General features: G+C 43.4%; 1 protein-coding gene across 1 annotated transcript; it reads right to left on the bottom strand.

Annotated features, from left to right (window-relative positions):
- Nucleotides 1-25,394: 25,394 nt before the first annotated feature.
- Nucleotides 25,395-48,250, bottom strand: CDC42EP3 (CDC42 effector protein 3). Its single transcript, XM_057742829.1, has 2 exons — nucleotides 47,960-48,250; nucleotides 25,395-26,577 (listed from the first exon to the last, which is right to left on the bottom strand). The coding sequence occupies exon 2, from the start codon at nucleotides 26,340-26,342 to the stop codon at nucleotides 25,578-25,580; it is 765 nt and encodes a 254-aa protein (XP_057598812.1). The 5' UTR covers nucleotides 26,343-26,577; nucleotides 47,960-48,250; the 3' UTR covers nucleotides 25,395-25,577.
- Between the last annotated feature and the right edge of the window lie 23,839 nt (nucleotides 48,251-72,089).

The following is a 72,089-nucleotide window of genomic DNA, read 5'->3' as shown; positions in this document are numbered from 1 at the left end:
GCTTGGTTTTTCTGAACATAGACACTTGGAGGAAAAGCTGACTAACAGGTCTACAAAATCACTGGGGTGAGTGTTGACAGATCTGACTGACATTTGCGTGGCATTTCCCTGTGTCCTTTTCTCCTGCCCTGCACCCCGAGTGGCAGTAGTTTAATGGCACAAAGATTCTGGAAAATAGCATTTCTTAACCGATTTCTTTCAAAGTGAAGTCCACAGAGAAAGGAATCATTTCATCTGAGTAAATAACAAACTCTTACAGAAGCTTGTAATGGCTGTCAACTCTCCCTCCCACCCCCCAAAAATAGACCTTGTGGTGTGAAATGAGGACAGCAAGTGATTCATATGAGAGTTTATAATTCATTTTAGAAATAAAGCTGAGCCCATAAGTACAGTCCAGGAAAAATAAGGAAGAATGAATAGCTTTAAGGGTACATCAGACTACTTGGGCCACAATAAAAATATTTGGTATAACTTAAAATAACTCTGTATTTATTTTTTGAAAGGTAATGTGCAATTAAAGTTTCCTCTGTGTGTTGAATAGTCACTTAAAAATAGTTTTGCAACATTCATAAAGTGACTTCTACTTTGTGAAGGGATTGTACGCTTTGATCTCAACAACAGTTCTGTGAAGAAGGCTTCTCATGTAAAGATGACAGATGATAATACAGGGGCTGCTTTTTTTGGTCACTTTCCAAAGGTCCCATGGGTTGTAAGTGATAGAACCAGGACTTGAACTTGGGTGTTATGGCTCTACAGCTCATTCTCTTTCCATTAGATTGTACCGCACATCCCTCTACAGAGTTTTATAACAATGGTAGCCATGGTCCTGCTCACCTCTCCTCTTGGTGGTGGAAAGAGTTTTTGATTTAGAATTCGGAGAGATAACTAAATTAGAGTCTTGCCTGATGTTACTTAACTGAGTGACTTGTTGCACATCACTAAAACTCTCCAGGGCTCAATTTTATCATCTGTAAATTGGAAGGAGATAGAAACCCACAGGGTTGTGAGAACAAAGATCACGCATGAATGTAAAAGTTCTTTGAAAATGGTAAAGTGTTCTACAAAGGTATACTGTTATTATTTATTAAGCATAGACTATATACCCAGCAATAGGCCAGGAGCTATAAGTTCAGAAGACATTTTTATAGTCTGTCCTGACAATCTCTCCTTACTTCTTTCCCATGCATTTTGGAAACTCCATGCCCTAATCACATTGAACTTTTTAATTTTTCTGTACATAACTTGCCTTTTCCTATCTCTGTGTCTATACATATTCTAGTCTTCCGATCTGGAACGCCCTTTCTTTAGGAATTCTCACGCATCCTGCAGAGGCCTTTTCCAACTCCCCTGGGTAGAGTTAAGTTTTCCTCTTCTGGGCTCCTGTACACTGTGTTCACATCTCTATTATATCACTTCCCACAGTGTATTGTAATTCATCTGTTTACAAATCTGCTTTTGCCCCTTCCTAACCACGAGCTTCTCGAGGGCAGGTGCTGCCGTTTGTATTGTGTACCTGGCACAGGGAGACACCCAAAGGCTTGCTTGCTGAATGATTAGAGGTATCAGAATTACTGCCCTGACTCGAAGACACATCACAACCTGACTGAGGGGCAAGACAGAGAGACATGGAATGCTAGCAAAGTACACAGGACAATAGGTTGTATGATATGGTACGTATAGCCCCTTAGCAGTGCGTAAATTCATACGAGCAAGAGATCATTGAAAGCTTAGGTAACCGGGAAAGATCCGTAAATTGTGTGGTATTAGTTAAGGATAGGAAATAAGGTGCGGGCAGGGGCATTGAATTCACCAGAATTCCTTTAAGGAGGAAATCCCCTTGTTTTGGAAGCCTCACTGTGGTAGACACAGAGTACTGCTTAGTACCCAGGGGATCTGCTTGAGGGCAGAACGGTTCTCCAAGAGGAAGAGGATTTGTCTGAAGACCCAAGGCAGTAAGGGATGAGTAAGAGGAGAATGGAGGTGGATTGAGGGAGACGACTGAAGACTACAAGCCCAACAGATCTCAGTGAAAGTTGCCTAAATCCTGAAGAGCTTGAACTAAATAGATTTTTTTTTTTAATGGAAGCTGTGGATGGACTTGAACCATAGTTGTTTCACATGAATCGAAGAGCAGGGAGGCAAAGAGGAAGGCAAGGCACACATGCTCCTAGAAAGCCTGAGAAGGGCTTCTGAAGGTCCAAAGGCATGAATTTGGGGTTTGGGCTAGGTTTAAACAAATTTCCAAGAAATGGAGCTGAGGTGCTGAGGGATGGGGAAGCTGATGTCTGGATGACAATATCAAAATGGAATGTTCCTCCAAAGCAAATAATTGGCCACAGTTCTTCAGGAATCATTCATGTTGAAGCAAAATGATACTTTAGTACTCTTTATAGACGTTCCTGTAGCCATGGACCTTTTGACCCATAGTCCATCAGTGTCCACCTGCTGCTCATGCTGAGGCTACAAGAAGAGTGTTCACCTGCTTCTGGCTAAGTGAGGGAAAGCAGCAATGGTGTGAGTTTTTATAACACTAAATTCATTTAATTTAAAGGACTGTCTTTATCTTAAAATCATGTTTTCATTTATCTTTTTGTTAAAAATGTCCTTTCTTGGACACAAGAGGTGCTCACCATAAAAAAAAAAAAAAAAAAAAAAAAAAAAAAAAAAAAATGTCCTTTCTTTTGTGAATTGATGGTTTCGTTTTGATGTCCTTACATGGCAAAATTAAATTGTCCATGTCCTACATTTCTTGGAAATTTCATTGGTCTGTAAACCCCAAAATTCTAGGAACCACTTCTCTTAATGTGTTATTAAGTATGATTTTAATTAGCTAGTTTGTCCTGAGTGAAATGGAAGGAAGGAGATTTACTTTCTACTCCTAAATCCACTGTTGCTGGTCTTGGTTGGTGTTAAGGCAATGCCTTTTGGGCCACATCATTCACAGCCTCTTCAAATTAAAATTTGTAAGTGGAGGAATTGCCTTAGCAACCCCTTACCCCCACGACCCACCCCCGCCTGCATATGAACAGGGTTTGGTTCTGCAATCAATATGCCATTTGACAAAGTAAATCTTATGCCTAGTAAAAACAATACCTTGCATTGTATTATTACAAAGCAGCGTTTATGTAATGATTACATATTTTTACTTACATAATTATGAAATGCACAATTGTTATTATGCTGCACAGTAATTTGACCACAAATGGCACATATTTCACATAAATGGCTGCAATTCCTGTGACTTTTCAGATCAAGGCCAGCTTCACAGGCGTGCAAGCTGTGTAGTCCCACAGGATCCCACGCTCCAGAGAGCCTGTGCTTGGTTTAATGCTCTGCTGTCACTGTCTTGAAATTGTTAACAATTTCTGAGCAAGGGGCCCCACATTTTCCCTTTACGCTCAGCCTGCAGATTATATAGTGAGTCCTTTTTTATATCCATCCACTCTTGTAACAATCAGGTCAGGCTGGGAGATAGGGACGAAGCAGAGAGGAAGGAGAGAGACCAAACTCTGGATCTCTCTAGCCAGCTCAGGCGTCCTTGCCTCCAATCCAGCCTGCAGGCCTTCTCCTATGACTTATAAGATCCTGGCCCTTTTCTTCCCCTGGAGGAAGGAGGAAGTGTTAGCTTTTCAGAAAATAAATGGTTTGTTAGCTCATTATAAAGAGAGGAGGCTGGGGATGCATGTGAAGAGGAGGGACCACTGATGAAGAGGGTGGAGAAACAGGGAAGATGCATTCGGAGGTTTGAAAGCATGAGGTGATGCCATAAGTCAGTGGCAGCCCCTGAGCCCTTGGACACAGGATACAGGGGGACCTGGGGAAGGAAGTACTCGAAAGAAAATCTTTCTCAACCCTTACCTCTCGCTGGTACTGGTCTCTGCCTTAACCTAGAGGCCAGGCTCAGCTGGCTTTAAGTCTTATTGAGGCTACCTGGTGGAAGGATGAACAGAAGATTCTGGGCTGTCTGATTTTTGCAGAAAGAATAGGCCCCAAATATCTCCCTGTGGCCTAAAATCACATCTGACGAGACCATTCAGGTTAATGGGGAGCAGTCACCCTGGAAGGATTAAAGGGTGGGTCGGGGGGTTCCTCCTTGGTCCCTTCTTTGGCATAACCCTTGCACTGGTGGTACCTGCAGCAGGAGGTGGGCTCTGCTGGGAGGGGAACAGAGAGAATAATTCTCAGTGGTCAAGTAGCCAAAGAAGGGCCTTCAGTAACACAGAAGTACTTAATGGGGTAAATCAATGCTGTGAATATGCAGTGCAACCTATCTAGCTCTCTCTGACTCTTCTATAACATCTTCAGTAAAGATGATATTGCTCCTTCTAGTTTCGTGTTAGTGGATTTCTTTGGGAACTCAGAAAGTACCAGTTTCTGAATCCAAGTTGATTCAGCCTGAAAATAAAAAATGTTTATATGCACTTAGCAACCAGAGGACAGAGGGAAAGTGGGCAGTTGGCCTCTGGGTGGTGTGGCTTAAGTGAGAATTTCAGTTCTGCCATCATCTTCCTGATGAGGTTGTGAGAACAAGTGTCTGTGGCCCCAGACGGTGGTGGGTATGGTGGGTGCTGTTGTGAGCAGAACCTGTCAGCTTTGGGATTTGTCATCCTTGCTCAGGCTCTTTTATAAAACGTTTGCACTTGTTAGGTCAGTGTTTTGCTTAACTCACATAGTTGACGTCAGACATCATGGGAAATAGTACTTTTGTCGTTAGCTATGTTGCTTTTAAAATTCTGTTTCAAGTTTCTTATCTTTTCTCCTTTGCATCCTCTCTCTCTCTCTCCCCCTCTTTTCTTTTTATTCCTCTACACTCTTCATAAGTACACTTAAAGCTGTTTACCAGTGCTAGGAGGTTGCCTTAAGACAGAAGATATATTGCCAACCACAGGCCAGAACACTGGGCAGCCATGTAGGAAAGAAATATCCTGGCAGCAATATAGCTTAGGAAGCCAATATTTTTAACCATAAGTTACAGTAAATATTTACAAATTCAGTCTCATGTGTGTGTTCAGACTTTGAGCGAGAAGCAATCTCATGCACCGATATTTACTTTGAATATGTTCCCCTCTTTTCAGTAACCATAACTAATTCCCCTTTTCACAGAGAGTGGAGAGCAAGTTGGCTCTCAGTCTAAACACACACACACACACACACACACACACACACACACACGCATACACACCAATTTACTATGCACATTCTGGCAGTAGGCACACAGAACGAAGGAATAAGAAAACAAATGCAACTCCTAAAATCATAGTACCAGTTAATAATTGAACTAAGCATTGTTGCTAAAGAAGCTCAATCACAAATCCACTGATTCTTACTCTGGCTTTCCCTAGGAAGGCAAAGAGTCCGCAAACTCTGAGTGTGATGTAGCAAATGAACTGAATCTAGTAGAGACATTTATTGAGTATTATTGTTGATGCTGTGAGAGATGTGAGGATACTATAAGATCCTTGCCTTTAGGGAACTTACATTTGTAAAGAAGATACATCAACTATGCAAAGTTGAGTGCCCATAAAATATGTGAACGACACTGAAAGATAGCAGAAGAGAGGCAGAGGTGATGAATACATAAATGGAATGTAAAGAGTTGTCTCAGGGAGGTAAGAGATTATTTGGGACTGGCAGGAAAGAGAAATCTCTCTAGAGGAGGTAGATTTGAGTTGAGTATTGAGAAGGGGCATTCCAGGCAGCAGAAGCCATGAGCAGAATCACAGTGGTGGTGAAAGTTTCCTGCGCGCGAGTGAAATGAGTAAGCCAATCTAGCTGTAGTTTCAGGATGATAAATAATTGTAGAGAGCCAGTGTGTTGGACTACAGAGGGCCATGAGCGCTGAGGGTAGGAGAGTCACCACACACCGTAAAAGACTTGCTCTGATGTGGTAACCATCTCTGAATCCACTTTTTTTAAAAATAAATTTGTTTATTATTTATTTATTTTATTGGCTGTGTTGGGTCTTCGTTGCTGCACACGGGTTTTCTCTAGTTGCGGCGAGTGGGGGCTACTCTTCCTTGTGGTGCACAGGCTTCTCATTGCGGTGGCCTCTCTTGTTGCAGAGCACGGGCTCCAGGCGCGTGGACTTCAGTAGTTGCGGCACATGGGCTCAGTAGTTGCAGCTCACAGGCTCTAGAGCGCAGGCTCAATAGTTGTGGCACACGGGCTTAGTTGCTCCACGGCACGTGGTATCTTCCTGGCGCAGGGATTGAACCTGTATCCCCTGCATTGGCAGGCGGATTCTTAACCACTGCGCCACCTAGGAAGTCCTCTGAATCCACTTTTCTCTCCAAGCCATCTTGGCCTGCTTTCCCTTTCTGCTTTAACCTTGATGCCAAGGGTCCATTCTTATTGGAGAGGCCTGCCCTTCCTGTCTCTAGTGGTCCAAGTCTGACACAAGCATAGGCGTGGCAGGTGAGTTTTAAGGCCATGTAGGAACTCAGATCTCATTACTGTTCCAACTTGGACAGGGCCAGTTTGGAAAATGGAGTGGTGAAGTTTTCTTGCCTCTGAACGTGTAGAAATTCCTTCTATGTACACAGTAATAACAGAGCATCTCCTATTTATTATTCTGTTATTATCTCCAATACTATTGTCAGGACCCACTCACTTGGCCCCAACCCAAGAACTCAAGAAATGGATGTAAAATTGAGAATTTGTCCAAATGACAAGTATTGCATCGATTCATTCTTTTTTTTTTTTTTTTTCTGGCCATACTGTGAAGCTTGCAGGACCTTAGTTCCCTGATCAGGAATTGAACCTGGGCTACCAACAGAGTGAAAGCACTGAGTCCTAACCACTAGACCGCTGGGAAATTCCCTCAAGATTCATTTCAATCCCTGAGCAAGGCTTTATGAATACAGACCTATTAATGCATTACTGTAAGAACATGAAAAGCACAGACTTGTGGTGGTGCCTTCAGAGCTAAGTAATTCTGGAGAATAATCATGAAGCAGGAGAATGATTATACAAACAGCAGACTAAACATTTAAGCCATGTGGGGCGGGGGGCAGCTGACAAGCAAAGGTAATTAATAGGCAGTTACAATGTGGAAGATTCTGGAAAATAGAATTTTGTCATCTGAAATTCAGTTTCTGACTTAGTAGGATGAGTGTAGTTGGATCAAGCAATCCTGAGAGAAAGGGCATGCTCAGATCATTTTTGGAAAGAATCGCTGGTGGTGTTTGGTTCCCTCCGTCCCTTTATGAAACAGTGTTCTCGTTGTGTATTACGGTTGGCAAGCATGTGGGTAAAAGAAATGTCACAAGCAGCCACTACAGCTGTACAAGCAAGCTGCTGGGAGGATCAAACTCTTGTTAGCTTTTATGAAGTTAGGTGTCTAGTCTCTGTTTCTTTGCCTTCCAAAGGCACTTCCTGGCAGAGAGTTACAAACAGTGCCTCACAGAAAACTCCAGGTCGGCTACATCCTCTCTATCACTTGGCAGGCTACAGCTGGCCCTGAGCATGGCTGGCCCATTTTCTGGGTCAGGTGTGGCTGTGGTGGTGATGGACCTCAGCCAAATAGGACCCTATAATCGCTGCTCCCTTCTCCTGCCCTGGATGCAGTGATATCAGAAGATGGACAGGGATTATTCCTGCCTTCCTTTGGGTCATAGGGGAAAATAAGGGGAGTATACTGGGCTTTCTAGAAAGCCAGAAGCCCAGTTTCCAGAGCTAACTTTTAGAAAAACATGAGACTGACCTTTGATGACCTCTTCTTCTTCTATGTTCTTTTGGTACCCTTTCCTCCATACCATTCTTATCCTGACTGCCAACAGATGCCTGTATCCTACTCTCTAAATCTTAATCTTCCTTTGGAATACCACCAAAGTCTTCTTTCCTTTTACTCTATACCCCACCTTCCAAAATGATCCCTTTCCCCACTTTTTCAGAATGTCCATTCCCTCAGGGCTAACCCCAGAAGAAGCAAACTGATTAATTCACACAAATATGTGACTGTTTTGTGCCCTTGGAAGGTTATAAAATTAAGGTGGTTATTCATTATAGAAGACCTTTCAAAGTCGAGTGCTTAAGAATATTTTACATCCTGTTCATCTCCATGAAGCAGATAATCATACTATCTCAATTTTACAGATTGGGGTTCACTAAACGTAAGCAACCTACTGGAATAAATAGTCAAGGCAGAGCTTAAGCCCAGATCTCTGGCTCCAAGAGGCCTTTTTCACTCCCTCACACGCTGCTGCCTGAAAACAAGTGAAAATATTTTTAGATAGTTGATTCTACTCAACTTTTGGGATAATGAATAGGTTATTAATCTCTAAAAATTAGCAATCTGCTAAGGGGGTGCAATGAACTGAGTTGTGTCTCCACCAGGTACATTCATATGTTGAAGCTCTAACCCCAATGGGAAAGTATATGGAGATGAGGCCTTTGGGGGAGATAATTACATAAATGAAGTCATGAGGGTGGGGTCCTTATGATGGGATTAGTGCCCTTTTAGGAAGAGACCTCAGACAGCTTTCTTTCTTTCTTTCTTGGCCATGTGAGGACACAGCAAGAAGGCAGTCCAGGTAGTGTTCTCACCAGAATCTGACTGTGCCAGGACCCTGACATCAGACTTCCAACCTCCAGAACTGTGAGAAAATAAATTTGTGTTGTTTAAGCCACCCAGTATGTGGTATTTGGTTATGGCAGCCCAAGCAGACTAACACAGGAGAATGCAAAGAGAACTAGGACTGTTGTGCCAATGTGTAGTCATATCTGTTTACTTATCAAATGCTCATTTGCTGAATCCCAAGAAACCGGGAAAGAACTAGGGGAAAAACAAAAACAAAAAAGCCCCCAAAATCCCAAAAACCCAAAAACCACCACAACAACAACAACGACAACAAAAGCAGGAAATTATTCTGGTGCATATTCTTACTAGGTTTTCTTAAAATTATGTTTTGCTACGAAATCCTAGTATAAGCCACTTGCTACAAAATAATCCATAATTTCTCTTAACCTAGTGATGTCAGCTTGGAGTTTTCGTTTTTCCCCCCTTCCTAATTAGGCACAATGTTCCCAATTGTATCAGTTATTAAAAAACAAACAAATAAACAAAAAACAAAACAAAACAAAAACCACGCAAAAGCCATACACAGTCATTTAAAATAATTCTCTTCTTAGTTCCATCTGGTCTTCTAGATGAAGGAAGTGTCCTCAGATGAGCTTTACTCTCTGTAAGTTACTTTCTCTGATGCCACACATCTGGTGAGTGACAGACAGGAAAGTTTCCCCCAGGATAAGTCAAGTGGAGATGATTCATATCACTGAAGGGTGATGCCATAGTCCAAGGTCAACTGAAACTTGCTTAGGCATGAGAGGACAGGGATGCAGCTGGACTTTAGGGTAAAGGGCATGAGGACTCAACCATCATAAGCCTCCATCTCTTCTGTTCTCTACTTTTTGTTTCCATTCTGCCTGACAGTATCCTCCTGACAGCTGGAAATAAGACCAGCAGAAGCAACCAACCCATGTAGCTCACAGCTTAGGTCCAGTGCTCATCCCCAAAACCAGTTGACATTGATAGTAGTTATTTTAAACCACATGAATAGAATGGAGGAAGGGATTATCTCTGAAAGATAAGAAATGCTATTCATAAAAGAAGTGCAGAAAGGAGCTGTGTAGATTTCAAATAAATGATATTATAAATGGTTATGGGAATCACACATAAATAATGGTAAAGCAGATTATTTATGCATTACATGTATGCTTGAAATATAGGTTTCCAAAAAAAAAAATTTGATTCATAGCATCTAACATTTTTTTATAAATTTATTTATTTATTTAATTTATTTATTGGCTGTGTTGGGTCTTCATTGCTGCACACAGGCTTTCTCTAGTTGCTGCTAGTGGAGGCTGCTCTTCATTGTGGTGCATGGGCTCCTCATTGTAGTGGCTTCTCTTGTTGTGGAGCATGGGCTCTAGGCACGTGGGCTTCAGTAGTTGCTGCACATGGGCTCAATAGTTGTGGCTCACAGGCTGTAGAGCACAGGCTCAATTGTTGTGGCACACGGGCTTAGTTGCTCCGTGGCATGTGGAGTCTTCCCAGAGCAGGGCTTGAACCTGTGTCCCCTGCATTGGCAGGCAGATTCTTAACCACTGCACCACCTAGGAAGTCCCATAGCATCTAACATTTTATATTATTGAAATAGAAATATAAATGAACAGAAAATTTTTATTTTAAATACGTAGTAAAGCTACACTTAAAGACTTTTGACTCACACATTTTAAAGACTGACAGTTTTCAGATGGAAAATAACTCTAAAAAGTACTTTTGAAAAATAATAGTAATGAGGAAGAACGCAAGTAATGAAAGATTTATTCACCTATCATTTTGCCTTAAGTATGTACAATGTAACTGTAATATAAGGAAACAAACGAAAAGTGACAGGCACACCAGAACCTTAAGCCAATAAGTTTAAAATGCAGTCATTTTATATATATAATTTTTTTTTCTTTTGGCATGTGGGATCTTAGTTCCCTGACCAGGGATACCCCTGCAGTGGAAGTGCGGAGTCTTAACCATAGGACTGCCAGGGAAGTCCCTAAAATGTAGTCATTTTCTTGGTATAATAATAGGCAATATTTACTGAATGTTTATTAAGTGTGGGTAACTATTGTAAAACTTTTATTGGCATTATCTGAATTAATGCTCAAAACATGTAGTTGCCAAACTGAGGCCTGTGACCAAATCCAGCCCACCATCTGTTTTCGTAGAATTTTATTGGAACACAGCAGCACCCATTCATTTATGCATCGTCTATGGCTACTTTCATGCTATAGAACTGATAGGTTGCAACTGACTGTATGGGCTGCATAAAGAATCTATCAACGGGTCTTTTGTAGAAGTTGCAGGATTCTTGAAAAACAGTCCTACGAAGTGACTATTCAATACTATTATCTCCACTTGATGCCAAGGTCACATACTGGTATTGCCAGGATGGTGATTCAGACTCAGGTCTGTCTGAATATAAAGTCTATAATCTTTTTAGATGTTTTCACAGCAGAGAACACAGGTCCTAGAGTCAGACTGTTTGGGTTCAAATCAGACTCCACCCTTAGTAGCTGCATGTTGGACATTTTGCTTAACTGCCCTGTGTCTCAGATTTCTCCACAGCTCTTCCAGTTGGTAACAGATGTTGCTGGTCTTCCTTGACATTAGCACAGCCCAGTGTCTGTCTGCTTTGAAATGACCTCCCCAACATTTTCAAAGTTCCCCTCAGATACCTGGGAACAACTGGTGTAGCAGTGTTATCTGGGCAGGGTCCTGGGACCAATATCCTTCTGGACCCTGGTCCCTATTTCTCCCCTTTGGAGGGTTTTTTGATCTCTACTCCCCATCCACCATGTTGGGTCGACCAGATACCCCAAAGAACTCCAGGCTTCATATCTATGGGATTATTCTAGGGCCCCAACCCTGGCCCTGATTTTAGGAGGGTGATCTGAAAAGCGATTGCTCCTCAGGGTAGCTCCGTCTTGTCTAGTGAGATTTTGTGAGACTGAGACACCATACAAGTGCAGACACACTGATTTTGATGACTCCCACGTAGGAGACACAAGTTCATGGCTCTGGAGTACCCATGGCCCACTGCTAACCCTTGGGCTGCCACATTTGGGTCCATGTGTCAGCTTTCACCCCCCCATGTTTCGCTATATGGAACCCTCTGGTCTATGTCCCCTCCCCCACCACCTCTATAGGCCAACAATGGTAGAATCATACTTCCTTTACTTTCTGCACCTCCTGTCACTGAAACCAGGATGGTCAAACTCCTTCCCTGCCCAGTCCTCCAGAGATCTATGACATGACATTCTCCTCAGAGAGCTTTCGAACTGTTGGCCTGCAATTCCTTTAGACCCTTCTGATCGATATCCTCACTAGGCTTCAAGTGTGTGTCAACATTGAACTCCATGTTTAAACCATGTTGGTGAAAGATGGACATTCCTTGCACAAATAGGACCACTCATCTTTGTATACTCCCAGCCTCTTCCGTTGTCTCCCCACTGATGGCAGTCCGTGGAAGGCAGAGGTGCTGTCAACAGTGGAAGAAATCACATTCTAGGAATTCAGTGATTCCCCAAAAGAGTTCAAGAGAAGATATGGTCCGAAAATATGCTCTTCTAGGTTTATTCTAGAAAATTTCAAACAGTGAATTTAACATGATCAGAAAGCAAATTAACATTCACATTTTCCATTATACTCTGGGTAAGGCTTGCCTTTGTGGTCGCCATCCACGAAGCCAGTAACAGCCCTTGAGAGAGTCATTGGGAGCTGGGATTCATGGGCGGCAGGATGGGTGACATAATCAGCATTAAATATGTAAATGGTATCAGGGAAGTGCAGAGGCAGGCAGATCTATGTTGTTTCAGTAGAAACATGTCCTGAGGGCCATGATGTTGTGAGTAGTAACAGCATTGTTAGCCTCTTCTCCTGGGGGAAAGGTGAAATTAGCATATCTGACAATAAAGAACACAAAGAGAGAGTTCTGGCACTTGCACAGGAAGCGATGGTGCCTAGACACCATGACTAATCTTCACTCACTCTGGTTAGACAATAAACAAATGTGAAAATACCTCTCTTCTACCCAGTGTTCTATATTTCCACCAACAAATCATTATGCCTCACGCAGGACCATGAATTTTGTAAAACATTAAAAAAATTAAATTGCAGGGACCCTGCAAAAAACACTTGCTTCGGGACAGACACCCTAGGGACAGTCTGCCTTGGGGTCATCTATCAAGGCACTCTTGCTTTTATTTGTAATTTCTCCTATCTCTTTTAAGGTTTGTGCTTTTCTCTATGTTTTCTGCTTATTTAGGTTGCTCTTTGTTGTCTCCTTTTCAAAAATCATCTTATGCTTCATAATATTGTGTACACCTCAACTTTTTTTGAAGCAGTAGATAAATATTACCACCCTTTCTCTTTGTCTCTTTGATCATCTACTTGTCTTAGTCTGTCATTCTCTTTCTTTCTGTCTCTGTCTCTTTCTCTCTACATACACGCCACACCACAAATATGTACACACAACTGATATATTGTTTTAATGTATAGGCAGTATACATAGAATTACTAATTCTAATTACATAGAATTAGTCCCTTGCTTTAGAAACTATGAAACTCACGAAACAAAGAGCCCCATATTTGATACAGGAAGGAGAGTCCAAGATTACTTACCCTCATTCTCAGATCTGGCATCTGGACAATCAGGTCATCATATGCTGAGAATGCCAAGATGCCCAAGATGGCACAAGTGGGAATTCTTTTACATGCTCTGTTGTGTATTCCTGTCTGTGGTTAGAACTTAACACTTTCAATCTTAACTTGCCCGTGGATCAAGTGTCCTGTGACTTGTGACAGCTGCAGTGTTGGATGAGATAATGGGGCATTATGTGTAATTCAATGGCTATGAGTCTACATTTTCAATATAGAAAGCTACTAAACTAAAATCACATTTTATATCATTTAAAAATATTTGGATAGCCTAAGATTTAGTTTTTGCTTTCTACCAGGAGACAATACAGTCAATTTTTGCATGTTGTTCCTCTTGGTTATTATGAATAATTTATGTCTTTGTTCCTGACATTATTTGGCTGTTCTAGAAATAGCCAATGCCACCAATTAGGAGATAAAATACAGTTACTGCTGACTTCCTGCCCTATTATGTGTTCATGCAGCACCACGGTAGGGCATTTAAAATGCATTTGCTTGAGCATATTTCGATAATGTGTGGTAAAGGTGACAGGATTTTTTTTTCTTTTTGCCAGCTTATACATTAGCATCTCTTAAGTGGCAGCTTAAAAATTTCATAAAGCACTAACGCTGATTAAAAATGTTTGTTTCGGCTTGTTCAGGACTCTGAGTGCCGACAGACTCCAAATCACGCTCTTGTCCTTCTTTAAACCGATGACATTTAAAAGCTTGCTCTAATGGCTCTATCTTATTACAGCAAACACTAATAAATTTCTGTAGGGCTATATTCTTCTATAAGGTAAATAACAAAAATGTGTAAATATGTAAAACAGTCCAGATCCATGGAAACATTTGCAAGTGTACATATTTTTTAAATGTTTCAATCCTATTAGTCTGTACAGCCTTTGAATATGTTGGAGACATGCATTGTACCTTGTTTTCTTCAAAAATTCTTTTTCAGAATTTATGGCATTTTTCTCATCCAGTTAAGCCTCCTCAGAAGTGTTAACTTCTTGTGGACTTTGTATCTTGTGGACTAATAAAAAGAATTCTTCTGGTAAGCTTTAATTTTAGTGTCTCCTTTTAATGCATTTATTCATTCTTTCATTCATTCTTTCATCTAATAGGATTGAAGCCTTTTAAAAAATCCACCATCAACAAAATGAAACAAAATACATTGGTGGGGTTATACTGAAGACGGGGAAATCGTTAGGAATCTGTTGCTGTGAGAGAAGCAAGGAATGATGAGGATCTGAAAGTTAGTGGCCGTGGGAATGGAGAAAAGAGGTTGGATATGAGGGATATTAAGGGGGGCAGAAGCAGAGGGTTGTGGGGAGGGCAGAGTCAGTTCCCAGGTTTTCATCTCAGGAAGCTGACTGGTGGTGTCATTCACTAGGAGAGGAGAAGGAGGATGGAAGCATATTATTGGTGATGGTGAGCTATGTTTGGAATATGGTTAACTGGGGCTTCCTAGGTGGCGCAGCAGTTAAGAATCTGCCTGCCAATGCAGAAGTCACAGGTTCGATCCCAGCTCCAGGAAGATCCCACATGCCGCGGAGCAACTAAGCCCGTGTGCCAAAAAAAAAAAAAAAAAAAAAAAGTATCAGAGCCTGGAATATGGTTAATTGGGGATTCCTGCAGGACAAATATGGAGAGAGGTACACATTCAAGTATGAAGCCCAGGAGTTGAGTTTGGGAAGGAAACACAGATCTGGGAGTCATCAGTATGTAGCTGGTAGTTAAAGCTATACAACCAAACTGAGGGACCAAAAGAAGGACAAGAATGACCCCTGGGTACTCAGTAGTGACAGGGCACACAGAGGAAGAGGAACCAGGAAGGATCCAGAGTGGGGTGGTCAGAGGGGGAGGAGGGTGTGAGAGAATAAGCAGTGTTCAGTGGAGTCAAAGCTGCAGAGAAGGAAGGAAAGTGGGATAGGAGCTGTCTGTGACTTTAGGAACAGAGTTCACTGGTGCAGATTCAGTGGCGTGGTGGTGGTGGAAGCCAGTGGCTCAGTGAATGCAAGGTGGGGGGCTGGGGACACGGCTGTCGGTTGTTCTCTGAAAGTTGTGAGATGGGTCACAGGTTGGAGACAGGCTGTTTAGTTTCCAGTGGGAGAGACTTGAGTACATTCTCCACCCCATGTTTTCCAGGAATCTGATAGACTGGTTTGGCCATGCATGGTTCTCAGAAGCAGTCTCAGTTCTGCTCCTCATGTCAGATGGAAGATTTTGCTGTTTAGTTATCTTTCCCAACTCACCAGATTTCTCCTGGGCCTCCCAGGCTCCCTGTGCTGGATGTGCTTCCTGTCCACTGTTACAAGCGAGGAACTCACTGTGCTTATGCTGCTGCCACCCCTGCCATCTGGCAGTCAGGCCTCACCGTGCCACATTCAGTATCCCCTCTAGAACCATATTTTCTCCTCACCCACTTGTGCTTACATGGGTCTCAGGATTCTGAGTCCTATGAATAGCCCAACGTGGTCTCATAAGTAGCCCGGTGTCCAGTATGATGACAGGAACTCAGGAGCGGGACTTCCCATAACCCAACTGTTGGGCATCAGATGCATTACAAGGGTGCTGAGGCATTGACCGTGTAGCAGCTGGGGCAGGTTGGGAGTAGGGGGCTGCCCCAGCCTACCAGCCCTCTCATTCCCCCAGGGTGTCCTTCAAACATCTCCATTTCCTTTGTGAGCATTAATGTGGGCAGTACTGCCCTGCAGGGCTCCACCTCCAGCACACTGGCTGTCTCTTTTCCAGTCTGCTTCTGGAAGAGTATTTACAACACCTGTCACATCACTCCTGGGTCTCAGTGAAGCCTTTGGCTTCTTTAATTTGCCCTCGCATACTGAGAAGGCCTATTTAACTTGCCTGGCGTTTGTGTGGCAAGGAACCCTTCTGAGGCAGAGCTACTGAAGAATATCATCCCAGCAACAACTCTGAACTGCTCTCTTCTCCGCTGCCCTTTTGTTGTTATCTGGATGACAGGAATAATCTGGCCCCTGCCCACATCAGATGCTGTCTGGGGCTGGGAACAAGCCTCAAAACATGTTTTAAATCCTTTCTTTCCCTCCATCTCCCCCAAGTCTGCCCACCAGGCACACACTTGACTTGTGTTCACCAGCAGCAATCAATTGTGTGTGACAGTGACCCTCTTGAAGGTAGCTGACTCCACCCCCATGGGCCAAGACATCACATCTGCATCTCATTAGACTTCGTGTTACTCTGTGTAAATATATGGTGCGTGAAAGCAGCGTTCTCTTTTACACTTGTAGGGGACACTTTCTGGAACTGTTGATGCGGTGCTAGAATTTGCTCCTGCCTGGAAGGTTTCCCCTTCCTCGCCACCACTGACTCAGTGTAAATCTTGCCTTACAGGGCAGCCTGACATCCAGGCAGGTGGGGTCATCCTGGCTTTATTTCCTTGAAGAACCTAACAGTTAAAGGGGGTCTTTTTTGTTAATTGCTTGGGCTGCCATAACAGAATGCCACACTCTGTATGGCTTAAACCACAGAGATTTATTTTCTCACTGTTTTGAGGGTGCCAGTGAGGCTGGTTTCTCCTGAGGCCTCTCTCCTTGGCTTGCGGACGGATGCCACCTTCTTGTGTGTCCTCATGTGACCTTTTCTGTGTGTATGTGCATGGAGAGAGGGCAGGGAGAGGGGGAGATGGGGGAGGGAGGGAGAGAAAGGGAGAGAGTTTTCTTTCCCCTCTTCTTATAAGTCCACAAATCCTATTGGATTAGGGTCCACTTTATGACCTCATTTAACCTTAGTTACCTCTTCAAAGGTGCCATCTTGGGGGTTAGGGCTTCAGCATATGAATCTTTGGGCAACACAATTCAGTTCATAACATTCTGTCTTTAACACACTCTATTTTTCTGCATTCCCTCCAGTGCATGGGTATTGCATTAGTTTCCTATGACTGCTTTAACAAATTACTACAAACTTGGTGGCTTAAAACAACAGTAATTTATTCTCGCACATATCAAGAGGCCAGAAGTCAGTATCACTGGGTTGAAATCAAGCTGTCAGCGGGACCTTACTCCCTCTGGAAGCTCGAAGCTCTAAGGCAGAATCTGTTCCTTGTCTCTTCCAGTTTTTGGTGCCTAATAGCATTCCTTGACTTGTGGCCACATCACACCAATGTCTGCCCCTATGGTCGCTTTGTTTCCTCCTCTTCTGTGTATCAAATTTTCCTTTACCTCTCTCTTATGAGGACTATTGAGATTGCATTTAGAGACCACCTGGATAATTCAGGATAACACCCTATCTTAAGATTCTTAACTGACTCATATCTGTAAAGGTCCTTTGCCGTGGCCTTCTCCTAGGACCAGAAGCGTGAACTGGAGGCTGGGAAGCTGACGCATCTCCCTGGAGAGGGAATGCTTAGATGATCGGGGTGGGAAGGAAGGAGAGCATCTGCTATGCATTCCTATTTCACAGCTGGTTAGAGGGGTGGGCATCTCACTCCAGGAAGCCATTTCATTTGCAATACTTTCACCTCTAGTTAGAGCAGTCTCCAGGCTGGGGTCTTCAGTAGTCAGACCCTGCTTCACCTCCTCTTACACGATGGGTCTGCCCCTCTTCTGTGTTCTTTTGTCATGACACCTTTTTTTCTCTGAATTACCTAAAGCCTCTGATCAATTTTCAATGTGCTTATGAAGTCCTGGGAGGCAACTGTGTTGAAAGCTAGCAATTTTAATCAACAGTGAAAGCACCACGTTGTTTATTTATTTATTTTTTTAAAGAGGGTTACTGCAGAGTGAATCTTCACAAACAGTGCTTTATTTGGTCACAGGACCCATGGTCCACTATGAGGACGGGAGAACTTTATTGGATGCTAATCTAACATCTAAGATTGTATTCGTCTGCTCTTCCTTCGTGCCATTTATGGTGAAAAATCTGAAGCCAGATCACTGCAAATCTTTTGTTTCTTGTTTCTAGTCCCATTCCAATTTCATTTTCTTGTGATGAGAGGAGGGGTTAGAAGATAATTAGCAATGTTCTTCCCCCACTTCTAACAATGTCTCTGCTTACTTTACAGAGACAGATATGTAACAAACATTACCACTTACTCTGAAAAATTCAACATGTAATTTGAATGTTGTTTCAGGCTTTTCAAAGTGTCATGTGTTTCTGAGGGCATTGCTAATAGTTTACCTTAGAATGCAGGAACACTATTATAAAGGAGACTTCAGGATAAAAGCATAATCCTCCCTAGGAGACCAGGTCACAACAATGCCATTGTTAAGGGGTGGCAAGGGAGAGGCAGAGGGAAGGTTAAACAGTGATTTAGAAATATCAGTATTTGGCGTCAAGGCATTAATGCATAATGTAGGGTGAATGGAACCATGTCAGTCACTGAGAGCTTTGTATTGATGTTCTCTTGCACTATCTAATTTGCCTTGATTCAAAATTAGATTTAATTGTAATGTTTGCATTTACTCCTCTGGCACCAGCGACATCAGCCAACTATAACCTTTATTATCACCTCTGGTGAAGGCCCCATTGGTAAGAGGTAAATCTTTTGGAAAAACCTGTCTCCCCACCCCCTTTTTGGGGGGTCCCAGGCAAAATAACGCATTACATGAACTCACTCTTCATGCTTTTCCTGGTCTCACTTAACTCTCTGTGTCTCCCTTGCCCCAGTCCAGTTGTAGAGACTTGTGCTCCTAGAATAGACATCTGATAAATTGAAGAGGAAAGTTAGAAATTTACACTCAGCTAAAAATAACTCCATGCTTGTTTTGCTTTTGTGAGATGCTTGCTGCTCCCAGAAAAACAGGATGACCTAACAATCCAATGTAACTTTAAGATGTTTTGCTAAAAAATGGAATGTTCTGCACCTGCTCTTTTTTTTTTTTTTTTTTTTTATTATTTTATTTTTTTTTTTTGGGGGTACACCAGGTTCAATCAACTGTTTTTATACACATATCCCCATATTCCCTCCCTTCCTTGACGCCCCCCCCCTCGATTCCCCCCCACCCTCCCTGCCCCAGTCCTCTAAGGCATCTTCCATCCTCGAGTTGGACTCCCTTTGTTATACAACAACTTCCCACTGACTATTTTACAGTTGGTAGTATATATATGTCTGTACTACTCTCCCGCTTCTTCTCAGTTTCCCCTTCACCCCCGCCCCCTCCCATACCTCAAGTTCTCCAGTCCATTCCCTGTATCTGCTTCCCTGTTCTTGTCACTGAGTTCATCAGTACCATTTTTAGATTCCGTATATGTGAGTTAGCATACAATATTTGTCTTTCTCTTTCTGACTTACTTCACTCTGTATGACAGATTGTAGTTCTATCCACCTCATTACATATAGCTCCATCTCATCCCTTTTTATAGCTGAGTAATATTCCATTGTATATATATGCCACATCTTCTGTATCCATTCATTTGTTGATGGGCATTTAGGTTGCTTCCATGTCCTGGCTATTGTAAAGAGTGCTGCAATAAACATTATGGTACAAGTTTCTTTTGGGATTATGGTTTTCTTTGGGTATATGCCCAGGAGTGGGATTACTGGATCATATGGTAGTTCTATTTGTAGTTTTTTAAGGAACCTCCAAATTGTTTTCCATAGTGGCTGTACCAACTTACAGTCCCACCAACAGTGCAGGAGAGTTCCCTTTTCTCCACACCCTCTCCAACATTTGTTGTTTCCAGACTTTGTGATGATGGCCATTCTGATTGGTGTGAGGTGATACCTCATTGTGGCTTTGACTTGCATTTCTCTGATGATGAGTGATGTTGAGCATCTTTTCATGTGTTTGTTGGCCATCTGTATGTCTTCTTTGGAGAAATGTCTATTTAGGTCTTCTGCCCATTTGTGGATTGGGTTATTTGCTTTTTTGGTATGAAGCTGCATGAGCTGCTTGTATATTTTGGAGGTTAATCCTTTGTCCGTTGTTTCATAGGCTGCACCTGCTCTTGTAAGTTTGTTTGGAAACTTCCATGCTCTGTAAACATGTGCACTATAAAAATTAAGCTCACCCTGAGTTCGGGCCCCAGAACTTTGGAGTGTTAGCTCGTCTGGGGCCGCCAGCTTAATAAACCTGAGTTCTCCAACCCTCTGAGTGTGATGCTTGATTTCTTGACGGACTGATTTCTGCGACAAAATGAGTTCACATCCTGTGGTTGGTGGCTTTAAGATGCTGATATTCCTGGGAGTGTTTTAAGGGGACTCCATGCCTTATCCAAAGGAACCAATCTCCAATGGTAGATTTTTTGGCCCTAGGGCAGCTACATAGAGGAGGAATTTTTTTGAGCAGTTTTGTCTTTCCAGGTTCACTTAGGTTCTGCCTATTTCATTTCACCCAAGGCTGCTCACGGGTATGGGGACAACATCCTTTGGGGATTTTAACACACATTTTTTTTTGGTGACTCCTATTAAGGTTGTAATTTTCCATGGAAGCAGTACCTCAAGGGTCTCTTTGTTCAAGACCCAACTGTAATGGAAGGATCTTTCCACTTCTCACTGTGGGTATTTGTGGTGTAAATGCTGGGGGCTTCTGCAGTGCTGAGATGACCATTTTCCTGATGTATCTTGTAGAGTGAGGACTAGGAGAGAATCTGGTCTTTCCTGAGGGGTGCACAGCCCAGAAGTCACCCCTGGGAAGATGCAGGTTCTGAGAAAGGAAACCAGTTTGGAAGTCTGAAGTCTGGACTTCCATCTCTCTGGGCCTCAGTTTCATGAGTTTGGACTTAAATGAGTTGGAGAGCACTTCAGGGGCTGTTTGCTTCTACTCCATTTAGTTGGTTTTTCTACCCAGCCCAGACTCTTCAGTGACATCTGGACTTTCTGTTTTCCGAGGCACTTTCTCCCTTAATCTTGGGGCTGCTCAATCAGAAATTACAACCCAGCCTGCACAAAGGTGAGTTGAGAGGGGGTGTGGGAGACTCCTCAGAGGTACTGCTGGTGGGATAGCTGCCCAAATGTGTCCAGTCCAGGGGCCAGAGTATGAACTTGTTTCACCTGGTGCTGTTTCAGGAGAAACTGAGCCCCTCTCACTTCCCCTTTTTTATTTTTTGGTTGCGCAGCCTGTGGGATCCTATTTCCCCGACCAGGGACTGAACCTGTGGCCCCTGCAATGGAAGCTCGGAGTCTTAACTGCTGGACCGTCAGGGAAGTCCTACCCCTCTCACTTCTTTCATCATAAATGACTTTCCCTTGACATCCAACAGCCGCACTGTCTGCCTCCAGGTTACAGTGCAGGCACTGACTGGCATGAGCTTTCATAAGATGGTGGCTTACTGTATACAAATTTCTAACCCTGGGAACCACCCGTTCAGCAGTCTTAGACACCAGTCTTTTCTTAGTCCCTGGGGAGAGACTTCTCAGGCATGGACCCAATCCTTTCAAGCCTGGAACTGAGCATTTTCTACTTCAGTCCTTGTTTCTGAACCGTTTTGAGTAGAAACCCTGCTAGGATGTCGTGTATTCTTTTGTTTGCTCAACATCTTCCTCTCGACTATGCCCCGCCCCGTAAAAAAGTCCCACCAGTCCCTCGAGGCCCCTTCGGGTCTTGCTTTTCCATGGAGCCACCCCAGGTCTTTCCTCCCCAGAACTCAAAGCTCTGTTTTCCCAGTGATTTGGCAACAAATCACACACCTGATGCCTGATGACTTACTCCAATAATCATTTAATGGTGAGCGTGATACCCACTTCACATATTCAGCCTCACTAACTTTGATGTACGGCAGACATCTCTGTCTTCATGATGAGTCTCTGAAGGGATCCCTTGTAGATTCTTAAGACACGTTTCTTTCACCTTATGATACCTGGAACTTTGTTTCACATGCTTTATTCTGATAGACCCACTGTATGGCACAGGGAAATCTGCTTGGCATTATTTAACAACCTAAATTGGAAAAGAATTTGAGAAAGAATGGATACATGTACGTGTATAACCGAGTTACTTTGCTGTACACCTAAAACTAGCACAACATTGTGAATCAACTATACTCCAATATAAAATAAAAACTTAAAAATCTACAAGGGAGACCATCTTCTTTAGAAAACAAATGTATTGCTTTGCCAGAACCAACACATGGAACGTGTGTGAGTCTAGTTTTGAGTATTGTGACGTTCTCGAGTCCCATACAAACCACAAGGCTACCCGTCTGGGTCAATGGTAGATTATCACTTGGCATCTGAAAACTTTTTGCTGGATCTGACCCAAAAGTCTGGGTGGAGACACAGGACAGCACCCAATAACCCTATTTATATGACAACTGACTCGTGTAAGAAAAAAATGATTTCAGTCATTCATATTAGTCTGGTGGACTCATTCAAAAGTCCAAGAATTCTCTTTATTAGACCTGCTAAATACGGGACTAGGTTGGGAACATAATTTCCAAAGGAGAAACCCTTATTGGAGAGAAAGCATCACGTTGACTACTTCTACTGTGTTGATTTTCACAGTAAAATTGTCTCATCAGGCTCCACATTAAGAGGATCAGAACCATCACCTAAGGTATAATTTTCTTTTCTAGGCTTTAAAATATTTATCGAGCTAATTCATGTACTCATGAACTTCCTCCATGCCATGATTTCGAGTGTTTTTGTGGGGAGACTTGAGAAGAATATTGTAACTTTCAGTGACATAAAAAAGGGATAGACCTGTGACTGGAAACCCGAGTTCTCTTTTATGTTCAACAAGTTTAGTCTTTTGTTTGTGACTCTGACTTACTGAAATGTGATAATTAATGACTTTACACCTGTGAAGAGCTAAGTACCTTGATGTTTCGATCTTTTCCAGCAGGTAATTTTAGATAGAAGTAATCTGTTTTGTCCATTGTTAGTCCTCACTGCAAAGGGAAAAGACTACCCACAAGAACCTTGACTACAACACCAAGGGTCTCTACTATACAAATTTCATGGTCTCTTTTCTGGTTGTTGGGTCACAGGTGGCTCGCACTCTGAATTTGCAAATAAAGCGCATCTTGGTAAATTAAGATTAAAAGTGGCAGAATGATCACAGGCTGAGAACATCAGTTCAGCTCTCAGCAGGTGCAAATCGGAAGAGACTTTTTGCAGGAGAGAGCCTCCACCAGCTCTGCACCTGCTCCCTAGAGAAGGAGTGGGGTAGTAGAAGGGCTGCCACAGGAGAAATGACTCAACAGTATCATTCATAAGCCGGGCATGGCTGTTTCCTTTCAAACAGGGGCATATTTGTTGCCATCTCAACGATACCTAACCTAATAGAAGGGACTGTATGTGAAAGGGCTCAGCGAAAGTCTAATGGGTAAATACCTACAAGGATACATTATTGCTTAGATTCTATCAAACCAACCTGATACTGGCAGAGCTGTTCTTCCTACTCCTCAGAGAGGGAGCAGAGGAAATGCACAGATATTCCTCGTTTCACCTAACAGTTTACTCTCTTCCTTGAGGTCATGCTTCAGATGTGGAGTAAAATGAGAATATGGACAATAAACATTAACATGGGGAATGTGCTGAAAGAATTTAAGAAGTGATGAGATACATCGGACTCTTCCTCATTCATAACATTTAGAAGAGGCTGGGACGTCTCTACGTGGAACCTGAACTGTGAGTGTGGTCTAGCAGAAAAAGAACACTGGAAAACTGTGGGGTTAGAAATACAGCTGGGAAATGATGGCAGGAACCCAGGGCTCTGAGGGAGCTTGTTGCCTCTTCTACTTGGCCAGTCACCTTCACTGTTTCACCTACAGTCAGAGATTATTTCAGGTAACCAGATAATGGAATTGCAAGAACTCCAGACATGGTGAGAGAATTGTTGAAGTGTTTGGATGAGGCAGTCATTTCAGGGATACATTTCAAGAAGAAATGAAAGTTTTTGTGTGCAAGTGTTTGCCTTTGAGGGGAAAGTGCTGGTTGACAACAGGACAGGAACTGGTGTGTACATTTCCTGTTCCTGTTTCCTTAACCAATATGCTCAGGGCATCTCTGCCTCCTTGGGGGGACGTGCTCTCTGCTGCCCGTTGTTTTTGGCTTCCTTAATCTTGTCTATATGGCACCTGCAGCATGAAGACATCTGTCCTATAGGGACGGGGTGGGGCTGCGTGAGTTTGCTGTGTTAAAGGAAGGGAGGAGATTCACAGAAATTAGTTTTTGAGACGCTGGCATCAGTGTTGACTTTAAAAAAAATTCTCATCTCACATGTTAATTTTTCCTAAAATTGAGGTGCCTTATTTTTGGAATCTCAAACCTTTGGGCAATAATCAAAATTACTGAGTGGGTGGAAATCACCTCTTACCTTATTTTAAAGGCTCACGTACACTTTACAGAGCAATTTTTCTAGCCCTGGACTTAAAGAAAATATAATTATTGTCTTATGCTTTTGTTTATTACTATAACCAAGCAAGTTGATTTTAACATTGACTCTTTATTATGTTGTATGAAGTACCTATGTAATGCAAGTATGTACTGTACTAAAATACCCATATTTCCAAATAACATTATGTGGTGTAGCCCACAGTCTCTGCAGAAGCATTGTGAGTAATCTGTGCCTTTACACTTTACAATCCCTTGTTGGCTGCTGTGAAAAGTATGATAACAGATGAAGAAGAAGAAAAAAAACTGAGTATGAATACACTTTTCCAAACATACACATACACAGCTTACAATGGAACCCCAAGGGAAAAAGTCAAATGACCACATATGATGTAGTATCTATAAAATGTAGACTCTGCAATAAAAAGCCAAAGGCACATAAAAATATATTTTAACTTTAAAAATAACTTAGTTACAGTAATACTTTGCTTGTGTCTTACCAACATGTAGCCGACAGTCAAAACTTGGCAATATAGATATAATATTTAGAGATATATAAGAGCTACAAGCAAATCCCCAAAACCCATAAAGTTGTTCAAATGTGAAAACAGAGAAAAGTCTTAACACTGAAGAATTTGCTATGGTGAGCCCAACAATATAATATAGAAAAGAGTCTAGAAAAAAAGACGTGGGTGTTAAATAAATTTTGACTTCCTCTTGCTCAGAAAATGCCAGAGTACTGTAAAGGTCCTTAGTGTGACTGGCACAGAGCTTCATAGCTCAGTAGTGCTAGTCCTGGCCAAGCCAGATCTCCTAGGTGTCTGGAAACAAAAAACATGAGCTGTACATCAGCAATGCCCGCCGAAAATGGGTTCTGACTCACTTCCTCCCTTTGCCAGGGCAGGTTTTTTTTTTTCTGTTTTTTTTTCTGTTTTTTTTTTTTTAAACTGGTTTTGCAAACAGGGCATAGCAGGTAAAAAAATATTTTGTAGGAACGTTATTTTAGAAAACCCATCACATGACAGCAAGTATAGCCAGCGAGGCTCTTCTCTTTGACTGTGGTTAGTTTTGTTTTGTTCTGTTTTTTGGTACCTCTTACCCCAAAGGAAAAGAGCCGGCAGTGTCCTGTTACTTATTTTTGTCCATGACATTCAGCACCTCATCCAGAAATGAGGGCCCAAGATCGAGCTGCAGGGAGAGGAGGGAACCCGTGAGATCAGAGAGGGACTCCTCTGATTTAGTCTTTTCCTTGACAAGCTCGCACGGGGCAGGATGGTCAAACATGTCCTCGGCTGCCCAGTCGGGGTACTGTTCGGAGAGGCTGGAGGAGTGGCTGTCCCTGCCCTGGCTGGACTGGGATGCAGACCCACTGGACCCCCAAGAGACGTCCCCCTGGTGGACTGTTCCGTTCTCCAACAGACTGCTTTTCTCTGGAGGCTTCTCCTCCATGACAGGCTCACAGCTAAGCCGGGGAAGCTTTCCCGGCCCAAAGGACTCCTGTTTCGAACTGAATGTCACCGGTGACAATAAGGGCAACATGAGTGCTTGGGACCCTCCGATGGTCGGGAGGGAGATGGCGTTTTTAAGCACCGGGGAGGGCGTTTCTGTGAACATGGAGTCGGAGGTGCTGTTGGCCCGGAAGAACTCATTATGCCCAGGGAACTGGCCCATGTGTGCTTTCTCCTGGTTTCCAGGCAGAAGCTCATAGTTGCCTTGAAGAAACGAAATGTCTCCAAAGACATCATGTTGGCCTTCCTTGCCGATGTGAATGGTGTGGCGGAAGTCTCCAAGGGGAGGACTGATCATATCGGGAGACAAGATATCCCTCAGTTTAAATTTCTTTCCTTTTTTGTTATTGGCAGCTTTCAGGTAAATTGGGGTCTTGGCTGGCATTTTGGAGTTTGAGAATGTTGATTTCGCAAAAGGGAAAAAGGGCTACTTTCTTCACGGATGTTATGTTTCCCAATATCCTTTCTGATAGGAACTGTCACATCATTTTCCTCAAGTAGCTTCAGCAGTGGCTTTGAAATGAGACGGAGGGCTAAGAGGCCTTCCTGGACTTACAGCCAAGCAGGGCTTTCTGGAGAGCCAGTTACATCCGCCAGTCCCTTCCACAGCATGGAGAAACCTGGAAGAGAAACAAAAGCGGGTAATAATTTGCTGACCCTTCAGGGATCACCTGGGCCTGACTTTTTCACAAGAGCCTGTAAATAATGGCAGGACCAGTCCCCATCTGAAGCCAAGCTTTATTTTGTTGTTTCCCTCCATTAAGTAAGATAAAAACGTTAACAAGGATCCACTAATCTTATTAGTCTTACTTCAGGGGAAAAAAGAAAAAAAGGGAAGGATTTAAAAAAACCCAAACTTATGACATCACTTTTTAAACATGTCCATGGACACAATTTTCTGGATACATCTAAGATTTCAGTCCTTTTCCTCTGTTATAAGAACTGCTGTCAGCACATGAGCTGAGTGATTTCAGCTCCTTAGACAAAACTGAATTCGAGATATATTTTCTCTTTTGCTTTGGTGTTCACACAAGCAAGTTTATTTTGTGGTTGATTTTTTATATAAATAAAATTAATGCAATACAATTGAGGAATATATACAATATAAGGAAAGGAGCTGGAAATATCATTTACTGAGCAACGGTGATGCTAGTGTCCAACAAAATTTTCTCAATGAAAATGCATTCTTACAGCTGAGAAAACTGAGATTCAGGAGTCACAAAAAACAAAAAAACACCCTTTCTCAATAGCATGCAGCCATTATAGAAGCTGGAGCTGAAATCAAGTTGTGGCAGACAGAATGGGGCTGTCAGAAATTTCAGGATTTTAACCTAAATGGGGAAAGAATTTGAAAAAGAATAGATACATGTATAACTGAATCACTTTGCTGTACACCTGAAACAACACATTATTAATCAACTATGTTCCAATATAAAATAAAATTAAAAAAAAAAAAAGATTGTGAAAAGCAAAAAAAAAAAAAAAATCAGGATTTGGAGGCATTCTGAAATGGAAGGAAAAGAACAAAACTGCTTCTTTTCAAAGAAAAAAGTGTGATCATATATAATAGGTTGGATCTTCACTTGAGAATACTTTTGAAACATTTGCTGATAAGCTTGTATCCTTTCCTTGTGGTAGGCAGGGTACCAAGGTAACTCCAGTGAGTGGCTGGTGTTAATGCCTTTGTGGCGGAAACCGCGACTTGTTTCTAACCAAAGTGATGAGATGTCACAACCCTGATTAGGTTATGTTATAAAAGATTCCATCTTAGCAGACTGGAAGGAGGCTCCCTTCACTGGTTTTGAAAAAGTAATCCACTATACTGAGAGAGAGAATTCATATGGAGATAATTCTGCCAGCAACCTGAGGGAAACCCTGGAAGTAGATCTTTGCCCAGTTGAGCCTCCGATGAGACCATTAACTCTGACCCCTAGTTTACAGCCTGATGGGACTATGCATCTAAACCCTGCCTGGAGTCCTAACCCCGGACACTGTGAGACAATACATGGGTAGGGCTGTAAGCCACTCCATTTGTTACCCGCATGGGAAGCCAACACACCCTCCCTGCACATGCTGTGTGACACAATTAGAAGTGATGGGCTACAATACACGAAGGCTTGGGGGCTCTCACCTTACAGATGAGAATCTCTTCATCTCCTGAAAATAATCCTCCAACTCTTCATTCACATCAGGTGACATGGGGAAGCTCAAACCTTCCCACTGTGGGAATGCCTGAAATGGCTCTGCTGTGACCTCTCCCATTGGGCTCCCCTCCCCCGGCCGCAGAGCAAATAAATAATACTCCGAGGTCTGGGTCAGATGGTGGCTTGAGAGCCACATTTGCTTTGTAGCAGCTGGAGGCCGTTTGCATCTGCCCCATATTTCTTTCTTTTCAGCAAGAGTTTTAAATTCGTTTGCCTGTGGCAGGTGGCAAGAACTGTGCTCCAGCCAGGTTAACAACTGGCTCTGTTTGGGAAGTGGCAGGCACCCTGGCTTGACACGGCAGAGAAGGATGAGCTGGGGAGCCCACCCTACCCTGGCTTTGGGAGTGGGGAGGAGGCCGAGGGGGCATGAGGGTTTGCACTCAGAGCAGGCTACCCTGGAAGCTGCCAGATAAGACTACACACTCCCCCGAGGAGCCTGGAGGGTCTGCCTTCCCACTTCAGATTAGGAAGGCACGGAGATACCAAGTTATTAAAAGAGATGCTTGATACCAAGCGAGTAGGTGGAGAACCCTAGCATGGGAAGACATGCTTATGAGTCTGATATTCTCATAGTTTTAACTCCATTTGGGTCTTGTAATAGTAACAAAAGTGGAAGCCCTGGGTCTTCCTGATAAATATCAGAATGTCCTTCTCCTCTAAGTGCACAACAACCCAGGACCCCTGCCACCCAGGGTGCCTGGCCTCACCTCCCTGCTGCTCTGGGCACAGTGTGATGACCGCCTGCAGGAGCAGCTGGGGCGCTGGGCCCACAGAAGGTGGAGGCAGCCGCGAGGAACAGCTGCCCACTGGAGCCATGTCCTCAGCACACACACGGCAGGAGGGCAGCTGCCATGGAAAGATACAGTGTGTCCACCACAACTCCAGGGCATAGGAGGGCTGCGTGTGGTCAGCTGGTGGAGCCAGGGTTATGCAAGGCCAGAACCAAGGCATGGCATTCATTTCAGATTCTTTAGAAAAATAAAAATACCATGAAGACGCAGCCAGAGTGCTTCTCTGCTCCTCTGACTGGATCATACATTCACCCTTTACTTGTACAGTGACTGGGGAATGCTGGGGAGCAAAAGTGAGGAGAAAAGGCAGAGGGTACGCCTGCTACACTTGGAAAGCCCAGGAGAGGAACCCCCGGTCCTCAGTCCCTGCTTGGCCATGGCTATGGCCACGGGCACCGCGGGCCCCTCGGCAGAGGCTCACTCGGCCTGATAGAAGCTGGGTTTTATGTCAGTGGAGTGGACACAAAGGTGGGAATGAAGCAACAAAAAAAAGCAGAGAAAAAAGTAAGAAAAGGGTTGGTGAGTAGAGGCTAGATAAGCTGCAGGCAGTAGATTCTCAAGAGTGGGAAAAGAAAGGGGTTATCTTAAAAGGCATTTTTTCTTTCTTTCTACAAATATTTACATAGTATTGACTGCATGACAGGGATGGAGGCTGCTAGGACTTTGGAAACAATAATTTGTATTGAATTTCTACTGTGTGCCAGGGCTAAGAATTCTCCAACTCATTGGAAGTTTAAGGGAAAAAAAAAAAAGGAATTTGGTGCAAAAATGTCAGTGTTGCAACTTTAGACAAGTTGATGTTTGCGATATGGTTCCAGGGAAATATCTGAGCGCTCTGACCCCTCCGTCTACCTGATCTGTTATCTTTCCTCCTCCAGCTCAGGGGCAACCATGCTTGATCCCAGGAGAGACAACGCACACCCTGACGTTCCCCTGACCGCTCTCTCCCCTTTTTTCTGTCTGTTCTGGGCTCCTTGGCTTATCAGTCAATGGACAGCCATGCCCCAGGCTGACTGCTCAACATCTTCTCTGCTGATGCTAAAGCAGGGCAGTTTCTTCACTGGGAACAAAGTGCCTGGTCCTGGAGAGGGTATGTGTGCATCTCCTGGAAACCACCAACACTTCAAATGACAGGAAATGTTCACTGAGAGCGTCTCTATATATTAGGCACTGTTTCAACCTTTGGTGTGTTCTAGCTCACTCACAAGAACCCACGTTAACATCCCCGTTTTACTGACAAAGCATCAAGGCACAGGCTTTGCCAAAGCCGTATGGCTTCCAGGCACTAAGCCAAGTGGCTGGGCTCGGGCACCAGATGTTGAGGTATTGCCACTTAAGGAGCACACTCCCTGGGACGTCAGTCAGCTCCCAAATGATGAAGGGGGTTCCTTCCAAAGCCTCTTTAAAATACAAATATGTGATAACACGATGGGCTGATAAGGGTGGAGAAGCACACACAGGTCCAGCCTCAGTGGAAGGCAGTATTTATGAAAACTACAAATCACATGCCTTTGGCCCCAGAATTCCACTTACAGAGATTTATCCTATTTACATTTTCAGGAAATAAGGAAATAATACATACACAAGGTTGTCAATCCAGCATCCTTTATAATAGCCAAGCATTGGAAACAACCCGAGAATTCCCTTGTGGTCCAGTGGTTAGGACATGGAGCTTTTACTGCTGGGCACCGGGTTCAACCCCTGGTCGGGGAACTAAGATTCCACAAGCTGCGCAATGAGGCCAAAAAAAAAAAAAAAGAGTTGGAAACAACCTAATTGTCCACCTTTAGAGGACTGGTTATACAAATTAAGGTGCATCTGTACAAATGAATATTACATAGGCCTACTAAAGAATGAAGCAGCTCTTTATATGCTGATATAGAAAGAGCTTCAAAGATGTATATCTTCAAAGGAAAAAAAAGATAGGAGCAAAAGTGTGTGGATAACACTTGTACTGGCTTGTATGTCGATAAGCTTTCTTTGGAAGCACACACAGGAAATAATGGTGAGTGCCCACGGGGAGAGGAAGTAGATGGAAAGGGATAAGGGTGGAAGAGAAACTTTTCACTGTACATCCTTTTATGATTTTGGATTTTTGAACCACGTGAGTGAATTAGCTGTTTAACAAAAAATGCACATGGGTTGTTTCAGGCTCGGATTGCACTTTCCTGCAGAGACCATTTTATCCATAGGTCCTGAAAAATCTACGGAACCCATGAGTTACTGGTCATAATGCAAACATTACCATGGGAAAGTGGGTTCGAAAGCTAAAATCGAAGGCGGAAGACCTCACAAGAACCTCTCCTCACCTCACCTGCGCTGGTCAAAGGGACAGATCGCTCCCTTCTGTGGTGATCAGGCCTCACCGAAGAGGCCCCACCAGTCTGTATCAGCAGAGTGGAAAAGGTTTCAGAAGAGAAGGGTTTTTCGTCAGGAAATGAGAAGAGGGAAGAGGCCCCGGATACCGGGGAAGGGGCAGGTGGCAGAGTATCCACGTGGAGGGAAGCACAGGCAGGCGGAGGTGCGGGGGCTCAGGCGCAGAGCTCCTTGTCTGAGAGGTGGTGGCAGCGCACGTGGGCAGCATCTGATGGTGGAATGGTCCTACCGGCCACAGCACGACATCCTGTCCTTCCTCACCATGTTTTGAAAAGGAGACTTGGGCTCCCGGAGGCTGCTGGTGGCTGACCCAAGTGGAAGCAGACAGAGCAAGGGATGAATCAGAGGGAGAGCCTAAGTCAGGGGGACACCCAAGAGGAGGAAGCGGGAGGAGAGGGGAGGAAGAGCTAAACCAGAAGGGCTTAGATGCCTGACTAGAACTGGAGAGCGAGCCCTCCTGGGTGTTGCGTGAGCCACACGAAGAGCATTTCCAGCCTTTGTGTATCCGTCAGGACTCTACCACCATCAGTAACTCTTCACACTCGGGGCTCTCCTGCTCTCCAGCTTTCTTGCACTGCCAGATTCCTCCACGCCCACTGTCTCTGAAAGAAAGGAAGAAAGGAAGGAAGGGAGGGAGGGAAGGAGGAAGGGAGGGAGGGAAGGAGGGAGGCAGGGAGGGATGAAGGACTGGAGGGAGAAGGAAGGAAGGAAAGAAAGAGAGAAAAAGAAACCATCCTATGTGTAGACCTTTCTCAAAACCCCGCCCTTGACCCTGAAATCTGAACTCTCCAAGACTGCTAATACCTTTCACCGGGAGTTCTCAGATCACTGTTTGCTCCTCTTCCCCGCCTTATGTGACATTTGAGATAATATTCATCTGGGAAATCAGATTCCTCTGAAAACAAAGGTTCCAGCTCTGGGCACTGGAGAGGAGAGATTTGCCAACAAAAGGGTTCAACTCCCCAGTCAGTTGCCTGTCACCCTCTATCAAGGTTAGTGAGGATGTCTGGCAGACGTGTGGGCACAGAGTCCAGCTGCAAAGGCACAGGCTCCCACTCACAGTAATTTGTGAGAAGCTCAAGGGTTCCAAGACACAAAAGGACTTGAGAGGAAGTTGAAGGCATGGTTTTGATAAGAAAGGCAGAGTGTCAGGTGGTCATTCCCGTAACCAGGCTAGACAATTCCAATTTCTTAAGTGAATGATTTAAGCATGAGTGACAGTGTTAATAAGAGAAATCAACACAGCAATAATAATTCAATGAAGAAAAACACTGAAATGGCCACCCTTCCCTTCATTTCCATATCATCCTTTTGGTAAAGAGGAAAAGACCAAAACAGGGCAGCAGCCGGGAGGTGGGGGAGAAAAGCAAAGGGTTACGAAAAAGTCACACTGAAAAATCAGTCCCAAGATGACCAGAGTTGACAGTGCTGGCAACTCGCAGGGCTCTGAAAAGAACAAAGGGGTTTACATGTAAATTCCATTTATTTTAAGAAAGGAATGTTTGGTTTGTCTACTAATTGTTTTTAGATTAATTCTTAGGGTACAGAGAGGATAAAAAATTTCTTGCATCCTACACAGTAGGTTGCAATGCTAATCTAAAACACGCATGCATAAAAACAGGGCAGGTGGGGGTGAGGGGTGCGTGTGTGAGCACCTGTCCTGAGGGACCTGTGGGGCTTTTCCTTTCTCTGACTTGCGGGAAGTGAGTCTGCACTGGACTTCCCCTTTCTTGCTTAGCTGTCACATCCTTCAAGGATCCCCTAGCTTCCGATCACTTTTCGCTTTGTCTCAGTGTTGAATCAGCATGCCCTTCTTCGTAGCACCTAGATGCAGCACCACTGCACCATCTGGTCCCCCAAGCAAAAACACTCAGTTATTCCTCCTTCACGCCTGAACCAACAGTCCCAGGGAAGGATGGTCACTCGGCCAAGAACCCGCCGCCCCTTCTCCACCCACAACCATCGTTGGGATATTTCTCTCCGTTGCCAAGAGAGGGGAGACAATTCCACTGTGATAAACCCTGGAAAAGTATATTTCACCCTGGGCTCCATACTTTAAAGGGATAAAGGTGACCTGGAACATGTTCCTACAGCTTCCCAGGAGTCCAACCGGGAGATAAAGGGACTTGGTCAGGACACGTGAGAAGGTGGAGTGGAGCAGCTTAAAGAAAACTCAAATACTGAGGGAAAATAACTCATAAGCCATCTGAAGGACTCACTGAATTGTAATGGAAAAGGGATTAACTGGTTATTGATAGAGAGGCCCTAGGGATACAAAAGCAGAAGCTACAGGGAAACAGACTTTGGATCCTCTAAGGGAGAACCCAGGATTCTGGAAAGATGGAATGGGTTCTAGTGGGGAGTGGGCAGTGTTCCCGGCATGCAGGGTGACGAGGATGTCACCGGGCAGCAGCCTTGACTCTGACCCTTGACTCTGAGATATGCAGAACCGGTGGGGTCTCTTCCCTGTTCATTTCGAGTCTCCTACGGGGGAAAACTATCACGGCTCATTTCCTTATGGCCCCACATCACACTCACCAATAAAAAACACTCATAGACTTTTCCTAGAAGACTTTCCATTTGAAGATGGCAATTACTAATATAGGGATGACCAGGCAACCTTCTGTATCAGAAAAACTAAAATATTACGACAATGAGAGCACTCATGCCAATCCTTTTGCAAACCTCTGTAGGAGTGCCTCTCTGGATCAATGAATTTTAAAATTCAAGGAGAAAAAAAAAATCATACTACTAGAGATTCAACATTGAACTTACAGGAAAATCTAAGACAGAAATAAATGTAACCAGAGAATACCCTGGTAAATGGCATCCTAAAGGGATGCCTCTCATATTTTTAGTTGGTTTTACTCCACCCATGAGAAGATAAGATGCCTTTTCTATTTTTAGGTTCTTATCCTCTCCTCATATTATCTGAACTGAGGACATAGCTATATGCTGCAAGGCTATAAAACGCCATTAGCTCCGTTCCCAGCCACCTGGCTGTCATGCAAATGAACTTATAGCCAGACTGAGCAGACTGTATTTTATAGACCCACTCGAAAAGTCTATTGCACATTGCAACCCTCAATTATTTATAAATGGACTTCTCGTTTATTATTCAGCTACAGCTTGTATTTATTTTTCTTTTACAATCCTGATTATATAGAGACCCACGAATACCATATGGGAGACTCACTGCTAATGTGCATACACTCCTCACGTTTATAGGATCTAACTGTACTATTTGAAAGGGTTTTTAGAAACAAAATTGGAAGACAGAACATCCACCTCAAAGTACCGACCCTGCACTTCTGAAGAGAGGCCATTACGCCCTTTCTCCCTATTAACGAGTTATTGGGGAGGACTCAAGAGGGACGTGGAGCCCTGGCAGTTATAACGAGGCAGGAGAAAAGCCTGGCTCATTTACCATGACTAGTTTTACAAGGGACTCAGCCTCCGGGCTGGGCAGATGCTCTAGTTGGTGGACATGAATCAAATGAGACCATTCCTGTGAACTGCTCCCCTGCTTCTAGAACTAGTGGATCTGACTTGGTTTGTGAAGCTGCGAGGCCAATATCAATACAGGATGAGAATCTCACCCTGAAGCTGCGGGCAATATTCAGCCAGGAATTGGCTCAAATCTGAAAACTCAGCTCAAATCAAATAACTTGTAAACCTGCTTGTTGCTCACCAAAAAACAACAACTAATATTTCAGTCAGTAATTATTCTACGAAAACACCAACTACAACAATAGGAATATCAAATGACCCAAACAGGTTTGACAGGTGTCCAGAAATTCAAACCATGGTCACTTGACTCCTACTACACATGGTATGGTTTTCCTCATCCTTTGTCCTCATAGCACAGCTAATTTAGGTCCCTTGACTACTCTTATTTCCCGAACGGGGTGCAGGGACAGATAGGGATTTCTATGCCATCCTCCCATCCTGCTAGGGCCCTTGGGCCCTGACGCTCACTGGATGGGCTGAAACTTGGCTTCTCTGCATCACACCCACACTGGGTATATTTGCAACCTGGCAGTGGCCGGTACGTTCTCCACCCACTTCCACAGCAAACTCCCTTGTGTTGTTTGTACATAAATATCTGGACACAAATATTTGTTGAATATGTGAATGAACATCCCTCCTGACTAGGCTGAGAGCTTTTCTGTGAGCGTGAGCTGGGTCTTAGTCATCTTTCTTGTCAACCACAACACGTGGCACACAGTGAACAGATTGTTATTTAAATCCCTAACCCCTGCTAGACCTTCCATCATGAGAAATGAGTTGTTTCGCTCTCAGGAACCATCCCCCAGTCCAAGTCTACAAGGGATGCCTCCTGAAAGTAGCAAATTTGAAGTGCTGAGTTCTCTAAAGAATTTACACATGTGAATAGCAATGTCTAGAGTGCGTGCTGTGGGCCAGACAGGTGAGTATTAGGACACACCTCTTAGGAACCAGTCTTAGATTAAGCCCGTGTCTCAGGCCCATCAGCCAAAATATGGAGGAGCTAGGATTTCAGCTGTGGCTGGACTCCACAGCCTATGGTCTTAACCTCTCCTGATGTGATAATAACATGAGGACTGCTATGATGGCAGTTGAGAATGGGGATGGCTATTCCAGGCTATCTTTCCTGAAGTCCAGTAGCACCAAGAGGAAATGATACCCTAGGATCTCAACGTCAGTGAGAGGCAGCGATGACAACTTGACCTTTTCATTCACTAAGACTGAATAAAATGGTCCCAGACACCAGCCTCTCCAACTCTAACTCACTAGGAATTTTCAATATTTTTGCCCTTGTCAAAGAGAATCTCAAAAGGGATTTGACTTTATGTGAAAGAAAAGCCAAAAGATCAAAATTTTGAGGTAATAAAAGCCCCCTGAGTCTCAAGGAGAAAAAAAAATATCTTGTTCTTAGAAAAAAGCGTTGTGTTGTTAATTATTTTCACAGAGGAAACACGTGCATGGTGGCCATGCATCGGGGCACCCTGTACACCCACAAGGCTTTCACCGGGACAATGGCTCCCTTCCCTTGCTATTGATACATCACTTCCCTCCTGACTTTCTGAAACTAAGAACCTTGTGTTCCTCATGTGAATTGTCCTTCCACCTCTTTACCATCCACCACTATTCATAACATCCTCCAAGACCTGCTTCAGTCACTTCCTTCCTGGAGGAATTCTCAAACTCACCTCACGCAACCCAGGCTCATTCCTGCCTTGCTGGGAGGCTTTCTTAGGGCTCCTAGAGAGCTTATGTTTGTTTTCTTTCTTGCTCTCTGATTTTGTGTTTTTGAGTCTGCTATCTCCTGGTAGGTGGTAACTCAATAAGGTAGGCAAAGGTGCTATAAAAAAAAGAGCGACTGTTGTTAACAATCTCCTCTTTACGCTGGATCCCTTACAGAGCCTCCTCTTGAGCTGGGAACACAAGAGGCCCTTAAATTTTACGGAATAAGCCCTTCTAGTTTTCCCTATGCCCATCCTTTAGGTCGAGGGTCTGCAGGTTACGTTGGTGGGTCAAATCCGGCCCCGTGACTGCTTCGGTAAATACTTTTATAGGAACACACCGGTGCGCCTTCTCTCATGTATTATCTTCAGCTCAGCCGTTCTCAACCGAGGGTGATTCTGTGCCCCACCCCACCCCAGATGACATCTGGCAATGTCCAGACATATTTTTGATTCTCATGACTGGGGGCAGTGGTGCTATTGGCATCTAGTAGACAGAGGTCAGAGACGCTGCTAAATATTCTACAATGCCCAGCAACAAAAAATTTTCCGGCCCCGATTCTCTGTATGGATGAGGGCTGGAAACCCTGGTAGTGCTGCTTTCAAATGACAAGGTCAGAGCTGAGTAGTTGTGACAGGCTGTATGTGGCGGTCAAAACCTAAAATACTAAACTGAGGCTTTACGGGAAAAGTCCGAACCCCTGCCTTAGATGCTGGCATTTTACAGGGTTGGATGGTGGGTGTCCATCCCCCAAGCCTCCACAATCTCCCCGCAATCACACCCCTGTCCTTGGCCTCAACTACCTCTAATGCTAACTTCCAAATCGGTGTCTTCAGCCCACACCTGCCTTAGTCTAGACCAGTGCTACTCAAAGTGGGTCTGTGGACCATGGCCAGTCCATGATGAGATAAGGAAAGAAATTTAAAGTAAGCTTCTAGAAACTTTATGACATAATCAAACATGCGGATCTGTGAATTTTTCTCATTGGTCAGACTCTTGGCAAGTTTGGGAGCCGTGTATCATCAGGTTTGCATGGAAACTGGGTGTGGTTCAAGCAGCTACTCAGTGTGCCAGGTATCCGTATACAATGGATTGGAAGTTGAAACAAACAAAACACTGAAAATCTCTGGTCATTCACAGAAAGAAGCACTGGGTTTTTCTCCCCTAGTGTTTCAGACCTCTCTACTTTGCTTCCTTCAGGTACTTTCTGTTAAATTTATCCCTGATGAACTTTACCATCTTTCCTCCTCTTGCTGGCCTCCCGTACTTTTTCCTCTTGGTAAATGGCAGGAAGTCACCCGAATCCAAAACCCAGCTGTGACCCCGGACTCCTCCCCCTGCCTCATTCTCCACATCAAGTCCTATTATTTGTCTCCTCTTGTCCATCCTACTGCCTCAGCCTTACTTGTAGCCTTCATGATCTCTTGGCATCAGGGCATTTGCCTCCCCACCTGTCTCCTTGCCTTCAGCCTCATCTCCTTCCACTTTATCTTTCAATCTCTATCAGGATGAGCCATCTAGAATATTCCCTTAACCTTGAGTGGCAGGCCCACCTTTATAGCCTGGAGATAAGATAGGCTGTGAGGCCCACTTTAGCAATCAGGGTCTCGCCCAACCCTGCAGCTACATGTCCAGCCAGTCCCCAAGGCCAATACTACCTTGTTTATACCTCAAACCTACCAACTCTCACACTATACTGCAATTACTAATGTCTGTTCCACTAGGTTGGTTTCTCTTGGGGAGAGAACTGTATTTAATTCATGGCAGGTACTGAACAAATGTTTCTTGAATGAACAAATGAAAAAGTTTGAGATTGCCTTGACATCTTTCCTCTTCAACCCTGCCTGCCCTGCTGAAAATGCAAGCTGAGTCTTTCTGTGATTCCTACAGGAAAAATAAATAAATAAAATCATCTAGCAAGGAGCTGTCATCTATTTTCTGGTGGCAAAGGGTTTCTTTCTTTTCCTTTCTCTATCCATGCAGGGTAAGAATTTAACAGCTTATCAACGTGTGCCGCAGTAATTCTACAGGCTCATACAGATCTTTGAGAGTAAGGCAAAGAATATTCATTAACATGCCGGTTTCAAAGGGAAATGACTTGCATCCATGATTGCCATGTGCAAACAGAGTCTTAGAGAGACAGGCAAGACTCTAGAAAATTTTGACAATACATTTCCCGGAATGCAGACTTACCAGTTACAGTTAAGCCAATCTTAAAGAATGTGGCCCAGGAGAAACAATAAACTTGCTCGCCTGACCTTTCCTTTCAAAAGGAAATGGATTAAGGGGGCACTTGGATTATTTAGCCCAAGATACACAGGGGAACTTGCAAGAAACTGTAACGGGACATTCTACAGAAAAGGATTGTTTTAATATCAGTGAGTGACTAGCACATATCAGGTACTTAAAAACAAAACACACCTATTACCTGAATGTACACATGGGCAAGCAAAACAGTAGATAGAGCTCTCATTGCTATTCTGCTATTCTAGACCTTATGGGAGGAATGAACTGGGTGAAACTTTGAGCTAGCCCTATATGATTCTTATACAACTCCAGACCGTATGGGTACCAGTTACCTCCTGTGTAAACAGGGATAATCACCCCAAACCTCTCTCTCTCTCAGCTGATTATAAGAGCTGAGTGTGAAAATCTTCATAGAGTGCTATGCAAACACAAAGCATCTTTATCCCAAATGACAAACCAGAACATTTACTGAAATACAATTCGAAGGAGGGGAACCATTCTATCTGGCAAAATAACCATGTCCATTTTCTCCTTAAAATGTCTCTGGCAGTCACCAGTATATGATTGCAGATGGGGCGAAAATGGTTTGTGTCCACCCTGTGAGCAATCTCTACAATTGGAAGGGATTCTTACCTCCAGCTTAATTAGAGAATAATTCTTTCTGTCAACAGGACATGGAACTAACTTCTTTACATGTACATGCATCCTTTATCTCCAAGTGCAATTCTGCCAGCCTTGAGAACAAATGGGACTCCTTTGAGTCAGGAAAATTATAGCCAATTATTGGTCAGATGAAGAAAAATTTAAGGGCATAGAGTTATTTTTTTTAAATATCTGGTGAGCTGTCAGGTGAGAGGGAATCAGTACCATTCCAAGAAAAGAACTAGTTGTGTGATTAAGGTTCAAGGAGAGGCCAGGTGAGGCTGGATGCGAGGATGAAGTCTAACCGACGTGAGTTAAATCAGCTTGAAGAATGGGAGAGGCCCACCAAAGGAAGTTTTCCAGCTAAGCCTGAGACTGTGGTGGGGATTCCAGAGGGGAGAGCATTCCTGCACCGGGAGAGGAGTTAGGGGAAATACCCGCTAGTCTGTGTTCCTCATTTTAAGTAGCAGCCCCTGGTATGTGCACGTAAGCTTCATGTACACCCAGACAGGTAATAGAATCATAGATGTGTGTTTGAGATTTATTTACCCTTACTAAAGAAAACAGATGCTAGGGTTCTGTGATTCTGTACGTCTGCAGAAACATCTAGCTTCTAGGGAATTTTAAGAAAAAAACAATGCTTTTTAATGAAGTTAAGACTATCCTTAGAATCAAAACACTTTTTACTAGCTTATAAAATTTCATTATCTTTTCTCATCTTTCCTGATATAAGGGTACAAAGCAATGCCAGTGACTTTCTCTGCAAGCCTCAGCTTGCTCATCTGTGGAACGGAGATAGTAATAGAGACAACAAACATAAAGTGCTTGACAAAGTCCTGTTAGGTAATGAGCTTACGATCAATGAGAGAGGTAGTTATTATTATTAATTATTCCAAAAACCTAGAGCTGCATAAAGGAACAGGATAGGTTGAAAGCTCACCACTGGAATTTTTTACCAACCTTATTTCTTTTAGATCTTGGAATCTGGCTACCTAAACTTATTCTTTTAAATAGTGTGAAACCTCAAATGGGTTGGTTTCAAGTATAGTCACCCCCCAGTATCTGCAGTGGACTGTTTCTAGGATGCCACACAGATGCCAAAATCCACAGATGCTCAAGTCTCTCAGGTAAAATGGCTTAGTATTTACATATAAACTATGCACATCCTCCCCATATACTTTAAGTCATCTCTAGATTACTTATAATACCTAATGCAACATCAATACTTGCTAGTGTACAGCAAATTCAGGTTTGCTTTTGGAACTTTTATTTCCCCCTGAATGTTTCTGGTCTGCCCTTGGTTGAGTCTGCAGATGCAGAACCCATAGATACAGAGATAATTCCTCATTCTGAGAAAAAAAAAAAAACTGGAATTGGGAAGAAGTCACTGTTTTCTCCCCATGCTGCTCTGGGATACACTGGCAGGGGCACCCACCAGGCTGGCAAGGGAAGCACTACCTGCCCCAGCAGGTGAGCCCACAGCTTAAGGGCTTCTTTAAGAGGAATATAGAACAAAACCCACCCACAAGCGTAAACTTCTACTAAACTCATATAAAGCCAAAAATCAACATTAGTTGGGTAGGCATTTCACTCTGAAGTCATCTAAGAGCAGGAAGAGAGTTTCCAGTCTGGTGCTATGCCGTGCACAGTGGAACATGTGGCTGGAGCTGATTCATTCACTGAGCAGCAGGTTTTGGAGAGAGCCTTCCGCGTGCCTTCATCCAGTCCCTGGCTAGGCACCCACCTTCCACAACATTCATTCAACAACAAACACCTACCGAGGACCTACTGAGTGCTGGGCACTATTCTAGGAACCGAGGCTACAGCAGTGATGTGTTCACGGAGCCTACATCCCAGCGTGGAGACAAATTATCAGCAAGCACGCCGAAGATGAATGGCTCATGCAGGGGTGGCTGAGAGGTCTAGGTGAGCACTAGGAAACAACCCTCATCCTCCCAGCACCCGGGCTGCCCAGTCTGTGCTGTAAGTGGACACATGGTACAGAACCACCACAATCACACCTGGGCAGAAGCAAGCTCTCAGTGAAGCTTTCAGCCAGCCGAGAAGATGCTAAGGAAGTTCTGATGGCGGCCTCATTTTCAGAGTACCTTGGGTGGTCATTATCACCAAAACCAAAGGACTGGAGGTGCCTCCTTTTAAATTTGAACATTTGGTAGCCTGGGGAGGAATAATTCTACTATGGTCAGACTTAAGCTGGGTAACTGAAAAGGATTTCTGGCTTGGCAACGCTAAGAGAAGATACCACGGGTAGGACTAGATTGTCCACTTTTCATTAAGTCCTACTGTAAAAAAGATGAATGCCAAAGTAGGTTCAGTCCCTACTCTCAAGAAGCCAGTAGTCTAGGCAGCCACAAGAGTCAATAAATGATAATTTAAACACAATAAGTGTTAAAATAGGAGGAGGTACAAGACACCATGGAAAATGCCTCAGATACAAGGGAAAAAACAAAATAACAGAATCATAGCTGTTTAGAGCCAGAAGAGAGCTTGGAGAACTTCCACTCACTTCCTCTGCACCCCCATCTCTCCCCTTCTACATCTTCACAGATAGAACCTATCCAGCGATGGGCAAGGATTCGCCTTGTGACATAGCTGGACAGTCAAGGGCTTAGAACTTTGTCTCCTGCTGTGTTAAAAATCAGTTATGTTTCTGAACTGCCCCTTGGCCAAAAAAAAAAAAAAAAGTTAAAAAAATAAATAAAAAGGGAAAGAATTCACATATATTCTGAAATGGCAAAGCCACATTTCACCAAAAAATGCCTTTGCTTGTTTAAAAAGTTGTATGTAGCCTAGATGATTATAATGGATTTAAACAGAACAGGTCTTTTTCAACTTAACACACAGTCATCTATCATTGGCAAGATGCATCTACAAATATGACCTTCAAGTTGTCACCAGAACATGACGGATTCCCAAATGTGTAAACTGTCTAAATAGAGGCCTCACTTTGAAGTTCTGTGCCTTCCACACTGGCTTGGATCTGCACTAGGTGTGTTTTTCAACAGAGGGTTTTACATTATTAGTATAGTAGTAAGACTGCTATGCTAACAGGTGTCACTGATCCTTGCTTACTGGATTCTAGAGCTAGAGATGATCTGAAATCATCTAGCACCAAAAGCCTCATCTTAGCGGTGAGAATAAGACCCTGAGAGGTCACAGTTCCACAACTTGGATCAGAGCTAAGACCAGAACCTATGTTTTCTGACCTCTAATTCCTCTGTGATTGTCTCCACTTAACTCTGTATCAGTTTTAACAAATAGCGGAACGGCAGAGTGTTTGCCAGCATTTTCTAGTGTGTTCTCGTGGCTCTCTTCCTGTACACCCTGTGGTTCTCTAAAAGGTCCTCAACTTCCTTCAGCTCTGCAGCGAAGGCTGCAGTGTTGTGGCTTCTGCCTCTGGCTGGTTGGTTCCAGGGTGTTTCCTGCCAGATTAGTCCTGCCAGCTGCTCTGTGGCAAAATGATTTGATAGACACTACCTCCCTGTGGAGATTCACTGTACACAGTGATATTAAATGCTCTGAAAAGTCCTGTAGAAAGGAACCTTCATCAAACTGGTTTCCCAAAGAATCTTTTCCTGATGCTATTCATGTCTCAGAGTTCACATGAGGTGGTACTGTATTAGCTAACGGCAGGTGTGTGATCTCTCAACAGTTTAACAAAGAATCAAAGGCTATAAGGCTAATGATGACTTTCTCAAAAATGCAAATAAAACCCAAATCACTGAAAATCCAGGTTTTAAAAAATTTAAAATCCGAGATTCAAAGATTCTATTAATACTATTAATTCATGACGTGATCAAGCACATACTAATTTGAACTCATCAGCCCTTAAACTCATCAGTTTTCTTGGCTACTCAGAAACAGCAAACTTGGGAATTCCCTGGCGGTCCAGTGATTAAGACTCGGTGCTCTCACTGCCATGGATAGTTCAATCCCTGGTCGGGGAACTAAGATCCTGCAGGCCTTACGGTGCCGCCAAAAAAAAAAAAAAAAAAAAAGAAAAAGAAAGAAAAGAAATAGAAATAGCAAATTTTAATATCAATATAATTTGTGCTATAAAACTGTATGATTTATTTTTAAAACACTGCTCTTCCACCAGAGGTACTATCAAACTCAGTCCATCACCATGAGCCTGATGAAACTTGGCACTGAAGAGTACATCAAGGCCGAGCAAGGCATTTTTTTCTAAAGGAAAGAACATACCTGACTGTTGCTGTAGAACTATTTGGCTACCGATATTATTTATTCTGCTTTGTGGGATGCCATTTTGATTTGTAACCTTGAAAAGGTGGGGCAAGAGAAGGGAAGATTCCAGATGGAGGTGGACAGCCCTAAGGCTACTTACTGCCCTTGGTTTTGAGACAACCTGCGTTATATCAAGACAAGACATCCTTTCCAGAACCCCTACTTCAGTCTGAGCAGCCTCCCAACAGCTAATCACAAACATGCAGTATCACAAAGGCAGTGGAGGCCGGGCAGGCCCCTTAGGTTATCCGGCGCACCCCTCTAGGTTTCAAAGGCCTCCTTGCTCTGTCTTTCACACCAGAAGCTTATCTGGCAGGGTCCCGGGCATGTGCAGAACTTAGAACTGTAATAAGGCCCGACTTCTGCCAAGGACAGAACCTTCCTGCATGCCTTACTCATGGCTCCTGCATCTTGCTTTAGCTCCACTTGGAGCAAGATCACATGAGTGTCAGGGACTGAAGGGCCAGGCACCGTGGACATGATCACTGGTCTCAAGGAGGTGATTGTCCAGATCAGTTACTGGACCTTGCAATCCTGGACCCTCTAGAACTTCAAAACAAAGATGTGTTCCTAGTAGAGCTCTTTGTTTATGGTATAAATTAAACTGCTAGGGTCACTGCTAGCAGTTTGATGCTGGATCCACTGCAGATAACTATCAGCCATACCTGTGAGATTGAACTATCCTCAATAAATAAAAGAATTCACATGGTATTCCCAAAAGCTGGCAACTACTGTCATCTTCCTTTGGGCAGCGGTACGGTGAGATACAGTGTACTGCGAAATGAGTTCTCCATCAGAGGCCAAAAACCCTTACAAGAGTCAGATTTAATAGCTTCCCTGGCCTTCCTCCCTGTTGGTGAGGGTGGGGTTTTTATTTAGCACAAGGTCAAACAGACCTGAGTTCACACCTGATTCTGCCACTTACTTAGTGTGACCTCGGCCAGGTTACCAAACCTTTCTGAGCCTGTGTTCTCATCTGGAAAATAAGAACAATACTAGCCACCTCAAAGAGCAGCTGTGAATGCTAAGTGAGACAACCAGTATTAAGCACCTAGGGAAACAACAAAAGCAATAATGAAAGCATCAACTTTTTGTTATGTCTACTCTGGATCTGATCTGTTCTGAGTGCTATTTTTTAACTCAATATTCAGAGTAACATTATCCTCATTTTGTAATCAATAAACTGAGGTATACCAGCTAAGTAATTTGCCCCAAGTCACACTAATATTTACCAGGGCCAAGATATGAACCCAGAGACAGCCTGCCTCAGAGGCTCTTAAACTCAGGATTTTTCCCATCTCCTTAAGCAGATGCTGATCTTTGTGGAAAATTAGCCATTCATTCATGCACATATTAGGTTGTTAAATTGCATATGCATGTTTAGGTGTATTCTTCACTGTGTAATTTGGGGCAAGTTATGTAAGAGATCCTCAGTTTCCACACCTGTAAAATGGGGATGTTAACAGTGCCTTATGATTATTAGAAATAAATGAGTTAAGGTATAGGGCTAAGAACAGGGCTTGGCACTTAGGGCAGGCTCCATGTAGGAAGTACCTTTAACATACAAACTCATGGACCAGTGGGATACATTAGGAGAATTCTTTGGCTTCAGTGCTTGGTAAGGATTTTGTGCCTGGTTCAATATAGTAGTTTCAAATGACTATACTGTCCTTGCTCTCTGGCAAACATACTGCATTTAAAAAATAGATTTAAGTTCTTATTCCATCAACGAATAAACAGGTCTGCAGGATTCTGGTTAGAAAGAAATTAGCCAAGGCCTAAATAAAATCATACTGAAAGCAAGAATTTTCATAATAATAATAAAAAAAAAAAAATCAGAGCAGCCTTCCTGGAGGGTTTTCAGCTTATGAAGTCCACTCACTGGATAAATGTTATAGCTACTGGGCAAAGAGCTTGTGAAAAATTTATGGCCTGGTAAAAATCTTTGGGTGAAGATTTTTTTTAAAGTAGGTTAAAACAACTTCATCCCCAATGCTGCTGAATACCACGACTTTTAGAAGGGAAAAAGGGCAGCTTTTGTGAACATGTTGGACATAAAACACCGCTTTAAAGGAAAAGCTAGAGAGCAGATAGGACAAACCAGCTCATGTGAACAGTTCTGCAATGATTTTTATGGCTTTGTATTTATTGATCATGCACCACGTTTAAATTTACAATAAAAAGCAAAAAACTGTGCAACACTCATTACTCTGTCTTTACATGTTCCATGGAGATACAAAACAGAATGTCCCTGCTCAGATTCTAAGGGAAGGGGGAGCCCATCTTATTTCACATCTGCAGCTGCTGCCATGGAACAGCCCCATGTTCCAATCATGGAATTCATAATGTAAATCTCTTGCAGATGATAACCACTGGGAAACAGAAACTGCCATGGATCCAAAAAGGCTTCCAAATTTCTCCTCTAACATTCTTATCTGTGAGCCCAGAGGCTGGTACTGAGTATTTTATTCAATGAGTGAGGCCTGTTGGGAAACCTACATTCTTTAGGAGGCTTAATGAGGAAGTCTCAACTGTTTCTTGATTCTTTGACCATTAGTCTTTATCATTTATTTCACATGTGACAATGCCAAACATTTCACAACTGCCCTAACTTATCTCTGAGTGTTTAAATCTAGTCGGAAAACATACCTGTGTAGCTTATTCTTTTTTTTTTTATTTTTTATTTCCTTCCCATTTAAGTCACCACAGAGCCCTGAGTAGAGTTCCCTGTGCTATACAGTAGGTTCTCGCTAGTTATCTCTGTGTAGCTTATGCTTAACTGTCAACAAGAGGTCATAACAAATTTCAGCTGGTATCAAAAACAGGATCTCTGGAACTGTCCAGAAAAGAGAAGTTGCATTTCCTGGTCGTTAGATGAAAGATCTTTTCGAAATTAGGTTATAGGAGTCTTTTAAATTGCCTTCGGGATACCCCTGGGGCATCATCAGAGCTTCTGGGAGAGCCTTTTGTCTCCCTGTGCTTCCCAGGGAAGTCCCCAAGAAAGGCTTTGCTATTCAAATTCGGACATCTGCTGCTCTCCAGATTTGTGTTCTTCTTTAAAGGCAGCATCCCCAAGAAACTCTAGGATACTATTGTGAAGCCTAAGAGCTGGGGGGTGGGGAGGAAATCTTTGTCTCCCTAACACATTCATCAGTTCCCTCCCCTTACCCAGCACCTCCCTCTCCACCACCCCCTACACCCTGCGCTCGCATCAGCAGCGACTCCCCCAAACACACCAGGTCTGGAAAGGTTCATCTTGCAATACCCTTCGGACATTCCTATTCCCGCCCTCATTTTAATTCACTCACTTTTTTTTTTTTTTTTTTTTAAACAAAATGTAATTACTTGACTGTCAGCCTGGGCTGCACTCTGGGGCTTTTACTCCTTTCAACACAGCTGCGCTCCCGGCTTTGATGCTGCTGTCCACGCAGCTTGTCTCAGCCACAGCCTGGCTCTCGGTAATGTAACATTCAAGTGCATATTTATTTTTAAACTGACCTCTCAGACTGTACAGTATAAAGGAGGTCCTGCCAAAAAATATGCTACTTTCTATTTATAAGATGAAACACATGCCTCCCGAAGTGGAGAGGGGGATGGAGTATAATAATTCACAACGAAAAAATGACTGGCCAGATCCATTCGTCCTCACATGTCTGATACTTGTCAAGACACTTAGTTTCAAGGAAAAAGGGGGAAAATAATCTTGAAAACACTTTAATTGTTCAGAAACCACCGTCCAAAAACAAAACAAAACAAAAAAAAACAACTGCCAGATCTGCAGGTTAGAGCCTCAGCCATACTGCCCCTCGTCAGGTAAGGAAGGGCACCAGCGGATACTGCCAACCGCAGATCTGCACCGCGCACCCTTGGGCGGCCCTGGTGCCAGTCCACGGTGGGAGGGGAGCGGCAGCCATGTGCGGCTTGTTCTCAGATGGAAAAATGCAATACGCGCCCAGGATGGCTGTCACCAGCTCGGAGGGTGCAGTGCAGCCGCGCAGCCTCACCCTGAAAAGTGGTGGGCACAAAGGTGGAGCTCTGCGATCCGGTCGTGCCGCTCGCACCCCTCCCAGTGTGCTTTATGTCCCCTTCGGTCCTTTGGACACCAGCTGCAAGGTGATGCCCGAGATATCCCCGCTCCCGGTGCGTTTCCAAGCCTAGCACCCCGCGCACGCCGGAAGCGGCCACAGCCGCCGGATGGACAGACTTATAGACGCGCAGAGAAGGAGCCGTGGGCAGGCAGCAGAACTCACCAGCGGCGCCAAGGATCCCAGCCGCTGACCCGAGGGCCGGGCGCTCGGCACCGACACCTCCCGAAGGCTCACGAAGACCCTGCCCGCCACGCGCGGATCCTGCCGGGTCGGCCGGCGCGGCGCCTGCTCACAGCATTATGCGCTCCGAGACGGCGTGAAGGCGCCCGAGGCCGGGGTCTCCGGGCTCGCCCCCCGCTCGGGCCCCGCCGCCGCGCTCCCCGCCCTCTCGGGCCGCAGCCGGGAGGGAAGGTGCGAGCTGGACTGAGCGCGCTGCAGCAGCACTCGGCGACTGAACCTGCGAAGGGCGGGGCGGCGCGGGGCGGGGCCGGCGGCGCGCGGGGCGGGCCGGGGCGGGGCGGAGGGCGCGGGCCGCGCGCGAACGCCCCCCGCCGCGGTACCTGACCCCCAGCCGCGAGCGGGCTGACCCAGCTCCCCCGCGGCGGACAGCGGGCTTTCATTGTTACCGCCCCAGCGCCACCCCCAAGGATGCGGCTTCCCGGCGAGAAGCTGCGTGCAGCTCCCTCGGCACAAAGGAAGGTCTCGGGACGCTTGGTTCGAAGAGGGACCCGGGGTGCTGGCTGCGGGGTGCCCGAGGACAAAGGGATTCCGCCCGCACCCCGGACACCTGTACTAAACCCCGTGCGCCCGCCTCTCTTCGCCGCAGGCACCCGACCTAGCCCGGCAAGGCCCCGGCGCGGCGGGCGGGGGCGCCCTCGGGGAGGAGAAGCCACCTGACCGCGGCGCCCCAGCCCGGCCGCGGGCCCCCGGGCCACTCGAAACCCTGGTTTGGGGGGAGGGTCGAGTGCTGTCAGCTTCCAGCCCGATCCCCTTGGAGCTGCCACCAAAACCCGGAGAGTGGATTTGGCGCACGCGAGACGCCAGGGGCTGCCGGCTGAGCAGGGGCAGGCGAACAGCCGACGCTACGGGTTTTTCCAGTCCAGGGGGAGGTGTTTCCTCTCCCGCGCGGCCCCTAAAAGAGATCTGCTTAAAGCTGGGGCGAGCGGGGTGCGGCCGACCCCAGACGAACGACGGGGCGCAAGTGGCGCAGCGGCGGGCGCGGGAGGGTAACAGTCCGCCCTGGGCGGCACCTGCGCCCGCCGGTCATTCCGGCCACAGCCGCTGCGCGCCCCGCCCGTCCGCCCGGAGAGCGAGCGTGGACCCGGTTAATTAACTTTCTTAATCGGACTCCGTCTCTTCCTCCTCGAGTCGTAGGCCTGGGGAATGTGTAGGCGACAGGAAAGGGCGGTGTTTTCCGGTTGCAAGGTCCCAGCCCGCACGTTCGGCCTGGGGAGGGGACGGGAACCCTGGAGAGTCGGGCACTCGGGGCCCGACTACAGCCCCGGGACTCTCAGGTTGAATGGAAATCCTGGCACCAAGAGCGATCCTCCAGGGGACCTTGACTTTCTAGAGTGGTATTAGCTTCAGGTCATCACCGCAACTCCTCTAGGTCTGTGTGAAACCTTACAGGATGCACGTTAAGCCCAAGTTGTAAACCTCGACTGATGTTAAGGTGAAGTGAAAAGGAACCGGACACAACTGTTCTGGAAAGCAAAATACTTGGGTGGAGTGTTAAAAGCCTCAAAGAAAATAATAGTTGGCAGGTCAAATGGCCATGAAGTTGGAAGTCAAATACAAAATTCAGCTGAAGCGATGTTAGAAAGCTGACAAGCAAAACAGCCCGTGAAGAAACGAGACCCAGCATCGTTTCCTTTCTTCAGATGACGACTACTCCGAAGTTTCCTTTGGCAGATACCTGAATTTTACTCCAGATTCCTGAGAGTTTTACTAGGGGCTCATGTTTCAAAATATATGTTCCACTTGGCACTAATGTATATATTTTATGTATGAATTTATTGAAAAATATTAAATGTTACTGGCTGACAGATAAAGGTATTTTATAAATATTTACGCATAGCTTTCATTGCACATGGTATTTTTATAAGTATAAATAATATGTATATATTTATTAAATATCACATGAAAAATTCCTTTCTCACACACAGATTGTTTACACGTGTCCTGTGTGTAAAATTTTTTTCATTTGCTCTGTTTTTAGGTGCTGTTAAAAACACTTTATTTCCACATGACTAAGTAACTTCTTTTACAGCTTGTGCAAATATAGAGTGGCAAGTTTTTTGAGGAGCAGTTTATCCAGAACCTACCCCTTCAAGGGCCTAGTGGTGCTGATTTGATTTATCGCAGCTTCTTTGATGTTCTGTGTTATTTATTTGCACTGAACATCTTTTTGGTAGTGATCATCTCCAGTGAGGGCAAATGCCCGTGTATATTGGATTATCCCTCCAAACAAGGCATCTCCAGTACCATGATGGCTTTTATTTATTTATTTATTTATTGGCTGTGTTGGGTCTTCGTTGTTGCACATGGGCTTTCTCTAGTTGCGGCAAGCAGGGGTTCCTCATTTGCGGTGGCTTCTCTCCTTGCGGAGCACTGGTTCTAGACACGTGGGCTTCAGTAGTTGTGGCACACGGGCTCAGTAGTTGGGGCTCTTGGGCTCAGTTGCTCGGCAGCATGTGGGATCCTCCTGGAAAAGGGATCAAACCTGTGTTCCCTGCATTGGCAGGCTGATTCTTAACCACTGCGCCACCAAGGAAGTCCCCCATGATGGTTTTTAGGTTTGATGGATTTTTATTTCAATATGGAAGAGAGAAAAACTTTGCTTTAGGAAGATTATAGGGGTTCTGAGATTCTGCTATGGGTTACAGAAAAGTTTAGCACCTTGAAAAATGGGTGGTTACCTTGGAAACTAAGTGAGACTAAGGAAGTGAACATAGAGAAGATATTTTAATCAGGTTCAGTTAATGTACTATGTCTGTAGAGCAAGCATCTGTCAGGTCCAACGGTGGGCTATTTTTCTATTAGTCCCTGCTGTGGGAAAAGAGGTAAGAAGTGTCAGCAGAAACCTGCAATCTACTTAGCGGCAGAGAGCAACAAGCCAGTGTATGCAAACAAGTGCAGACTAAAATATTCTAGCCTCTTGCCATTAAGTGTGGTCCTGGGACCAGCAGCACCAAGCCTCACTCCGGAACTACTGATTTGGAATCATCATTTTAATGAAATGTAGATGGTTCATGTGCGCATTTGATGTCTGAGAAGCACTGGTCAAAAGGAGTGGATCTCAGTCTTTTAAATCACAGACTCATCTTAAAATCTCCTGGGACTTAACACTCTTGTCATGAAAACATGCAGGGAAAATTACACAAACTCTTCTGTATTCAATTTCAGGGTTTCCCCTGAACACCAATCTGTTGGTAGTGAGCAAGTCCTAAGTAAAACCTCCAGTGGCAGGAGAGCCGCTGAGTGTCAGCCAAAACAGCTAGGGAAAGATTCTTACAGGAGGCAGAGCTTAAATAAAGTTTGGAAATATGGGAGAGACCGAACAGAGAGGGGAGTCAAGAAGGGCATTTCAGGTGGGAGAAATGCATGGGTAAATGGGTCCGGAAGAGAAAACAACAGATACTCATTTTTACACAGAGTAAGGTGAAGCTTAATGAGGAGATGGTAGTTGGCGAGCAGGGTCTGCTTGTAATTCATTATCACTGTTTGGACCTCCAGAAAATGAAACTGGATTGTGGGTTCAGTGGTTCTTCCACTTTGGGGGCACCAGGATCCCTCTGACATATGGTTCTATATAAGACCTCATTTCCGATGACCAGCTCTCCCTCTCACTCACTCAGCCCTGGCCACATGGCCTCCAGGCTTTTCCAGGAACTCCAGCAGTGCCTGGGGTACTCCATCTGCTTGGATTCTTCTTCCCCAGGTAACCAAAAGGATCCTTTAAGGTCTTTATTCAAATGAGACTTCAGAGGGAGCGACTGTTCCTTTAGAATAGCAGCCCCACCAACATTCCCTTTCCTTGCTTAAAGCAGGAAGAATTTCTTCCTTACCTGACATTTTGCTACGTTTACATATAGATTCATTTGTGGCCTGTTTCCTCTAATGTGTGGACTTTGCTTGCTGTTGTATCTTGCATACCTAAAACGGGGCCTGGCATATAGTAGGTACTCAATGAATATATATTGAATAAGTGACCTCTTGACTACAACCAGTGACGAATGTAAAAGCCTTGTTCACAAACTCTATGGCTCCAGAAATAATAATATATTAAACATTCCTGAAATATACCACACATATGCAGAAACTAAATTTTCAACCACTTTTCTTTAGTCTAGCTGAAGAAGAAATACTAAACACATGGAACATTTTAAGTTCTGAAATTCAAACATTTAAAAGTAAGGCTTACAAAAAATGTCTTTATAGTCCATGTATAATGCATAACTATTTCTCTTGTAGCAAAGCTGAAACACACTAGTGTGTACTCAGCTGGGGTTTTCCTCCAAAATGCCACATTGAGACTGAATTCATGTGGTATGTTCTCGATTATCCCAAGTTAGCTTTAAGGAAAAATGTAAGAGAAATTGAAAGTTTAAAACATTTTGAACAAGAATGTCCTTATAGCTGGAGGATTCCTCTCCTTGCTACCCAAATAGAATTGCACCAGTCCTGGAAATAAAGTTAACCTGTGCTAATGAATTTGGCTGAACAGTTGCCAAAAGCTAAGGGATTTTCTAGCCAGTGATTTTCCTGTAAATAAAGAACATCAGGTCACATCTTGGTTAGATTTCAGTTTTGTCTAATCGAATGCAGCAGGAAATAGTACATATGAGACAGTGTGAGCATGCAGACTACAGGCCTAGCATACAGTTCTGAGCAGGTTAAACAGTGAACCACCAAATCCTGGGACTCTTGGCATTTGAATTGGCTTTTGAACTCAGGCAGCACCAATGTTATTTGTGGATAAGGCCTTATCCACGGAACTGGAAACCAGTGACTAATAAACAGAATTACTTAATATTTAAATAGCCTTCCATGCTTAAAAAAAATCCTTTGACTTTCATCTCATTTCTTCCTCATCTTAGGTTGTTTGTCCATGTTGGGTAGGTGAGGCCCTTAGGTTTGCTTTACACTTTGTCTCTTTCCAGAAGGAATTTAAGGCAACTTAAAAGGCTTTTGTGTATAATGAGGAGTCATTCCTATTATATTCTTTGTGATGTGCTCTTTCTCAATATATCCCTCCTTATGTTCTTTCAAGCCTTTGCTTAAATGTTAGCTCCCCAGAGGCCTTCTAACACTTCCTATACGTCGGCCTTCCAACTCCACACATTCTGCATCCACAGATTCAACCAACTATGGGTTGAAAATATGGCCCCCTCCAAAAAAAATTCCATAAAGTTCCAAATAGCAAAACTTAAATTTGCTATGCACTGGCAACTCTTTACATAGTTTTTATGTTGTAGTAGGTATTACAAGCAATCCAGAGATGATTTAAAGTATACAGGAGGATGTGTGTACATTATATGCAAATATTGTGCCATTTTATATAAGGAACTTGAGCATCTTGGGGTTTGGGGATCTGCAGGGAGTCCTGGAACCAGTACCTAGGATTGACTTTGTAAAATGTCACTCATGGCCCTTTTTATCTCTCTACCCCCCTTTATTCACAGCACTTACCGTTCAACATATTGTATATTTATTTGTTTATTATCTCCTCTACCCCACATCACTAGAATGATGCTCCATGAAGGCAAGAACTTTGCTTGTTTTGTTCACTGCTGCATCCCAACACCTTGATCAGTGCTTTGCACATAGTAGGGACTTAATAAATATTTGTTGAGTGAGTAAATGAATGCATCCTCAGAGCTTAGTACAGATACCTGGCACATGATAAATATTTGTTGAATAAAGCAAAGCTTTGTTTAATGAACTAGAGAAAGGTGTGTGATTCATTCAAGGTCACACAGACAGTGATAACTTGGTTTGTATAGATTTCAATCCCTACTGATTCTTTCTCTGATGCTCCTTCATTTATATACCTGGTAGCAAATCCAGACTGTCGTATTGTCAAAGTTTATTTATTCATTCAATTTGGGACCTGCCAAAATGAACATTATAGAACTATGACAGTGCTTATAAGATGAGCAGGAAGTAAAATTTTGTCTGTTAATGTTCTGGGCTAGTGAGAAACAAAATGAAAAAAGAGAGAGGAAGAGAGAGGTCTGCAATGATACCCACATTTATCCTGTTCTCCTACATGCATTCATGCACTTATGTGGAAAGACAGGTACCCATATACCTCCCCCGACACAGGCACCAAACATACTGCTACCCTGCAGGTACATGATGTCTTTACTATCTCTGCTTTTCTTGTGTCACCTTTCTTGTTTTACCCAGTGTCAGAAGACCCTGGGCACAAAGGACAGATCATCTTCTGAGGGTGTATTGCAGGTCGCTTAATTTGGACTCACACAGAAAACCAGGAAATGTGCAGTGGGGGACACCCAGGACTGTCCTTACATTTACTTCACAGAGACCATTCCATAGAGATGTTGGAAAACTACATCTGACAATAACCTCCTATTAGGGTCCCAAGATCACTTAGGCTCCAGTTTAGGACCCTTTGCTGCAGCTCTCTCTGCTGATGGACCAGACTTGTCAGCATGCCTTTCCCACCTGGCCCTGTGGATGCTCTGAAGCCCACTTGTCAGCCTTTGTCCTCAGTGCTGTAGAAATGATGGTTGTGGTATTTTCCTTAAGGAAGGTAATAGGTAGATGTGTGGCCTTGAGAGTGTTATGAGACGCCGGACTGCTGACTGAACTGGAGCAGGAGGGGAGGGGAGCCATTTCACACGTTCAACACGAATTTATTGGGGGTCCACCCTGTGCCAAGGAATTGGGCCAATAATGTTGGCACCACTCTCAGGCTGACCTATTTTTCACATCTTTCCAAGCCTGCTTGACTGAATTGAAAACTGTGTTCCAAAGGCCTTCATCTTAACCTTCCTGGGACATCTAGATGCCCCTGACTGTAGTCCAGTCACTTGTCTGAGCAGAAGGACATGTTATGTAAGTTAGCCACCCACACAAGAATCAACACATGGTAACCCTATGCTTTGTACCTAAGCCCAGAATTGCTGTGAGATTTACATAAATGAACACTGAATGCTGAGGTTTTTCAAAGGTAGCTATCTCTTTTGTGGCCCTATATTAAAATCTCTGTTCCTAGAGTGGTCTAAGACTTCCTTCTTGGTTTGTAAAGTACTATCTTTAAATTGTTTCCTATTGTGGATCTGTCTAGAAAGCAAAGATAAGAATTGTGCGCCTTCATTCCATAATGTTGTAACTCTCAGGACCTGCTGCGTAAATCTGCTTGCTAGTGAATGTGACCTTACATTCTTATTGTTATGCAACATATACATGTTGAACGCCAGAGTATAAGACACTGTGACAGGTACTCTAAAGGATGCAAAGAAGAATACGCCCCCTACACTTAGGCAGTTTAAAATTTATAGAGGTGATAAAGTAAGCATACAAATAACTATAATACAAGACAATGTATGATAAATGTCATCAACTCCATTACAAATGCTAAATAGGGACACATATTCTGATATGTTATCTGACAATGAGACAACGTGTACCTAAATTGAGACCATCTGGATTATCTGGGATGGAAGTTCCAGTAATACTGATATTTCACTGTACATTAGCGGTTTTAAAGTTTTTTCCTTTTTAAATGGAATTGTAAGAAGGACCTTGGTATATATCATAGGCAAAAGTGCAGCTGTTCTGGTTGAGCTGTAGTGGGGAGCCCTTCCCCTCTTAGCCAGCTGCCCTTTCACTAAAGAGGTTTTTTGTTTGTTTGTTTTTTGTTTTGTTTTTTAACATTAAAGAGTTTCTTGAAACTCCCTCCTGACTCTCATGGGCTCAAAAAAACACAGTTGAAACTATGATGAGATGATGAGTAAGTGGAGAGATTGCTTCTAGCTGGAGTGATCAGGGTGGCCTGATGGAGGAGGTGGCGTTTGAAGTTAGTCTTAGTATAGGCTGATCATTGGACTTCACATTGTATCGGGCTGGAGCATGTGGTCTGAGTGTACCTATGCTAGGCACAGATCTTCACAACCTGGTAAATGGCCTCCATGGAGGGTGTCAGGGAGGATCCAGCACTTGGTTCCCTCCTGCTCACGTGCACTTCTCCCCCTAAATTACTGAGTCTCCTGGTGGTGAAGGATCTGAGGTTCATCTCTGGCCTCCTCTGACCTTCTCTCCCTTGCTCCTCCTCCTCATCTCTAGCCCTCTGTAAGGAACTTTCTGCTGTACCTGTGTCTCCTCAAAGCCCAGCTTCTCTGGATATTTGTCCTTTGCCAGCAGCAACGCTTACAGTGGATTCTAACATTTATTTCTGTAGCATTGGACCCCAGAAGCAGATACCCAGGTCATGGTAACAATGAACGAACATTACTGCGCTCAGGGAATGCTGTGCTTTCTTCCAGGGCGGACAGGCTTGGGAGGCAGGACCCACTCAGGAGCCATAGAACCAGTGAACTAGAACCCTGGTCCTTTAACGTAGCTAATTCTGGCTAATCAAAGTTTTATAGCACCTTGGAGTATAGTTAACATTGCTTGGGAAGTGGGCTGCCTACTCTGAAGTCCATACTGTCTTGCAGTACCCAAATATTAGGATTTAGATGGAGGAATGACCAAAGCTCAGACACCATTCCCTTCCTTAGTTGCCTTATTATCCCTTGTCAGGCTAAAGATCTAGTTAGCTGTGAAAGAAAGCAGGCTTTCCACAGAAAGATTAAAGTCATACCCAGACTTACAGATGTGTGAGGGCTGTACAGAAAATTCAATTCGATTAAAACACATATTTGTTGAAGTTTTTTTCCTTTATTTTTTAAAGCAGTCTTAGGTTCACAGCAAAACTGAGTGGAACGTGCATAGAGTTTCCATATACCCTTTGCTCCCACACACATGCAGCCTTCCCTGCTATCAACATCCTGCAGCAGAGTCTATATTTGTTACAATCAATGAACCTACATTGGCACATCATTATCAGCGGCCCACAGTTTTGTTAGCGTTCACCCTTGGTGTTGTACCTTCTGTGGGTATGGACAAGCATATGATGACCTGAACCCGCCATTATAGTATCACACAGAAGAGTTTCACTGCCTTAAAAATCAGCTGTGCTTCACCTATTCATCCCTCCCTTCCCCCTTATTCCTGGCAACCTCTGATCTTTTTACTCTCTCCATAGTTTTGCCTGTTCCGGAATGTTATATAGTTGGAATCATACAGTATGTAACCTTTTCAGACTGGCTTCTTTCACTTGGTAATATACATTTAAGTTTTCTCCATGTCTTTTCATGGCTCGATAGCTCATGTCCTTTTAGCAGTAAATAATATTCCATTGTCTGGATGTACCACAGTTTATCCATTCTCCTACTGAATATTTGTTGTTTTTACTCTGAATAAAGCATTAAACTATATGCAATTAGGGGATGTAATAACATAAGACATAGTTGATAAAACAAGACATTGTTCTGTTGTTCAAGGAGCTTATACTCCATTAGGGCCTTTTGTTAAGGGCTGGACTGGAGCAAAGTTGTTACAAGGAAGGAGAGATTCCAGCTGATTAAATTCCAGGCTTTTTGAAGAGAAAACACATGAGGAGGGATTAGAAGAATGGGTAGGATTCCAACATTGTTATGGACTGAATTGTGTCCCCTAAAAATCCATAACCCCCAATACCTCAGAATGTGACAGTATTTGGAGATGGGGCCTTTAAAGAAGTAATTAAGGCTAAATGAGGTCATGTGGGTGGGCCCTAATCTGCTAGGACTGGTGTGCTTATCAGAAGGGGAAAAGACATCAGGGATCACACTCAGAGAAAAGGCCCTCTGATGATACAGCAGCAAAGCAGCCGTTTACCAATCAAGGAGAGAGGCCTTAGGTGCAACCCTGCCTGCATCTCCATCTTAAACTTCCAACCTCTAAAATGTGAGAAAATAATTGCATGTTGTTTAAGCCACCCAGACTAGAGTATTTTCCTATAGCAGCCCTAACAAACTGCATCGTGTTCTTGAGCTCAGCCATGTTTCCCAGAGGCTGGAAGTTTCCAAAATGTGCTACAGACATGTCGATTGATTAGAAGAGCATCAGAGCTTAACAGGACCTTAGAAGTCACTAGTTCTGCCCTCGCATTTTGTAGTAGAGGAAATGGGAGCTTAGAAAAAGTTAGTGATTTTCTCAAGGTCATCCAGTTAGTGGTAAATGCTTCTAAGTCTAGAATGTTGTTGTTTTATTATTATTATTACTTTTTGCTAAGTAATTTTGATTTTATTTGGGAAAAGAGGCTCCATCCCTGCAATGATTAGGATGGGAAAGTGCTCTGAATTATGTCTTAGGTTGGAGGGTGGGGCATGGCATCAAAGTGAAAACTGTGTTCTAAGTGAAAACTGTGTTCTCTGGAGTCAGACACCTGGGTTCAAACCCCAGCTCTCCATTCGGCTAGCCATGAGACCTTGGGGCTACTGCTTAAGCTCTCTAAGACTTAGTGCTTTATCTATAAGAATGGTGGTGGTGAGTGGAGATTATCATACAACTATCTTGAGAGTGGGTATTAAGATTAAGTGAAACAGTTCTTGTGAACGTGACTGGCACATTATCAAACCTCAAAAAAAAAAAAAAAGTGTTTTTGCTACCACAAAGGTAGGTTTGTCTCTGTGTCCCTGGGACAGTCCCTGTCACAGAGTCCACATGCAACAAACATGTGTTAAATGAATGAAGCAGCAGAAGTGGGTGGCCCAGGAGGAACAACTGCATATACAGCTGGGAAAAGAAAAAGGACAGCAAACTATAATAAATGGATAAGGGGGACTTCCCTGATGGCGCAGTAGTCAGGACTCTGCGTTCCCAATGCAGGGGGCCTGGGTTTGATCTCTGGTCAGGGAACTAGATTCCACATACATGTCAAAACTAAGAGTTCGCATGCCACAACAAAGGAGCCCACTTGCTGCAACTAAGACCTGGCACGACCAAATAAAAAAAAAATGGATGAGGGATACATGTAGATATTTAGATTCTTAGGCAAGTGGAAAGATTTGAAAAATGTTAAATGGGAGTAAAGGGGAAAGAAGAATCTGTCACCTCCGGGGGTCGCATGGGAACACGCAACAGGTGCACTTGACATGCCTTGCAAAGCACGAAGTACAAAACAGGTGTGCAGGAGCCACCAATACCAGAAGCAGCCTCATCTTACTAGGATTTGAAGGAGAGGTTGTCCCAAGCATCTGGAGAGGCATACACTGCTTAGACTTCAGGAAGCAGGGAGGTCAAGGGGTAAGAGACTGAGGAAAGTCTCAGGTGGCAGCAGTGAAAATAGACCCAACAATAAAGACTTTGCAAAGTAGAGTGTATTAACCATATCTTTTTATTCTGATGCTTTGACATCTTGGGGCCACGTTACTGGAAGTTACTGCCCCTCCCAGGGTTAGCTAATTCCCAGAGACAGCAAACAACTTGTATTTCTGTTTTTTTTTAAATTTTTTTGGCCATGCTGCCAGGCTTGCGGGATCTTAATTCCCTGACCAGGGGTGGAACCTGTGCCCCCTGCAGTGGAAGCTCAGAGTCCTAACCACTGAATCGCCAAGGAATTCCTGGGAAGATGTCTTTTATATGCAAACCAACCAATGCAAAGGCCATACCCCGGTCACCCCCTTTAGATCAGGCTCACAAAGGGCTCTCAATGAAAACCCACCATCCCCCTGCCGCAATCAGCTGAAGACCAGATACCAGACAAGAGACCTCCCACCCCCAACCCAGAGTCCACTGAAATTATTCAAACTAACCGATGCTAAACCTGCTTACCCTGCCTTGCCTTGCTTTTCCCATGGAAACCATGATATAGTCTTTCACTCATGTTTTCCCCGTGTTCCTCTTCTTTCTGTTGGGCCCTGGTGCTTCCCCATGTGGTCTGTGTGTGTGCCACGGCTCCTGTTTCTAGGTATCTATGACTATAGAAACCTTCATGACAGTGTTTTCCATGTCTGCGTGTCTTACCATACCAGATTAAAACAAATCCCCGGTACCCTTACGAAAAGGAGCCATCCGGGTTTCTAGGATTGTCCCCTCCACTCAGATGATAGCCCTCTCTTCCCGTGTGGAGCATGTTTGTCACTTTCGGAGTTGATATTCTCCTGTGTTCTGAGAAGTTACTGTCTGCATCTCTCTCTCTCACTGTCTCTGTTTCTGTCTCTGTCCTTCTGTCTCTCTCTCATTTATCTTATTAGCCCACACATCTTTTTTACTCTCTTGTTTGAGGTAGGAGGACATAGGAGCTAAAGTCGAATGTAGGAAACAAGTTGATGGTTTCTACACCCCATTTCTAATATGACCCCAAAGAAGTACACCTCTTCTCCTGTAGCCTGAGCTATTTCAAAACTGCTCTCAATACCAATGACTCAGATTTCTTGTTTAGTTTTTAACTTTTATTCCCCACCCCTGACAAGCTTTTAATAGTTTAAAAAGTAGCCAAATGGGAATGAGATACCATCACTCCCCTATTAGAATGGCTAAAATTTTAAAAACTGACTATACCATTTGCTGGAAAGGATGTGGAGCAACAGGAACTCTCATTCATTGCTGGTGTGAATTCGAAATGGTAACAACTACTCTGGAAAACTATTTGGCAGTTTCTCACAAAGTTAAACATAGTCTTACCATAGGACCTAGCAATTACACTCCTACGTATTTACCCAACTGAGCTGAAAACTTATGTCCACACAAAAAACAGCATGGGAATATTTATAGCAGCTTTATTCATAAATGCCTAAAACTAGGAGCAACCTTCCGTAGGTGAATGGCTAAACATATGACGGTATAGTCATACAGTAGAAAGAGCAATCAAACCACACAAAGACAAGGTTAAATCTTAAATGCATGTTACTAAGTGAACGAGGCTAGTCTTTAAAGGCTGCCTACTATATAATTCCACTTATATAGGAAAAAGCAAAGCTCTTATAGAAACAGTAGATAGATTAGTGGTTTCCAGGGACTCAGAGTGAGAGAAGAGTTGAATAGGTAAACCACTGAGGATTTTTTTAGAGTAGTAAAACTATTTTTATGATGCTGTAAAAATGGTATGTGCATGAAACTATGCACTTGTCAAAACCCATAGAACTTTACAGCACAAAGGGTGAAACTTAATTATGCAAATTTAAAAAATTATTTAGCAGGTGGTAGGATCCCAAGATGGAATACAGAATATGACAAAAGAATCTAACTGTACTATATATGCATGAACAATTGCCCAGAAGGGAGTGGGCAGAAAGTGCTGACCTGAGTACATTTGAAATAAGTGGAGTCTGTAAAGTTAAAGGCAAAAGGAATTATCCAGAAGCACTCTAGTTTATAAAGTCATTTTCTACGAGATTATGGGCTAACAATTAGGTAAGTACCCTACAGTGCACTGGCATTGAGCAATTATGTAGTGGATGGCTGAGGGTGGGAGCCAGGTGTCTCACTGTATGGAAGAGGATCTAGACAAGCAAAGGGAGAAGGCTAAGATGATCCATGTGGTCCTGGATTAGAGTTGGAGACATCAACATGAACCTATATTTAGCTTAATACAGATACAGATATTAGATATAAAATATTTATAGATATATGTGTATATACATGTGTTACTATACACACACACACATTCTTTCTCTCTTAGCTAAGAGGGCCTAGAAGTGACAACACCCCAGTAGCTCCCAGCACACTGAGATTATGGTCTCTAATACCATCTCCTATAAAAGAACTAGGGCTCCATGACTCTAGGACTAGGGCAGGAAATATACAAGATGAGCCTGGAACATCTTGTAGTCTCAGAAAGTAAGGAAGTGCTCAAGAGAACCCCATTATTTTAAGGGACACAGAAGCCAACTGAAAGAGCTCTGGATGGCCAAAGTGGGAACTATTTGAGCAGCAAAATAATGTTGGGTTATAACCCAAAGCGTAAAATAAACATCTATGAATCCATACTGATATAAATAAATGATTGAATAAATAAATAGGGGACAATAGATAAATCTCCTCTGCAGATGAATTCCAAATAATTTATGTAAATATTTCTCTGTTAAAGAGTAGAGTATAATTCCCCAGTCCTTAATCGTGGGCTGCGTATAGTGACTTCCTTTCAAAGACTATATGAAAAGGTGGGGGGAAAGTAACTTGACAGTGGAGAAACCTGACAAACACAACTTCGTCCAGATGATCCAGGTCAACATCAACTGTCATAGATCATGTTGATAATATGTGGCCTTGACATGATTTGATGAGAATAACACTTTATCTCTGTGGTCTTCCTCTCAAAAACTCAGCCACAGTCTAATCATGAGAAAAACATCGAACAATTCCTAATTGAAGGACATTATACAAAATACTTGACCAGTTCTCCGCAAAACTGTCAAAGCCATTAAAACAAGGAAAGCCTTAGAAACTGTCACGGCAAGGAAGAGCCTAAGGAGATGTGACAATTATATGTAATGTGCTGTGCTGAATGGGATCCTGGAACAGAAAAAGAATATTAGGTGAAAAGTGAAGAAATCTAAATAAAGTATTTTATTCAGACTTTAGTTAAAAATAATGTATCAATATTGGTTCATGAACTGTCACAAATGTACCATATTAAGGTAAGATGTTAATAACAAGAAAACAGTATATGGGAACTCTCTGTATTATATTTGCAATTTTTCTGTAAGTCTAGAACTATTTTAAAATAAAAAAAGTTTATTTTTAAAAAAGTGCTGGGAAGAGGATCTGGGCTTAATTATTATTATTATTTTTTACAGCTGGCTTCTTAGTAACTGTTTATAATTTAGAGCTTGGAAATTTAACTTTTAAAATAATAAAATGAATAAATTTTAACTCATCATAAATAAAGAGCTTTCTCTCAGAAAATTGGAAGTAAACAATTAAACCAGCCAAAAAAAAAGGAGTGCATATGTTTATGAAAGTATAGGACTATTATCCGTTTTCCATACTGATAAGAAGGGTTGATGATTGTGCTATTGATTTGCATTAATGAAATAAAACTATGAAAGTTCCATGACAAATATAAATTTTAAATTTAGTTATAGTCTATATTGCTATATACCTTCAATATACAAAATACTGCTGACCCTGGACATGCTTTGAAAATGGATGACTTGAAAGAATCCTGGTGAACTTGAACCTTTAGGTGTCAATAAATAGGTGAGTGGATATTTTGAAATTTTGACAAGAAACTCCTGCTCACTTTTGCCCTGCATTGGCAAATGCATGTCTAGAAGTCTTTGGAATACTCTAGAAATTATTCAGACTCTAGTGGCCACCATCTCTAAGAAGATGGGCAGTGCTACTGTCTTCTCTGAAGGTCTCTGGTGGCCACGACTGTCTTGAGAAAGTACAGGAAGACAGAGGAAGTAACCTCTCTGCACAGCAAATAGTTAAAGGACTTTCTCTTGGTTTAAATACTGAACCTGGCGCCACCTCTGCTCTCTCCCCAGATCCAATCTGTCACCAAGTCAAATAGATTGGACCACCTCATGTGGCTTCTCAAGAAGTTCTCAAGAAGTTCTCAAGAACTTATCTGTCTAAAAATAACTTCCGTTGTGCCCTGGCCCTTGCCAACTTCTCCAAACTGATCTTCTAAACCTTCCTTAGTTTCCAAACAAACTGAGTTACTTGGGGTGTTCAAAACTGCCAACATCTTTCACCACTCTGTGTGTGCAGTGCTGCCTCTTCTTTTTATAAATTTATTTATTTATTCATTTATTGGCTGCTTTGGGTCTTCGTTGCTCCGCACGGGCTTTCTCTAGTTGTGGTGAGCAGGGGCTACTCTTTGTTGCAGTACGTGGGCTTCTTATTGTGGTGTCTTCTCTTGTTGCAGAGCACGGCTCTAAGCGCACGTGGGCTTCAGTAGTTGTGGCATATGGGCTCAATAGTTGTTGCTCGCGGGCTCTGGAGCATAGGCTCAGTAGTTGTGGCACGCAGGCTTCGTTGCTCCACGGCATGTGGGATCTTCCTGGTCTAGGGATCGAACCCATGTCCCCTGCATTGGCAGGTAGATTCGTAACCACTGCACCACCAGGGAGGCCCCTGCCTCTTCTTTCTAGAATACCCCTCCCCCTGCCTTCCTTCTGACTACCAGCTCCCTGTCCTTCAAGGCCCTCTGCCTCTATCAAGTGCTCTGGGGTCCTGTTGGCTGGGCTACAGTCCCTCCTCTGTGTATTTATAGCTCCTTGCCCATGGCTCTGTCCCACTTCTTATGTCCTGGAACCTACCTCACCCCTCCTTCATATTCTCTTACTCATCCTTCAAGACTCCCCTTTGGTAGCCCTCCTCCCTTTAGTCAGAGTTAATCTTCTCCTGCTCCGGTGAGTCATTAAGATGTTTCCCCTCTATTACAGTCCTGAATTGCATCTGCCTTGTGTTAGTTGTTGGCATATATTGTCTGGATTTTTAACCTCACTGCTAACCATTTCAGAATAGGCAACTTATCTGCACCTTTTATCTTAGAACAATGCCTGGCATAACACCTGTTGATTAAGGTAATTGCCCTTTCTGTGGTTACTGTGGCCTCCAGGCTGCTAAACTTCTCAAGGCAGATGCAGAGGCTGCCCCAGCTGGCTGCATTTCTGGACAGGCTATGCCAGTCTTTGTATGACTCAGTGAGCTTCAAACAACAAGGAAATGGAACTTAGAGCATGTTTATTTCTCCTCTCTAGATACCTGTTCTGCAATCATGACCAAACAGAAGGATTAAACCCAGACCAGAATCTGAAACATAAAAAGCCTTGTCAATTACACCATTGTTTCCTGCTGGAGCGAGCAGAGTGGCCTGGGCTGCACATTCCTGGGACATGAATAATATCAGTTGTGATTACACTTCAGTATCTCATCCATCACCAGCCTGTGAACATTGACTATAACCTAATTAGGAAATGTGAAGTTCCCTTTGCTGGGGACGAGGGCCTGGGAAACACAGGTCCACTTACCTCTCCCCACGGTAGGAACTCCTGAGGCTCACACACAGGTTTGTGGGGCTCTAGGACAGACCTCACCCGTCTAGTCCGCATTCCTCACTTAACCCACTGGTAAGCTGAGATCACAACACCTTGGATTCCATTCTGTATTACACTGTTCCTTAAATGCATTGCAAAGGAGATATGTCAGGAAGGACACCACAGTCACTTTCAAATGGATGTTCAAGTATTAATCAAGTGATGAACTCACTTTGCCTAATACATTTTTTGTGCACTGCTTTTGACTGGCTTCAATCAGGAACGCTGAATTTGTCGACAATTGGCTTCTCATCTTTTATTGAATTCTTCTAAGCTTGTCTGTCTTTTCCTACACAGCTCTTAAAATGCATTCAGAGGACTGCATTCTATCTTCCAAAGTGCAGAGAGCAGAGGACTAAGGAGGTCTGCAGGCTTAATTACGGGAGATGAGACACCTTCCTTAAAGTTTCTTTGCAAGAGAAAAACAGTACAGGCTCTTCTTTGTGCAAAACGCTCCTGTGTCTGAATCCTCACTTCCTGTTCATGGACTTTAACTTGTGGCATTCATTATTCAGTCCTCTGTCCATGCACTTTTCCGACCCTTGCTGAGCATCAGCTGCGGTGCCAATCCGCCTGCACCTCCACGGTGCCCTGGCATCCAGCGTTTACAGAGTAATTAGCAGGAGCAAAGAAGAGGCCTATGGCCACAAGACAGTGAGAGGAGCTCACCTGCTCCAGTGTCCGGCCAAGAGCACAATGCTAACTGATTAGCCAACTTTAATTCTACTGGAAGATGTTTTTTGTCAAATCACCCTCTGCCTATTCAGTGTACGTTCCTATAAATTTTACCTCCCCCTGATAATGTATGAGCGTCAGTGTCACCCTCCAAGTTTCTTTTGCTGCTGGGCATGGCGTCTCAGGGATGATCATTAGAATCCTTCGTCTTGAATCCTGGTTAAGCCACTCTACAATGTCATGATGGTTTGCCACCTGTTTCCAAGGGTCCCCTTGTCCCCCTCGTTTTATAGAACAGGGCTTCCCTTGGATTCACATTCTGGTCTATCTCCCTACAATTTTAAATGCTGGGTCCTCTTCCCAAGGGATGGAACCTGGCTTCTGTAAAGACCTCCCTGAAATACTGGGATGGTGAGTACCACCCACTCAGTCTTGTTCCCCAGATTTTGACTGCAAGTGAAGCTATCCGGCTACTTCTGCCTGTGTTATGTCTGGACATTGCTCCATTCCCTTAGTCGCTATGCCCTACCTGCTTGTTTGGATTTCTGTGGTAACCCTAGCCCCTATCCGTCCCAGCAGCTCCATCCCTGCTCAAAACTTGCCATGTCTTACTGAAGAATCATCATATTTGATAGGAAGAATATTGTTGTTACTACCATTGCTTTACTCTTAAGGAAACTGAGGCTCAGAAGGATTAAGTGATTTGGCCAGCTAGATGTCTACTACACAGTAAAGTCAGGCCTTACCTGAGGTCCCCTGTCTCCAAATAGTTTTGCTCTTCGCGCAAATCTGTGCTTTTTGCTCTAAAAATCTTAAGGGTGGTTTTAAAAATTAGATGTGATTAAAAGGTAAAAATATACAGAAATAAATGTTTTATCATTATTGCCATCAGCAAGTGGTCTTCCCCCAGTTTGCAGCAATGCCTTTCTTGCGATTCTCTTCAGCTCTTTAAAACAGAAAATCGGCTGCTTCCTGCATCAAATAAAGCTTGCACATGGACGGCAAATTACAACAATGTCTACAGATGCCAAGTGTGAGCCAGTCATGTTTCAAAAGTTCATTTGTGGTTATTTAACATGGAGGCCTCGTTTTCCCAGATAATGTTATAAATGATGATTAGATTCTTGCGTTATTCCACAAGGCTATTTGTTTAATTAATAACGTTGCTGGAGTACATTTCTAGTTCATAAGGTGGCTGAAGTAATGCATATGTTATGCCATTGCAACATAATCATCAAGGCCCTGAGCAGTTAAGGAATGTTTATTTTGGGCCCTGCAGAATTGTCTCCTGACAGCGGAAATGAGTCTGTCGCTATAGGTTCTAGAGTACGTAGGGGTTGTTGGGAAATTTTCCATATTTTAATAGCTGAGAGAGCTGGTTTGTCAGATGAGACGTGAGAAGGTATTCTTGCGAGAGGTCAGGTGGCTTGAAAAATATGTGCAGATGTGGGGTAGAAAAAGGGTGGGAAAAGAAAGATCCCAGGAACAAAAAAAAGATGTGAGCAGAGGGCTTGGAAGAAGTTGGAGTTATCTGAGGATGAGAAGTAAAATCTAACAAGGAAATGGGAACTAATAAAGGGATTTAGAGAATATGGATTTAGAAGGTTAGGGATTTATAATGTGAGAGACAGAAGATGATTTTGGCAGAAGATTTTGAATGGCATTTGATAGAGCAACTTCAGTTTTAGAGAAATGTACTAAAGAAAAAGCTATGCTAATAAAGCTTATTTATGTAACTTAACTCTAACTAGGAGTAACCAATGGGCTGACAGATTAGCCATGGGTTCTCACTGATGAGCGACAGGGTACAACCAAGGAAGGACACGAGGTCTGAGGACTAATGGGAAAGAGCCTTGCAGGGAAGCTAAATGTTATCCCATCCCAGTAAAATAAGGAAAAAGCAATCCTTCAGAGGAAAAGTAGTTGGCTTTGGTGGAATATGCATCTCCATGTTACTCGTTGCCCTATTTCAGAGTTGACCCTCCACATCTGTGAGTTCTACCTCCACGAATTCAACTAACTGTGGATCAAAAATATTAGAAAAAAATTTCATAAAGTTCCAAAAAGCAAAATTTGAATTTGCTGCCCTGGCAACTATTTACATAACATTTATACTGTATTAGGTATTACAAGTAATCTAGAGATGATTCAAAGTATACAAGTGGATGTGTGTAGCTTATATGCAAATACTACACCATTCTATACATGGGACTTGAGCATCTGTGGATTTTGGTCTCTGCAGGGAGGGGCCTGGAACCAGTCCCCTGAAGATACCAAGGAGCACTGGCCTAGAATGGGAGGAAATCTTGACTAGAATAGGATTTGGTCTAAGGTAAAGAAAGCAACAGAGTAACAATTAAGTTGATGGCACTATTCTCAAGGGTGCTGTCATGGGTTCCTTGGTTGGTTGGTTGGTTGGTTGGTTGGTTGGTTTACAAAGGGAAAAAGCCTGGACAAGGTCTGGAAACAGGAGGATTGATATCTCTTTGTCAAGAGCGTAAAAAAGCTATCTCCTTTGTGCCCTGGAGCAAGCACTGCAGATCTCTGTTGCCTTGCAGGACGTGTTTCTCTTCTTTAAGAGGGATTTTGACTATACTCGTACTGGGAAGGATGAGTGTGTGTGTTGTTTGGCTGAAAGTCCAAAGTGTTCCAGATTGAACAACTCAGTCTTTGTGGGGAGATCTTACTTTGAGCTATTACGCCTCATGGGTTGTCCTAATTTGGAAGTGGAGGATCATATATTAGGATAAGATTAACCGCCCTAAGTAGAGGGATAAAGTTTCCTAGAGGAAGAGAGAAGTTTGCAACATGATGGATTTAAGAACGTTCTCTCTCTGTTACTGATGAGGGACAGGGGAGCAAGGCTAGGAACCAGGTGACCCAATGAGAGGATCTATGTGAAGAATATAAATTGCTCTTTAATTTTTGTTATACATTCTGGGAACGGTGATGTTTAGGGTCATTTAAAAAAATCATTGGGGTATAGTTGATTTATAACTGTGTTCATTTCTGTCGTACAGCAAAGTGAATCAGTTATGGGGTCATTTTTAACATTAAAGTTATCATTATACCTATCTCCCAACCCTCAGTCAAGTACAAAGCCTTGTGTTGTTGATGGAATGGGGTGAATTAAAGATGTGATAGTAGAGGGAAATTTAACCTTCTGCTCAGGTCAGTGTGCCAGCATCCCCTCTAGGCGGGGACAGTGCCATGCCCCTGGAGATCACAGTGGTGAACTAGCTGTGCACAGCTAGAAGTGGAGCTGGGAGAGGCAAACCACAGTGGTGGACCACTGCAGAAGCAGATGAGAATTGGAGTGACTTTTAACAGGGGAAGTGTCCACTGGGGTTACACAAATCAAGGAATGGAGGCTTTCCATCTGCCCTTCCACTACGATGTTGGAAAAGCAGATTTCTCAGGATCCTAGGTAGCTGAGTACATGTATGGCTGAGGCTTTGTTGGAAATGCTACGCCTGTATTCTAGAAGGGTTGAAGATGAAAGGAGAAGGTGGGAACCAGGAGGGATCATCAGAGGACCCCTACAGAAGCCAATGGGGAAGCCAAGTCAGGAAATCTTTCCACCTCATCAGTCACTAGGATGAAGTGGGAAAAAGAAAATGCACCTATAAAGATGTAAGATTTTGGCAGGATTGAGAATTGCCATTTCCACTTGCCATTTATGGGTACTATTTATTGTGTTTTGCTTTATAGTAATTAAAATAATCTTGTGGTGAGAGTGCTGGCAAGAAAAACACCTGTTTTTCATTTCATTACTAGGCAAGTTGCGGTCGTTGGCAGAATATTCCAGCAAAAGCAGAATTCTATGAAACTAGAGAACATGTGGATGGATTTGCTGTAGTAGGTGTTACACTTAGATGAGGAATTTTTCAGTAGCTGTCTAGGTCTCAAAGGATCTATTTTTGAGATGGGAATCGCTGAAGAAGTAAGAGTTAACAGTTTTGGGTGTGGGGAGCGGAAGCAGAGCCTGAGACAGTGTTGTCACTGCAAAATTAAAACAAGGCTTTGGCAATGCTTCCAACTGTATCATATAATTAGGCAGGAGACTTGGTGAGGGGAAAGATGGGGAATTTGGCATCAATTGCATCGCATTTGAAACGCTGATTTAAGTTTCTGTTGGATTTTGCTCCATCTATTCCTCTAGCATTTGAAAATGAAGTAATTCATCTTCACAAGCGAGTGTCATCAAAATCTCTTCTTGTTGGGTAGGTGGACTGAACCCTAAGCCAGTCCCACAGACCCCAAATCTAGGATGATGGATGATTCATTGCTTTGGGGGCTTTTTCTCCCCTCTGGCACCCACTAATACCACTGCTTAAGTGGCTTTTATCTCATGCTCCTTCTTTAACTCTGCATCTCTGTTTGTCTGCAGGACAACGTTATTTGAATGTCTTTACACATTATATTTAATTTATTAAATAAATTTAGATAGTTCTCTTCTAATAGTCACCTTTCAGAGATTTTTTCATTACTGTCAAGAGAACCGCATGGCTTTTCCTGGTGCCCTAAATAAAAACTTAGAGACTTTTTGACATCCAATTCCTTATTAATTTTGCTAGTTCCTTTTTACGTAAAGTTCTATAGATTTACCCCTATACAGGCCTTCATTACCCCTAATTAGACTTTAGACTTAACAAAACCCTTGATCGTTTTTATGTTTTCTGTCTCAGCCTTGTGTATTACGTCTTATAGTCAACCGCTAGCTGAATCTTCTTCAAACATGATTTTCCAATTTCATCCACATACCTCTGGCTTCAGTTCATTCATTCATTGAGATTCCCCTCCCCCCCAACGTTGTTCGCCTACTTTATGCCAGCATAGTTGGAAATAAAGAAATACAGTCCCTTATAACAACACTTTTCTGTAATGCAAGTTAGCTTGTATATGAATGGTAAATAGAAGAATTATATCAGAATAACGCAGAAGTCATGTTGGTTTAGATGTTTTCCATATATTAATAATCTATGCTGCTAAATAATAGCATTGAACACTTGGAACACAGAGGACATCATCACAGCTGAATGTGACAAGCCAGTATGGTGCCTAATGCCCAGTCACTGCCTGCTTGCTCTTCCCGTATTTGGCTACATGCTCTGGCTTGGAAGGGTTTATCTTGGAAGGATTTAATATTGGAAATGTTCTTGATCTTTGTATATTTGCTTCTTTTTTCTTTAACGTGCAACTGTAGAAATAATAGAGAGATTCCCTGTGCCATTTATCTAGTTTCCGCCAGTGGTAATATCTTTCAAAAACTGTGATACAGTATTTCAGCCGGGACATTGATGTTAATAGAGTGAAGATACAGAGCATTTCCATCACCACAAGGATCCCGCATGTTGCCCTTTTATAACCAAACCTACTTCCTCCCCGACTCCGCCCTTAATGCCGGTAAATACTAATCTGTTCTCTATTTCTGTAATTTTGTCATTATAAGAATGTTACGCAGATGAACTCATATAGTATGCAAGCTTTTGGGATTAACTTTTTTCATACAACATAATTTTCTGGATATTCACCTAAGTTGTGTGTGTGATACTAGTTCATTCCTTTAATAATTGCTGAATAGTATTCCATGGTATGGATGTACCACAATTTGTTTAATTAGTCAGTTGTTGAAAGACACCTGGGTTGTTTCCAGTTTTTGACCATTTTGAATAAACCTGCTATAAACATTTGTGTACAGGATTTTGTGTGAACATAAGTCTTCATTTCTCTGGGATAAATGTCTAGGACTGCAGTTGCTGGCTTGTATGAGGGTGGCATGTTTGGTTAAAAAAAAAACAACAAGAAAACTGCCAAATAGTTTCAGAATGGTTGTACCATTTCACATTCCCATCAGCGATCTAGTTTTTCTGCATCCTTGCTGACATTTGGTGTTGTCACTATTTTTTATTTCAGTCATTCTGAGAGATGTCCTTTGGTATCTCATTAAGGGTTTAATTTGAATTTCCCTAATGTCTAATGATATTGAACATCTTTTCATCTGCTTATTTGCCATCTGTATGTCTTCATGAAATTACTCTTCACGTCTTTTGCCCATTTTCTAATTGGATTAGTTTTTATTTTCCTCCTGATTTGTAGTTTGTAGTTTTTTCTCTCTCTCAACAGTCTTTTGTAGCAAAAACATTTTTAATTTTGACGAAGTTCAGTTAGTCAATTTTTTCTTTTCTGGATTGTTTTGGAGTCGGGGAACTCTTTTCCTAGCCCTCGATCCCAGAGATGTCCTATGTTTTTTAAGATAGAAGTTTTATTTAGATCCATTTTGAGTTAATTTTTGTATAAGGTATATGGTTTATGTCGTTTCATTTTTTTGCCAATGGAAGACCAAGTGCTCCAGCACCATTTGTTGAAAAGGCTATCCTTCCTCCATTGAATTGTTTTTACACTCTCATCAAAAATCAGTTGGGCATATTTGTGTGAGTCTGTTTCTGGGTTCTCTACTCTGTTCCATTGATCTGTGTGTCTGTCCCTTTACCAGTACCACACAGTCT

The sequence above is a fragment of the Hippopotamus amphibius genome, chromosome 7, assembly GCF_030028045.1.
Source record: "Hippopotamus amphibius kiboko isolate mHipAmp2 chromosome 7, mHipAmp2.hap2, whole genome shotgun sequence".
Classification (NCBI taxonomy): domain Eukaryota; kingdom Metazoa; phylum Chordata; class Mammalia; order Artiodactyla; family Hippopotamidae; genus Hippopotamus; species Hippopotamus amphibius.
This window is presented reverse-complemented; position numbering and strand designations above follow the sequence as displayed.

Excerpts from the sequence above, each read along its gene's own strand:
- CDC42EP3 (XM_057742829.1), bottom strand. The coding sequence starts at position 26,342 with ATGCCAGCCAAGACCCCAATTTACCTGAAAGCTGCCAATAACAAAAAA.